This window comes from Leptidea sinapis, chromosome 24 (assembly GCF_905404315.1).
Source record: "Leptidea sinapis chromosome 24, ilLepSina1.1, whole genome shotgun sequence".
Taxonomy (NCBI): Eukaryota; Metazoa; Arthropoda; class Insecta; order Lepidoptera; family Pieridae; genus Leptidea; species Leptidea sinapis.
This window is the reverse complement of record NC_066288.1, coordinates 12,111,204-12,183,292: the sequence shown is the minus strand read 5'-3', so window position 1 is coordinate 12,183,292 and position 72,089 is coordinate 12,111,204. Positions and strand designations below refer to the sequence as shown.

At 36.0% G+C, this 72,089-nt stretch overlaps 3 protein-coding genes across 6 annotated transcripts in view; 2 read left to right on the top strand and 1 right to left on the bottom strand.

Moving 5' to 3' along the window:
- Positions 1 to 5,702, bottom strand: part of LOC126971862 (protein obstructor-E-like) — a 13,455-nt gene extending 7,753 nt beyond the window's left edge. Inside the window, exon 1 of the mRNA XM_050818375.1 lies at positions 5,535 to 5,702. Coding sequence (XP_050674332.1) covers positions 5,535 to 5,577 — 43 coding nt within the window. The 5' untranslated portion in view covers positions 5,578 to 5,702. The remainder of the gene's footprint in view (positions 1 to 5,534) is intronic.
- Positions 5,703 to 39,810: 34,108 nt separating this feature from the next.
- Positions 39,811 to 60,405, top strand: LOC126971841 (small RNA 2'-O-methyltransferase). Of its 3 annotated transcripts, XM_050818340.1 has the most exons (11): positions 39,811 to 40,222; positions 40,882 to 41,046; positions 43,234 to 43,493; positions 44,644 to 44,822; positions 45,751 to 45,835; positions 47,197 to 47,430; positions 48,368 to 48,626; positions 49,194 to 49,360; positions 52,657 to 52,783; positions 58,224 to 58,290; positions 59,995 to 60,405. In XM_050818340.1, the coding sequence occupies exons 1-11, from the start codon at positions 39,962 to 39,964 to the stop codon at positions 60,321 to 60,323; spliced, it is 2,133 nt and encodes a 710-aa protein (XP_050674297.1). In that variant the 5' UTR covers positions 39,811 to 39,961; the 3' UTR covers positions 60,324 to 60,405. The 3 variants fall into 3 exon arrangements, with proteins under 3 accessions (XP_050674297.1, XP_050674299.1, XP_050674300.1); XM_050818342.1 differs by lacking the exon at positions 58,224 to 58,290 and having other exon boundaries at positions 39,813 to 40,222; positions 59,995 to 60,221; XM_050818343.1 differs by lacking the exons at positions 58,224 to 58,290; positions 59,995 to 60,405 and having other exon boundaries at positions 39,815 to 40,222; positions 52,657 to 54,664.
- Positions 60,406 to 61,770: 1,365 nt separating this feature from the next.
- On the top strand, positions 61,771 to 70,623 carry LOC126971830 (uncharacterized). Of its 2 annotated transcripts, XM_050818263.1 has the most exons (12): positions 61,771 to 61,828; positions 61,924 to 61,967; positions 62,046 to 62,126; positions 63,146 to 63,461; positions 63,546 to 64,534; positions 64,619 to 64,641; positions 64,719 to 66,327; positions 66,406 to 66,546; positions 67,068 to 67,184; positions 68,033 to 68,239; positions 68,603 to 68,720; positions 70,357 to 70,623. In XM_050818263.1, exons 2-12 carry the CDS (start codon positions 61,962 to 61,964, stop codon positions 70,467 to 70,469), a joined length of 3,720 nt encoding a protein of 1,239 aa, XP_050674220.1. In that variant the 5' UTR covers positions 61,771 to 61,828; positions 61,924 to 61,961; the 3' UTR covers positions 70,470 to 70,623. The 2 variants fall into 2 exon arrangements, with proteins under 2 accessions (XP_050674220.1, XP_050674219.1); XM_050818262.1 differs by lacking the exons at positions 61,771 to 61,828; positions 61,924 to 61,967; positions 62,046 to 62,126 and adding an exon at positions 62,279 to 63,046.
- Positions 70,624 to 72,089: the final 1,466 nt, after the last annotated feature.

Below are 72,089 nucleotides of genomic sequence, written 5' to 3'. Positions count from 1 at the left end.
TGGTTATCGAAGTTTCGTTTCAATAATAACTGGATTAGCAAACACTGAAATACTTGGGCGGTTACACATTTTAATTTACATAGCGTTTTGACACGCAATCAATCAGTTATGAAATGAAATACATAAATTTAAGGGTTTCACACACGGCAGTTATAATGTATATTAATGTACATTACATTCCGGGATGTATAGCTTTATATTATCTTAATATATCACACACACAACAGTTAATAATATTATGAATGTTTCCCTTAATTCTTTTGGTATACAACCCGATTTTGTATTTGAGATTTTTAAAATAATATATAAGGCTTTCGTGTGTGGTTTTCTGTTCATTTCTATGGAAAGATGTAATGAGGTGTATCGTGCTATAATGTACATCTTACTTGTAATGCCGTGTGTGAAGAGCCTAACATAAACTTGAAGTTTCACGAAGCATGTGCTAGCACCTTAAACTTTTAATAAACAAGCGAGAAGAGAAATTGACTTGGTTGATTGACGAGTGGTTTGAGAGAGGAGAACATATTTAACTGACTAACTAACTAACTTCTGTAACCTATTTTGATTCGCCAAGTCGTAAGTTAGCCACACATGAAAATAGTTCCTTAATATTAACCTCAACAAAAATTAGCTTTATAGTTCACCTCTATTTTGAGCAATGCACGCACAAAGTGACATACATATCTTGAGTGTAAGACGTAGCTTTTCATGCACACTAAAGTAATAAACCTGGTCTGTTTTCTATCTAGACGTATAAATTATATAAGATTTTGAATATAAAACTAGCTAACACAGACATTAACAAAATTAGTCACAAATTATCAGTCATCTGTACACATATACTTAGTATTAATTTAATAATATATATATGCAGTTGAAAGACAAGTCCTCAAAGATTTTAATACAGAAATGTCAAAGTTGAGACATTTCACGTGGAGATGTCTGATGTTGAAACAGCACGACTGTCATTAATTATTATGTATCTCATTAACTCTGACATTTACTCTTAATGGCTGATTTACGTTAAGCATTTGAAATTCTATGTAACCTTGACAGAACAGCAAGTCAATGCGAAAAACGATTAATATTTTTAAAGTGTTTCAATATTGATCTGTCTCATTTTACGACACTCAAATTTAAAATCTATTTCGACACCGTAAGATTGAAATCGTTTTGACAAGTTTAGGATATAATTAAATAGTGAATTATGTAAATTCATGTTAAGTGTGGTTGAGCGGATCTCAGCATCCACGTAACCTTGTGACCTTTTAAAATAACTTGCTTGGGGTTAATATATTCTTGACCTACTTCACACGCTTTTAGAATTCTCGATGTTTTTAATGAAAATAAGGGACGAGACGAGCAGGACGTTCAGCCGATGGTAATTGATACGCCCTGCCCATTACAACGCTGTGCCACTCAAGATTAATGAAAAACCCAAAATTTCTGAGTGGTACTACAATAATTGCGCTCGCCAATTTGAGACATAAGATATCAAGTCTCATTTACCCAGTAATTTCACTAGCTAAGGCGCCCTTCAGACCGAAACAGAAATGCTTACACATTACTGCTTCACGGCAGAAATAGGCGCCGTTGTGGTACCCATAATCTAGTTGGCATCCGGTGCAAAGGAGCCCCCCACTGGTATCTCGATGAAGCGATCAGGATCATTGATCAGCAGCTTGTCTTTAAGTTACTATTGCTAGAATAGAAGCCAGTATTGACAGAGATATGAATGTATTTGAAAAACATTTAGGTCTGCCCTGTGCTTTCCCGCGCCTTAAAAAGATGGGGAAGCCCCTACGGTGTCGTAAGAGGCGACTAAGGACATTTACCAGTAGGAGGCACCTTTTCTGCCATGAAGCAGTAATGTGTAAGCGTTATTGTACTTCGGTTTGGCCGTGTGAAGAGCGCAAATAAAGTAAAATACAAAATAGTTATGTTACATTTTCTAATTTCTAAAACTGTTCGTGGTCCTAAATGTCATTTACAAGAACAATAATATTTCATTTGGATAACATAATTTGAATAAAAGTATTTTGCATTTTCTATTTAAATATTTTTTCACATCTCTGTAGTGATTAAGCACTTCGGCATGGATTGTATTAGATTGTTAGTGATCTTCTCTACTTCCAACCTAGCGAGCAGGCGGTCCGAGGTTAGAGTCTCCTTCCGAGACGCCTCGCGCCTGTGAGCTATATTTTTGCTATCAGCACAGAAGAGATTTTCAGTCGTTAGGGGGTGTTTACAACCGAGCCCGACATATGGGCCCCGTTTCGGGGTCTTCAATACGTAAATGTTCCTCCTCTCAAAAAAAAAGGAATGATGGATTTTGATCACGATAACCATTATTCATTTAAATTAGTTTCATTTAGATAGAATGTTAGTTATCTAATACGTGGGACGCAGAATAGAGGCAAGAGAATGACGCCTGCGCATCGTAGCGAGACGCTGAGGTGACGCAACCAGTGAAAGTGAGTTGACGGTTACAACACTGGCAGTGCATTGCTTCGATGCATCAGAGGTCGTGATGTGACCCACACATTTATTGGAATTGAACCCACACATGGAATCCTCGAGAAACATCATTTATTTTCTTTGATTGACGCGAGTGTAACACATTTACGGCCGTTTTCAATAACGTGTTATAGTTACGGATATATTGCTATCACCGTTTAGTGACAAGATCTTATCTATCCATAGATATGTCCATTATAGTTATATTATATAGATATATATGTATAATTATATTATAGTATAGTTATATTATAGTCCAATGATATCTGTCGATAGGTTATTGAAATGTAAGTAAGCGTAAAAGGATAGATAGGTTGATAAAAACGGCCGTTAAATTAAACGCTTTCAAAGGATTAAAACGCGTGTAATAGTAACTATGATTTTACTTAAGACTTTTGCGTGAAAGTTACATTTTTATTATTATTTTATTTAACCCGACGTTGCCCCCTGAAAACGAGATCTGAAAAGGTTTTGAACGTCGGGTTAACTAAAATAATAATAAAAATGAAACTTTTACGCAAAAATCTTATGTAAACACAGTTACAATTACACGCGTTTTAATCCTTTAAAAGTGTTTTATTTAAATATCTTTTATTAACCACTAGTTGATATCTACAACTTCAATTACGTACACACATGACTGAAAATCGCTGATTCGCCGAAAACCTCTATCCATTTTATTTCAATAGATATTCGAGTCAAGAATGTTTCACAAAAATGCTCGCCAGAGTTTCATATCCTTTCAATAAGTCTCATTGAAACTTCTTGAGAAATATTCTTACTGTCACATAAGTACTCATTTGTGTTATTTATATTAAAAGATAATTCTACACTGTTTTGTTACCAGAAACCTATTCGTTGCAAATTAAATGGATTTCATACTTTTCACCCTCTTAACATGATACCTTTCATTGTGAGATCTAGAAATTAAATAATAATTCAAATTAAATGTCTTTTCTAGAAATTATGGGATTCTTCAATTCTTCATTGTGTATTTAAAGATCGAATAATTCATAAATAATCTACTCAATAATTTCATACTTTTCACCCCTCAACTTAACGTGAGACCATTCATTGGTAGAGCTAGAAATTTAATAATAACACAAATAGGATGTCTTTTTATAAATTTTGGAATTCTCAAATTCTTCATTTTATATTTAAATATTGAATAATTTGTGAATGACAATAACTTAATGTTTCAGCTTCATAATAACTGAAGCTCACTGTTTTGGATCGAACAGTTCCGTGGGTTGAAAATGGGCGAATCGCAAAATTTATATTGTTGTTCTGTACATAATAAATAAAATACTGTTATTTTATGAATTTGTCAATAATATTTCATAACATCAAGGATTATTTCGTAAAATATGCTCCCTGTTGTTATAATGAAATTGTTTCACAGCAGAGCTGTCAAACCGTGCGTCCATATATTCACTCATAGAAAATATGTCCATACAAAACAAATTGTGAAAATAAAAATAATTATAGTTGTAAATCAAAATAATAAATCCTATCTCTCAAGTTGGACTAAACTGCACTCCATGAAGTAATTAGTTTAAAAGTTCACTGGAAACAAACTTCAAGACACTGGATTTATAAATTGAGATATGATGAGATATTAAGATTGTCACCCAAAAAGTTATTATTATAAATAATCCAGTTTATGGTCATATATTACATCAAAACTAAAATGCGTCATAAGTGATCAAAATGAGTTACAATAGTTAAATTTGTTAAAATTTAACAATAGTTAAATTTGTTAAAATTATTTAATCAATTTTAAACAAATAAATTTATTTATACATCTTTCATAAATAAATCGATTCTTACTTTCTTATTACTTCTAGAATCTAATGAAAAGCTCCATATTAAAATATATTTAAGAGAATTTAACTTTTTAGGATGCCGTACCCAAAGGGTAAAAACGGAACCCTATTAGGAAGACTGTCCGTCTATCACCAGTGTATCTCATGAACAGAGTAACTTAAACAGTTGAAATTTACACAGACGATGTATTTCTGTTGTCGCTATAACCAGAATAAAAAATACTAAAGGGGGCAACAAACGTGATTTTTATAAATGATGTTTTTATAGATATTGAAACGAAACCCTTCGTGTCCGATTCCGACTCCCACTTGGCCGTTTTTTTATAATGTAAAAGTTATAGTTTCGACAAAAGTTTAAAATTAAATATCTTAATGAGAATAATCTTCTATATATATATATATAATGAAAATGGTCTTTGTTTGAGGGTCAATCACGCTTAAACCACAGATCGTATCGACATGAAACTACCACCATTCGATGCGAAATTTATCGCGATTTTTTTTTATTGTAATAAGTTGAATAAAATTTATTTTAAGCATTTTCTTTTAAAATTTGCCCTGTATAAGTCTGAAGAAAGTAGGTAACCTAGTAAAATTTTGAAATTGTACTATTTAAGTAAGACAAGGAAAGACGCTAACATTTAAAAAAAAATCCGTCAATGCTTTAGATATAATTTTGATTCAATTATTTGCTGTATTATTTTTACACGTCAAGAATAATAAGATGCCTTTCAAACTCTTTAGAATACAAATTACCTTCCCGTGATTTGAATATTAAATACTGTTTCATGAGAAATCAATACGAAACTGGTGATCAATTTGAATGAAGAAACAATGTGCGGAATTGGACTAACGAAATATACTTATATCGAAAATTTTAAGCATTTTCTATTTTTACATTGGTTAGTGTACAACCTAAAGAACAAATGGAATTCATGCAATAATGTAAGAAAATGGATCAAAGTAATGATTTGTAACAAAAGAAAATTTAGTAACTGTGATTTAATTTAAAAATCCGGTGATTTTTTCTTACTAGCACTGCCTTACTAAAATCTCAGCTGTTATTAAATTAAAATTTTTCGGATATGTTAAGGTAGATAATTGACCCATACTTCGTTCATTAGCAATCTCAACCAGACAAGTATCGTATATTATGTTAGTATATAGATGTATATAATATATATATCTTACTTGCGAGAGCCGCAACCGCTGCCAACACGACGAACACTTTCATGATTGTCCTTTTGAGTATTTATTAAATGTTAAATAACTATGACTAGATTGATGTCCGACCCCTCTGGTAACCCTGGCGCGACTGACAATTTCGAGCGTCGCACTCGCCTTTTCTTCATCCGACCTGCGTATGCGCATAAACCGGTACAAAGAGCTATGTGTTCTTTCAAATTTTTCTACATTCTACATTATACTTCATAAATCAAAATGGAAGCTGAATGAAATATGTCAATCGAAAAGACTTACAATTGTTGTTTTTATGCTGCAAAGAATCGATTAGGGAATGAAAGATTAACTAACTAGTTCAAACTTAACTAGTTCATCATATAGATCATATAAATATATTCTCCCATTTAACCTACTTAATATTTCGAAACGATATTATAAACTAATCTATACATATAAAGATAGTGTGTCTGAACAGAGTAACTTAGAAAGTATTAGGTAAAATGTTATGAATTTTTATAATTATATTTTAAAAAACAAATCGGATAACAATATGTTTATTTATTTATCTCTTGGTTATAGATTTTGTTTCCGTCAATTTCAGTATCAGCTCCAACGTTTTACATGTTATGTTCACTGATATCCCTACTAATATTATAAATGTGAATGTAAGTTTGTTTGTTACGCTTTTAAGCCGCCGATTTTGATGAAATTTGCTACAGCGATAGACTAGAGCTTGGGAAAGGACATAGGCTACATTTTAACCCGTAAAAACAATGGTTCCCGCGAATTTTCACGTCATGTCGATGAGCGATAACTATACCAATAAATAAGATTCATATAATATGTGGGAACGGGAGCTGAATAGGAACTGGAATAGGACATGAGATAATCTTAAATTCCAACCTTGCTTAATATTTTTAAAAACCCTTTATCTACGCGGGCGTCAGCTAGTATTAAAATAAACCAAGTCATTTTTCATTTAAAAAGTACAAGTTTGGGTAGGTATAGGCTAGGGAATAACATGGAATAAAACATGTGAAATATGGACCCACAGACCCAGTAACAAAAACACATAAAAGAAGTTGTAAGCAAAAGCTAGTTTTTAATAAAAACTTGTTTGTCTATAAGTTGTTATAAATACAACTTGCATGTGCAGATATATACCTTGAAATATTTATGTATTAATTATGGGCGGAAGATTTAGAATAATATGATGAGGTCATGTGTTGTAATACGACCTATGTTAGGCTGAGCCCACATATGATAAATTCCGCGAAAGAAGGCTATGTAACGAAAGATAAAAAGTACATACTAATCTCTTTCGTTACATAGCCTACATACACTTAATCATTTTTATTGTTAATTTATACATCTATAAGTATTCTTGGTATACTTCTCCGTAATGCTTAAAAAAGGCCTATCCTTCTCAATTCATTTGAAGGGGATGTTTACGGTCATTTCATACTGTTGATTTCCCTGACAAAATTTAGAATTCTTTAAACCCACCGGGTCTTCGATACCATACAATTCTTTTGCGAATATACCCATGATGTTAATTATAAATTTAAAACTGCCACAACTTGTTATACAACTGGACTGCAAGTCAAGACATTGCATGGTAATATAGTATACCAGATATACCACGTATGCCATTAATTCTCAATTTCCCCTGAAACAGATCATAGAATCAAACTCTTAAATATGCAGGTCCAGATTTAATCGGGATTGTTTCTGTCATGGCCTATTTTACGTTACATGTTGGCACTACCTGATACAATGACAAAAAATATTATTAACTAGTTGACCCGACAGACGTTGTTCTGTATATAATAAATAAAATAATGTTTTTTATGAATTTGTCAATAATAAATCATAACATCAACAATTATTTTATAAAATATGCTCCCTGTTGTTGCAATGAAATTGTTTCACAGCAGAACTCTCAAACCGTGCGTCAATAAATTCTCTCATAGAAATTATGTATGGACACATCAAAAGGAAAAACAAATTTGTTGTTTTTATTTAATTCCGAACACTTTCACATTTCTTCACCTTTTAAACCTTCCCTGGACTTCCACAAATAAATCAAGACCAAAATTAGCCAAATCGGTCAAGCCGTTCTCGAGTTTTAGCGAGACTAACGAACAGCAATTCATTTTTATATATATAGATATGTAAGTTTTTTTATTCATTACTAGCGGCCCGCCCGACTTTGTAGATATTTTAAATAAAGTATTTACCTATAAAGAAAGGTGAAAGAAATTCTAAAGTTAGCGTGAGGTAGCGAAGCCGTGGTGGTGAAGCTAGTTATAAATAAATCCAAAAGGCGACTTTTTTGTGGCCTTTGAGCGTCAAAGAATTATTATAATTTATTTTATCGGTATTCAATAAGCAAATTTGGTCGTGTAGCATACAAATCTGCGGATAGACCTACAGGTTTTTTAATTCAATCCATGCTAATTACATTGAGGACTTTTAGTATATACCAGACGGTAGGAATAAGTTAACCCCTCAATTCCATATGCCTTTGAACAATAAAACTTAATAATATAATATAAGAATTGTTAAAAAAACGTTTGTGAAGGTAACAACAACACGACTTTCTGAATTATACCACAGATTGGGAATGGAACGACCGCCTCTATGAAATAATAAACATTGTAATTATTTTTTCATATAAAAAAGGAGCCCGCTGAGTTTATTGCGCCCGTTCTTCTCAAGTCTGAGGCATACGTTTTCGAATAGATGGTAGTAGGTTTTGACGTTCAATAAGTAATTTTTAATCCTATTTTGAATACATTTGGATTTGAATTTGAATATACTTAGCACCTGAAGTTACGGGCAACTTGATAAGAAGCGTATAAATATAACATTTTAATACTACAAATAATGGATTGCTTGTAACTAATTCTAGTAGGCTTCATAAGATACATAATAGCTTTAAGAGTAAATTTATCCACTTTTATAGTAATGTCCCAGCCACTGTTCAGGCATTATCTATAAATAAATTTAAATACTTTATTATAAAATGGCTGTGTCATAAATCCTAGTAGACCACAGCTGAATATCTAAGTGATCAGACAGCCTGGGACTAGATTATGATTATTTTATAGCAATAGCCAAGTAAAAGGGATGACAGTAAAATATTGTATATTTTATTAAAAAAGAGCGCAAAAAAAGAATGCTGGGAGAGTTTCTTGCGCCGCTTCTTCTCTCTCAGAGCGCTATTTGTTTCCGAAGCGGTAGTAGTACCTATCATATTAGTAGTAGTATATTAGAAATGACATCAAAAATATTCTAAAGGAATCAATTTTGAGAAAATAAAATGCCTTTTAATTATTGTTGTGAAATGTGGTCACGCAACATAATTGGCTCACATAAAAAGAATTCGTGAAATTAATTAATGGAATCATTCATTAAGATTCCTAATTTTTTTAATTCTGCAAACGACACATCATTATATTAATTACACATTACCATAGTATCACTTAATTAATCGTTAAGTAAGTATTTGTAACGATAATATGAATCACAATTTTCATCTTCCATCACAAAATTTTTACTGAACTCAACCCGTGACTTTATGTGGCTTAGTTTTTTTTATGAGAATAAGGGACGAGACGAGCAGAACGTTCAGCTGATGGTTATTGATACGCCCTGCCCTTTACGATGCAGTGCTGCTCAGGATTCTTGAAAAACCCAAAAATTCTGAACAGCACTAAAATTGCGCTCATCACCTTGAGACATAAGATGTTAAGTCTCATTTTCCCAGTAATTTCACTAGCTACGGTGCCCTTCAGACCGAAAAAATAATACTTACACATTACAGGAAAAGGCATCGTTGTGGTACCTATAATCTAGCCGGCATCCTTTGCAAAGGAGCCTACCACTGTTTTTAATTTACTTAAATTATAGATACTTTAACTCCAACCTAATCACAAGTCTTCTTATAGCATATCTTCTTTTACTATTGATAAGTTATTAATTGTGTATTTATAACTGTGTATTAATACAGTCCAATTTATTTTGTATCACTTAAAAGTATTACCGCAATTCAACTAACAGAACAGTAGCTTAACCACAAGCGTAAAACAGCGGTCTCCTTGAAATTTATACCTACGAGCCTACGTCTGGGTGGAGTTGGTAGGGTTGGCACACACATAAATATTGACAACGCGGACTGCGCGGTACAAATTCAAATTCAACTATTTTTATTCAAAATAGGATGTGACATCACTTATTGAAAGTCAAAAAAAACTACCACCCATTCCAAAATTAATGCCTCAGGCCTGAGAAGAATGGGCGCAACAAACTCAGCGGGCTTTTTTTCTTGTTGCTTGTTTTTTTTCATAAAAATCTATGTTTACAAAGCAATATTGTACAATTAAACTTATTATTTAACAGCCTGAGGGCGGTCGCTCCATTCCCAATCTGTTGTATCATTAATAAAGTAATTTATGTTATAGTAACCCTTACCACACGAACGTTTTTTAACAATTCTTTTGAATAACGTTATACTTTTGTTTTGAACATTTTCTGGGAAACAGCCAATTTATCTCGGACAGCGACCAGTTTCGGCGTCGTATGGCGTGGCACTCAATCGTTTTGTCTTCCCAAGATTGCTTAGCGGACTTAAAAATCATATATATGTGTGTGCGTGCATATATTCGGGTGCTGTAGTATGAAGTTAAATCATTGTTTCATAGCTGTATTACCCTTCCCAGAATCAATGTTATGCTGAGTTCAATTGGACGTAATTCCAGAAAAACGTTCCAAACCACAATCATGTCGAAATCGAGGTAAGAACACAAAACTGGTCACGTGATTCATATCAACGGACTGACAAAAAATGGCAGCCCTACTGTCACCCTTTAAATGACATCATGACTTAGTAGCCAACCCACATGTATGGAATACACTAATATTTATTTAACCTCAAACACGTTTGATAACTACTTCTGCCTTTTCTTTCTCAACTTAAGATGAGGTTTCTTTATATAACTCATTGCAGTAAGATAATCTGTTGAAGCTTATTCGGTCAGGTTGTCTGTCGTGTTTTTGGAGCTTCGTCATCCAAGTTTGATATGTTCTTCGCACTCGCACGCCTTGTTTGTATATACGCTAGTATATTTTATATGTTTTTTATGTAAGAGGAGAACAAACTAGCGTACGGGGTGAGTGATCACCGCCGCCCACATTCTCCTGCAATACCAGAGAAATCATTAGAGAAAGGAGCTTTGCCAGCCGTTTACGAAGGTGTACACAGGTTTTTGTGAAAATTTTTTTGCTCCAGGACAAAGGAGAATGAGCGAAAACCATAGGAGGTAGGTGGTGAATGCTCATGCATAACAATGCAGCCAACTGGCTTGGTTATGTGGGACTCAGAAGTGCATACACATAAGCGTGCCTTCCCACTAAACACCACCTGAGGTTGTCTTTGGGCAAGTGCCCGCTAAGTCTTCATCGGAGGCGACTTCTCTTGGGGAGAGAGAGGAGCAAGCGGCACTCCATTGTGAGTATTCGCTGGGACATTACACAGAAGGTGCTATCTGATTGACATCGGAAGGATGATCTCAACCGGGGGGTGAGCCTTAATGTGTCTGGCTATAATGCCTGGATGCCAAGAGGTTTTCCAAGTCAGACGAAAGTATGTTAGGGGGATGACGGCCTCCAGACTTTGTAGCGGGATGGAGGGAAGGGGGTATAATCTGCCTTACTGGCACATGAAACAACTTCAGTAAGACTTAAGGGTGACGGGCGCAGAGTGATGTGTTCGGAGTTCACATCGCCGTAGTAGTTTTTTTCTGTGTATTGTTACGATGATCATATTGACACTGTCTACACGTATAGCCTTTCCATCTTTAAGCCCATAATAAAAATCTGATGACTTATGCAGCCTTGACGCTCCTTGCCGCATATTAAGCTTCACAAACCTACTTATTTGGGCGTACATAAATAAGCCATGAACACTCTTAAAAGATTCGTAGACCGTATTTCAGATTTAATTAACATATATCGTCATAATATATACTGTAAGTATTTCATAAAAAAAAATATCGTACATAAAATTCATCGTACTACATTATCATTACTATATTCGATTGCCATCTTGCAACTCTATTGTATGTATTTTTTAATGCTGAATCATAATAAAATAAAAATAAAAAAAATTCAAGAAAATTATTTAGGGGTTGGTGACCCTTATGTTTAGGCGTATGAAAAATAGATGATGGCCGATTCTCAGATCTACCCGATATACACATAAATTGTCAAACAAATTGGCTTAAGCGTTTTGGAGGAGTTCGGTAACAAACACTGGGACACAAGGATTTTGACCAAAGTTTTATCAGATGTTCTACATTCTGAATAATTAATTTCTTAACATAAAATCACTTTACTTTTGATGGGCTGCCTGTCAATAAAGGTCCCGCCAAAGGTTCACTATTTATGTGATACTGCTGACAGTTGGAGTCTCCTTTGCAGAGGATGCCGGCTATATTATGGATACGCAGTGAAGCGGTAATGTGTAAGCATTATTGTGTTTCGATCTGAAGGGAGCGAGGAGAGGTAGCTAGTGAAAATGCTGGGTAAATAAATTTAACATTTTGAGTCTCAAGGTGACGAGTCCAATTGTGCCGCTCAGAATTTTTGGCTTTTTCAAGAATCCTGAGCGTCACTGCATTGTTATGGGCAGGGAGTATCAATTACCATTATCAGCTGAACGTCCTGTTAGTCTCTTATTGTCTTAAAAAAATACAATTTGAATTAGAAGTAAGTTGACTGAACGTTCATAGTAAAAACTATTAGTTTTGGGCAATGATGTTCTATAAGTCATATGGACTGCTATATTCTTGGTCAATAAGCAGTAACATTTATTCAATTCCGATTTTATTCGGACAGTGACAGTTGACACGACTAAGGAGAAAAGTGTGCTTACATTGTCTTTAAGAACATTTTTGCCGTTCCGCTGTCAGACTGCGAATGATAATTATGTCCTTAAATGTGTATAGAACGACATTATTTTTGAGTCACAAAAATATACCAAAAAAAAATCCGTTGCAAATAACATTTATCACTACATTTATTACTACTACTATTTATTACAGTGTGTGTTAATTCTTTACCTTACTGCTTTGACTACCTATTTCGTACGAAAGCTACGTGGACGGTTAGATCTTTTTCTGTCACAAACAAAGGAGGTCTTATTGTACCTATTAATGGCCGAAATTGGTACACAAACATTTTACTAATACCATGCGTATGGAGAGTATTACAAATTGCATTTGCCAAAATGAGAAAACTGAATGAACAGTCATATAAAAATGACAGATTCCAAATTCAAATGTAATATTTTGTTTATTTTTAATTGTAACAGTATTTGTGGCCAGACTAAGTATATAGATGAAAACAATGTTGCACTAGACACTGAATTCATAATTCTTATTGTCTTAGCCTTAAATATATATTTAACTGTACCCACATAGCAAAGCGCACTGAATAAAGAATTCAGACAGCGATCGGTGTGACGTGCATAATAATCTTTTTTTAGTTAAAATATTTTTAATGTTCGTAACGTAGTGCGTTCTCTATATAACCTTTCCGTTGTAACACACTTTTATTAGCTTGGTATGTAGATACATAGATATGTTACAGTATCTTTGAATGGTCATTTTTAAATTGTTTCGGAAATCGAGACTTAGTTTCAGAATGGGTCTTCGTCAAAAATTCGTCCATTTTAACCGTAAGAAGACACAAGTTTGTGCGTTCAACTCTCAAATGTGTCCCTTTGTCGAATCCACTCGATTTGCTAACTGCCATAGCTTTTATCAGCATACTCGGCGGTGATATATCGAACGATGTTCAGTTCCGTCAATTAGAAGCCCAAATTTGCCTCTAAAGAGTTGGTGTACTTAGTAAGGCGAGACATTATTTGACAAGCTTGCACTACTGTTCCCCCGTACCAGGTTCTTTTCCAAACTAATTTGTTATGTCTATTTGATTGAAAAGAGTGGCCGTTGATTTTCTTATATGTTCTTCGCACGAGCTCAACTACTTACAAACATATGGTAAATGCATTAATTTAAAATAAATATTTTTAGTGACGATTCAAAAGCTACCCACTTAGTTTCAGCCTAAGTGAATAAAGTTACATTTTGACATTATTTGCCTTTGACTTTGACTTCCAAATGTCTTCTGTCTTCGATCGACTTAATTCTTTGGCGTTGCGTAGAGATGTGGGTATTCTCTGCATCTTCTAAGAAATATACCACAGGGAGTGCTTAGAGGAGTTGTTCGGGGTGATACCAGCAGAATTATTCCACCACCGGACATTATGTCAAAGCAACTTCCTCCCACATCATGTAGACCTCTGGCATTCTGCGAGGAACAGAAGGTCCTCAAGGCAAGGCAAGAATGTCGTACTTAGCCACTTTGTAGAACCAATTACCGCCTGCAGTTTTCCTGAACTGATACGACTTAGGGACTTTCTTAAAGGCCAGGAAGGCATTCCTTGATTCCTGGTAATGCTGATGTCCATGAGCGGTTATTTCACAAGTCACCAGTTCCCATTACGTGAGCCTCTTGGATGATTGTATGCTTTTATATAAATAAAAAAACTACAAAATCCTACTCTTGCATAAAAGTTATCTTACAGTTTGTATATGCGTAAATTGTTTCTTAGATAAATCAGATTGTCCCAAAATAGTTTTTTGATTGTTTATTAATATTCTTTTGCACTCCTTGCCGTTTACTCTTCATTTGCCATGCTTCAATTTAGGAACATAAAAGTATTCTTACAAACCTTTTTTTTATGGAAAAGGGGAACAAACGAGCGTACGGGTCACCTGGTGTTAAGTGATCACCGCACACATTCTCTTGCAACACCAGAGGAATCACAGGAGCGTTGCCGGCCTTTAGGGAAGGTGTAAATCTTAAAATTGGAATTCATTTTAAGAGAATTATGAAACGAGGTGGTAAATGGCACCAATCTAATTCTTATTATTATAATTTTTATTGACAATTTTAACTATACTTATTGCCTCTTGTGACATTTAAAAAAAAAATACATTGTAATTATATATTAATTGTAACAAACCTTATTGTTAATTACTTTTCACCGCTGTCAGGTCATCTGATGTTGGCGAGATTAGAAAATGTATGCAATGTATTGAGAAAAAACTTTTTGAATACTTAAGCTTAAATGTTATCACTGGGAACCCTTCCCTAAAATATGGTCCAGGAAGTCGATGGCTGGTCCATGCGTCATTACCGAGCAAATTCTACGTCGTGTTGTTAAAATTAAATTTATATTATAAATGTATTTGTTGTTATGTTGTTGTATCAATCACTTTAGACACATTGTACATATAGGTTATAGGTTATCACGGGCTATTATCCGCAACTCGACGACTACAGCGCGCCTATTTTGCGTGGTGAGGAGGGCGGCTAATCCTGCCACCCCAGTTCCTCAAGGTAATGTATCAAACCTCTGATGTCACCCATGACCTCGGGGCGAGTCCTCGGTCACCCCAGGTGTTTGGCCCGGTACGTGGCCACACTCCTACACTCCAAAATGACGTGTGCGGCCGTTTCGTCCGCCTCCATGCAGGCTCTGCACAGTGGGCTGTCGGTGACACCTATATTGAACAGATGCTTGTTAAAAGGGCCGTGACCTGTTAGTACATGAGCTATTTTCCGTAACCTAGGTCGTGGAAGTTTTACTAGCTTGCGAGAGAGCTTGGGGTCTATTTGAGGTAGAGCTTCTTTTGCTTGTCTACACCCACTTACTTCCATCCAGTACTTATTATGTAATTCCTTGGTGTGTTGGCGTATTACCGTCGTAGGCCAGCTAGGCGGGAGAGGGATAGTTGGTTCTGGTCCTTTTACTGTCATCGCTGAGCCTGTCCTGGCCAGTTCATCAGCGGCATCAATCCCTCGTGAGTTACTGTGACCCTTTATCCATTGAAGAGTTACTTGGTTGTTATTTTCGCATAACTCCCTCAGACACTGGTGACAGTTGTATATTAGCTTAGAGGTGATAGTGCGGGTTTGTAGGGCTTGTAGTACTGATTTGCTATCTGAAAGGATGCGGATGGAGTAGTCTTTTACCTTTCGAGTCAAAGTAGCAGTGACTGCTTCTATGATACCCATGCATTCTGCTTGGAAGACAGTGTTATGAGCTCCTAGTGATGCAGCTATTCTTATATTTATACGCTATACTCCGTATCCCGTGCCCGACCTTGTCTTTGTGCCATCTGTGAAAATCCTGAGGTCTTTTGTACTGAAGTCCTCTTTCAGTTCTTCATACAGCTGTATTTTGTAACAGCAGAGGCTCCTTTTTAATCACCTCATTTAGAACCTCTGGGTGTGGGGATTGAGTGGTTTTCCAAATATTTAATGTCTTCAACCTTACTGCGGCGCAGGCCGCCTCTTGTTTTATAAAGAGGTGTAGAGCGAGAAGGTTCAGCATAGCTTCTACAGCCGCGGTAGGTGTGGTTCGCATACATCCTGTGATAGCCATACACGCTAGTCTTTGAAATCGTTGCAGTTTATTACAAGTAGTGTTCAGCTTGGTGCGTGGCCACCATACAACTGCGCCGTAACATATCATAGGTCGTATCACAGCTGTGTAGAGCCATAGTACGATGTTCGGGGCAAGTCCCCATGTCTTTCCTAACTACGGCATTGCCAGAAGGTTACGGTAGCTGTATTTATTTTTGATTCCAAGTGGGCCGCCCAGTTTAACTTGCTGTCAAGTATAACTCCTAAGTATTTCACTTCGCTGTTTAGTTGGAGTTCGGTGTTAAACAGTTTTGGCAGTTTATAGTTACCTTTAGAACTCTTTTGTTTGTGAACATTACCAGTTCCGTTTTTTGTGGGTTGACTGATAGGTCGTTATCTATGCACCATCTTTCCACAATTTTCAATGCTGCATTTGTTACTTCACATATAGTACTGGCAAACTTTCCGCTTATTAATATAGTTAGGTCGTCTGCGTAGCCTACCGTAAAGTAGTGATTTTCGTTTAGAGTGGTAATTAGATCATTTACTACCAAGATCCATAAAAGAGGTGAGATAACTCCTCCTTGGGGGCAGCCTCTGGTGTCTCACTTTCATTTAGTAATATCACTCTGTGTTTGAGCATGTTTTCAATCCATGATGACAGAGTTGTACATACTCCATGGCGGTGTAATGCTTCTTTTATTTTTGTAAAATTTGTCTTACCGAAGGCTCCTTCAATGTCCACGAAGGTTCCTAGACAATAGGTTTTTTCCGAAAGTGCGCCCTCTATAACGTTCACTACAGCGTGAAGTGCAGATTCTGTGCTTTTACCTTGACTGTATGCGTGTTGGTTGGGGTGTAGGGGTATGTTCTTAAGGTAATTCTCCCTCAGTTCTCTTTCACACAGCCTTTCTAGGGTCTTCAGGGTAAAAGAGGTAAGACTTATGGGTATGTAAGATTTAGAGTTAGAATAGTTACTTTTACCTGGTTTAGGTATGAAAATCACTTTAACTTCCCTCCATCTCCTAGGGATGTATCTATGCGCTAGACACGCCCTGAATATGTTGATCAGCCGGTTGTGGAGACCTTCTCCTCCCCATTGCAACAAGGCGGGAAAGATCCCATCAGGTCCTGCTGACTTAAAGGGGTGAAAGGAATTTATAGGCCAATTTATTTTATCGGTTGTCACCAACTTGTGTGCTTGTTGCCAGTCAGCTTCCTCAGCGGTTATGTTTTCATTTATCCACTCTATATGCTGCATTATTTTGCATCCTGGAAAGTGAGTTTCCGTCAGGACTCGCTCTGTTAGCTCTGGTGAGTTGGTAAATGTACCATCAGGTTTCAGCAGGGATCCGAGGATTTGCCTGGGTTGGTTAGAGATTAATTTCCTTGCCCTGTTGGCCTGGTTTTGGCATTGGATGCTACTGCAAAATTTACGCCAGCTTTCTGATATTCTGTATCTGATGCGTTTCTTATATTCAGACTTACACTCTTTGTAGATGTCCCAGTCGTATTGATCGCCTGTGTTCATTGCGCGGTTCAGATGTCTCCTCACTTTTTTCCTGAGCCTTTCTAATTCAGGTCCCCACCAGGTCTGGGGTCTTGGTCTGTCTGATTGAGGGCTGATGAGGGGACATGTAGCATGATAACTGGCAGTCATGAATTCGTATGTTTGTGCTATTTGGTTTTCGATGTTATCTACTCCGATTATCCTGGCTGGGAGTGTTTCGTCCTTTAGACGCGATTCCATCAGCAACTTGAACTGAGTAAGATTCGTTCTGCGGGGTTTCCTCTTGGGAGGCGGTGTAGTGATGTTTACCTCAGACATTCCCTCTGTTGCTAAAGTGATGTCTATAATTGTTTTGCTCCTCCTATTTACAAAGGTGGGTTCTGAACCTACATTCAAAATATTAAGGTTAGTAGAAAAAAGGTATTCAGTGAGTTGCTTACCCCTTTCGTTGGTTGTTTGCATGCCCCAGAGCGGGTGATGTGCGTTTCAGTCTGCAGCCACAATAAGCTCGCTCTTGGTTGTCTCGCAGTAGTTCACCAGTTTGACAAGTTCTTCCGGCGGTGGGTCTTCCCCGTCAGGCATATAGACGGAGGCGACCACTATCGCTCTCTGGTGAGTTGGAAGGATGTGTCTGTCCAGTATTTTTATTGCGCATAAGTCTCTGTAACAAAAATCTGTTAGGGGTTGCACATGTAGATTATTAGAAATGTAGATACAGGCTCTAGGATGTTCTGGTCCTGAGTAATGTATAAGCTTACCTCCAATATTGGAGAGATGGCATATTCGGCCCCGCCTAACCCACGGCTCCTGGATTAGGGCGAGAGCTGTAGGGTTAACCTCCAACCATTTCCGAAGTTGGGCCGTTGCGGTTTCGCTATGGTGGAGGTTTATTTGGATGGTGCTGCACTTAGAAGGGGATGCCATCTTTGGATAGCACACCCTCCTCGCCATCCCCGATGCAGAGCTCTTCAATGCCCTTGGTGCAGTCGGCATCGCCTTTGGTGCCCGCCGCCAGAGCTCCTTTAGGCTGTCGAGCGCTTCCTCCGAGGGAGAGCTAGTGGCGCAGTTGCCGTCTGCTGGTTCAATTGTTTGAGCGTCCATGGGTTCCGGCAGTGCATCACTGTCGTCTATACTATTCCCTGTTGTTGTCAATGCCTCACCGTTTGTATCCTTAGAGGGGGGGGTCTCGGTGTATTTACCTCCTGGCCCCTGGAACTTTAGATATACTGAGCCCAGCATGAATGAAAGCCGGCGCTCATGCTCCAAGATTTTGGGAATTTGGTCCTCCGGGATGCTTACCACGATGAAGCTGTGGTCGTTGTGGTGATAAAGGGCGTGTAACAACCAGCTGTCTACTTTGGCCCAAGAGTTTTGGAACCGTAGCATCCCGCCGATTGCTTTGGTGTCCTTCCATTCACCTGGTAGTAGAATGCCACACCTGACGCGGTTGGGAATTTCCCAGATGTTCTTTACTGCCAGGATGTCACCGTTAGGGAGTTGGATTTCCGTGACAGCCGTTTACAGCCACTCCAATGTTTTAAGATTAGAGCACCACAGTTTTAGGACGCCCCCATCATATACGGGTTTGCCCAGAAACGCAGGCCCTTCTCTGGCCATACTCATAGCGGCCATCATAGCTGTCATGAGCTTATCTTCAAGCTTACTTTGTATAAGCTGTGCCATATTCGCGTCAATATGCCCTGTAGTGGTAGATGTTATGGCCACAACAGGGTCGGTTTTCGCGGCGTTGGCGTATGACGTCGGTTTGGGCCGATTTAGCAATTTGGCCCTCTTGTGGTCACCCCTCGGAGAGTTGGTGTCATCCAAGCGAGTGCATTTGGTGGATGTCGAGGGTTGGGCTACTCTGCCTGCTTTGTTGGAAGGAGGCCCTTGGTTGTCTGGGGCCTCCTGGGATCATACCGGGCTTGCTTGACCGGCATATCCGAACCTCGTGAGGTGCTGGGTTGCGGTTCGGGTTCAGAGGAGGGCATTGAGGCGCTAGCTTTCTGAGCGTTGGCCTTGCGAAGGCGAGCTGCTATGCGCCCTTGCCTCCTGTTGGGTCGATGGTGATCTGTACTGTCTTGTGCCGAGTGACTCTCCCCTATTCGGGGTTTATTTTGGTTTCGGCCCTTGTAGGATACGAGGGTCCAACCTGCCTCCAGTCTGCTGACTGATTGGGCAGACACTGCTGATGCGGCGCCGATTCGATCCTATCCATCAGTTCCTCCACCCATTCTTACCCCGTCAGCATGGCTGAGCACCTCCCCTTGCGGGGACCAGCCGAAGCTCGCCTGTGGCCCCGCCAAGGCGGGGACACTTGACCATTACCCTCGTGGCGGCTACTCACGGGGCTTAGCTTGAAATCAGGACCGAAGAAAGCGTATTACGTTACAGGGGTAACTAAACCCCGACGCCTGTCCCGCTCAACCTCCCAGGACTCCGTCATCCCCGCGTACGGCGATCAATTGCGCAGGCCAAAGACGCAGGTGGATGCTGTAAAATCTTCCGGTTGGCACCCACTAACCGCCGGAAGAGTGGAGCAGATATTAGCCACTGGCCAGCAAAGGACTGCCATTACGCAGCGATTAGTGAAAATCGAGCGCAATAACTAATCAGTCACAGGCGCAATGTTTCCAGGGCGCACCGGGGAGGTAGGTGTCACTCTATTCAGAACGCCTAAGAAAGGTTTCATCGTGGATCGACACCACCGCCCAAACGTGGAGGTTTCTGCTAAGCACCCCACACATTGTACATATTTAAAATAATTTTAAAAACATTGAAGCTATAAGTGTTCATTTTAAAGAATGGCAATCAGTTTATTGACACTTCTTCCATTTAAAGCTCAACGAATAAAAAAATTTCTACTAGCAAAAAAAGATTACTAACGGATTCTAATTAAAAATCTTATAGGTATATCTATAGTTGTTGTCGGTTTTTAAGTTTTACCTTAAGCTTTTCTTTTAGATAATACCTACAATTACATAATAATACCTAACTTCCTAATTATTATCCAACACGTTTTGAAAGTCGAGCTCATATGCGAATAGTTTACAGGAAACTAAAAATCTTTTGTTGTAGGTATGTAACTAGAAACTTAAAGTAAATATCACGCATCTTCATTTACATTAAGGTTATGATTACACTTGGTTATGTGCTTGGGCCCGTCGGTATTGAAGAATCCTATTTTAGACAAATCAGTACCAATCTCAGTATTGCCGTATCACCTAATTAATACTTCTTTCCATAACAATATGCAAAAAAATGTAGTATTTTGACATTGAACAAGAAATAAAACCATGAATTGATCACATGTAAATTATATGTATGACTTAGAATCCCTACTAATATTATAAATGTGAATGTAATTTGGTTAACAAGTTGCCTCTTATAACCGGGTAACTCTGCATGGATCAAGGGACATAGCGGTTCGTTGGGAAATGATGCAGCGGATGAGCTTGCAAGGCGGGCATCGGCAAAAATAGTGTCTGGTCCATTGCCACTTCTGCCACTGCCCTTCAGCCAAATGCGCTCATGGATTCGCTCTCTCACCAACGGCCTACACAACACCCGATGGATGAATGTCTCAAGCTGTAGACAGTCGAAGGAGGCGATACCTGCACTATCGCCCAAACTGACACGTAGACTTATCAGCCTCAACAGACATGACATCCGTATAATGGTGGGCACCCTAACGGGTCACACATCACTAAACAAACACCTTTTCATAATCGGCGTAACGGACAGTCCTAAGTGCAGAGGTTGTCTGACCGAAGACGAAACGGTCGCTCACGTAATCCTGGTATGGGCGGGGGTGGCCAACCAACGGTCAAAAACCTTAACCAATACGAGGTCGCTCCAAGAAGTCTGCGAACACCCCAGGAATGTTCTGAACTTCTGGAAGGAGCTGGGCTGGTTGGAGTAACTGGCCAAACTATTTGCAAAAAAAAATATTGCGTACTTTAGTTGATTATTGGAGTATAAATAACGCGGAAAACGAACAAAATTAATTCAAAATGCAAAAATACTTCAGAGTATTGTACGTTCCTTCGCAGCCATATGTATTATACGTCAAAATTAGTTCTCTGAACGCTCGCGAGTGGCGCTTCAAGCACAAAAAATTTGCTGACAACATATGCAACAGCCAGTCCTGTATTTATACAGGTCAGTGGTCTAGATAGACTCTGACAGCTGCGCACACGTCGAAATGAATAGCGGCGCACTGCCCCTGTTTCTAGTTATATCCCTGCCCTAGCGCCCTATCTTCAGGAAATAAGCTATAATATAATCTATGCCCTATTTTCAGCAAACGCATGCACACTAAAACGTAGTGACTGTTGTATCGCGAGGGTAAGGTTGAAGGTTGGTAACAGAAAGAAGCTTTATCTAGGCATATAAATTATATAACATGTGTAATTATGCACACAATTATGTGACGTTGGCGCTAAAATAGGAATTTCTTCGCTTCAAATGTTTAGACAGCGCTCCCATCAATAAAAGAAATCAAACACCTACATATATATTTTTCATTTCTCATACTCGGAAAGTAATGTTGTTCTAATCTGGTTATTGGGTGGAAAATGCTGCTTCCCTCCATAGAGAGGGAAAAACTCATAAAAATTACTTCCCACCTAAGAGATGAACTTCAAAAATAGAACTGCTTTCAGCTGTGAAGAGTTTTATGTAAAAAACAACTAATTAAAAAAAATGCTGCGGCCATGTGACTTTCTAAACAGCCATTGTGAACTTAGCACAAACTTCTTTGAGCGGAATAAGCCGCAACAATTACGCGGTGAGTTCCATATTTAAAAGTTCCATATTTATTAAAGTCGACATAAATTGTCCTAATTTGACAATTAATTTTAAATAGGTACTACTAGGTAACATTATGATATATTATCAATAAATAGTTTAGATAAACAACTAGTTCTATTTTCCTCATATTCGAAATGAAAAGTAAAGTGTTTAACTCGGGTAAAATAATCAATTCCTACTCTGACTATAGACGCCAAATACCTCGGGACTTGATTCTTTCGACCCTTGGTTAACAATCTATATATGTATGATTGTATTTTTCATTCCCATTAATATTAAAGATTCATAAATACTTGAATAATCACTTTGAGTAATTTAGGAGACATTCAGAAACCAACTTCATGTTGCTATTTTTGATGTGTGCGCGCGCAACGAAAAATATCACTCTCATATTTTTTTCCACACCCACAATAAGAAAAAAAATGTTTTTGAAGTAAAACATCTTTACGCACGCTTGGAAAGAAGCAGTAGTGTGTAAGCGTAATTGTGTCACGGTCTGAAGGGCGCCGTAGCTTGTGAAATTACTGGGCAAATGAGACTTGACAACTTTTGTTTCAAGGTGACGAGCGCAGATGTAAGTGACGCTGCATTGTAATGGGCGTTTCAAGTACCATCAGCTTAATATTCGTAATACTATGGAGTATACTAAGTATGTCAAGCTAGGCTTACTTTTTACGACTTGTCAATCAAAATCGGTTACAGTCACGATAGATTCGCAATTCTATTCTATCTTGCCGTATTTGAGTTAGAGATGTTCTTCTATCTCACGCGTGTTGTTCGGGTTCGAATCGGTAGGTGCAAGGATTTATATGATGAATATGGATGTTTGTTTCCGAGTCATGGATATTTATATGTATTTATATATGTTTAAGTTAGAATATTGTATTAAATATATCGTTGTCTTGCAACCCATAACACAGGCTATATATGCCTAATTTGGGGCAAGATAATTTGTGTAAAAAAAGGGGGCGTTATTATTATTATTGTAAATCTATGGGTCAAACGAACAAACAAAAATATTTTATTTCGTAGGTAAATTGCATCATACTTGAAATATATCATTTTTTTATAAGGCTCGTTCGAAAGGCAGATTTCCTTAGAGGAGAGCAAGAATCAAGAAACTCATAGGTTGCTCTTTTCAAAACAGAATGGTATTACAGGTTCGTATTTTCAATTTTATTTTACAAATCATTTCAATTATAATATATGCAAAGTGATGCAACAAAACACACAAATACTAAATGCCTTACACGAGTAAGTCAAAAAAATGTAAATAAATAAGTAAAAACATAGTTATAGTTATTGAGTAGGTACATACTTAAAGTACATACAGTAGATGTATCAGTCCACACATACCGTAAATAAAATAAAGGCATTCTTCGAGCATTTTATTAGCTATTATATAAAAAATATATAATAACTTTAATTTAAAGAAAAAAAAAAAAAACAGATTTCCCGGTGAGAGGATCATCCAACCACCACAAGCAGCGGTCAAGCTGATAAAAAAAACTAATTATTGTGAGAGTTGAAGTCAAATTTATTTCATTGTTAAACATTAAATAATAATAAGGCATCGACATCTGATTTAGAAGGTGAATACAGCTGTGTTACATTAGCTATGCGTTTATTGTCCATAGAGGCGAATTATGTAACGCTTGAGTGATAATGTTATGTGATTCGTCGTGATTCCGGTTACGAATTGTTGTGCAAAGGTCAGTGTAGTGATTGTAAAGACACAACCTATTTTTCTCCGAATACAATGTTCAAAAGCGAACAATTTCATCAAATTTCTAGTTCAAATATATATTCAGAATAGGATTTTAAATCGATTAATGTAAGTGAAAACCCATTCGAAAAAGTTTGCCGCAAACCAATGAAGAACGGGCAAGCAACTCGGCCGATTTTTTATCTAATTAGAATCGAAAAACGAAATCGTTGTAATTTGAAACTCGATGAAACGAAAAAGCGAGACGATAGAGGCGACGTTGCTAGCTTTTTTTTATAAAATTATTATTTTGGCCACCGCTCCAAATTGTGATTTCAACAATATGAATATCCTATGCGAGGTTCTCGAGGGTGCACAGAACGAATTTGGGATCATTATTGAAATTCAAGATGGCTGCCGCGCAAAATTTTTTTTTTTGGGCTATACGTATCTTTTTCTTCGTGACAATCTTGGCAGAGTGGTCGTGGTCGAAGTGACATCTTTTGGGGCAGATGTGATTCGCCCCACGAGCATTCACCAGTTTTCCGTGTTGTTTGACAGCCTGGTACAGTCGTTGGGTGTACGTATGGACCGCTATACGTATGCGTGGTGGTTATAATGATAACCCTAATGCCAAACAACTAAAAGGCATCTTTCGGAAATTGTTGTGCCACATGGAAGTAAAATTGTTGAAATCAGGAAACTGTGCTATCGAACACGAAACACTAAATAACGTCAGTATTTCGATGTATTCGTTCAACAACTGCTTCATCTTCACGGACTGATCATGCAAATAAGAATGAAAGTGACGGTTATATTATAGATAACATAGAAGAAAATGGAGGCATTATGTCCCGTTTACTAGATCATAACCAAGCTTGTGAATATATTTTATAGCAAATAGTTGGATATATAGCTGGTTTTGTGGTGAGATCTGTGTATGTCACCATTTAAAATGGGTTGCATCAACTTGTTAACTGTAAATTGTAAGTTTGAGTACCAAAAATCAGTAAGCTCACGAGATGGAGGTGCTACCAAGGTCTGAGAATATCTATTTTTATAACCAATTTTTTTTAAATATTGTATGGCAATTTAACATCTGCTGGGTCAGCTAGTGTATTTATAAATATACATTTTACACGAAGCGACGGTTTTTTTTTTGCAATAATTTTCTATGAGTATTTTTAATCAGGAACTTTTCAGTAGTTTCACTTCTACCGTGTGTGAGTTGCACACAAACACATATTTGTTTTCTAACGGAAGTAACGCTCAGTACTTTTGTCAGAAAAAAAACAATTGATACAATTTTTAACTTGATTAATTTTTTATGAGTTAACTTACAACTACAAATAATATGTTGATTTGTAGTTGTACCTTGGTAGTTGTCGAGTAAGTTTACGTACGTATAAGCACTTTTATTAATTGAATGATTAAAAAAGTAAATCTATCAACGTGAATAACCATAAACATCTTTGAAGGTAAGATAGTGTTTCATTAAGTATCTAGTATGTAGTTCAAAATATTTATATGTATTACGAAATTCATATAAGTACATTAAATAAAAAATTTACGCATTACGATCCTTATAATGTTTAGTTTATTTTAATAGGTAGTATCGAAGATTGGCACGGCCACGCGCTTTTCTACTTTTAGAGGCGCATATACCTTCATATTCAAAACACTTATACTCAGAGTAGGTACTTGTGCTCTGAGTCCCCAATACCTATATTATATAATGTACTCTATGGTCCCCAAGATTGAAGACTGTGTTTCAAAGAGTATAATAATATATAGGGCTGTGTTTCAGCTTGCGGTGTGTTGAACACACCCGTGAATGTTATGAAGGTTTTCAAACACTGTATTGGCATACACAAATACGTATTTGTATTGTAATAAAACACTTGAATAGATTTATTAATACATATAATATATCTTGTATATGAGTATTTTCTCTAGGTTTTCTAATTTGTCTTTGAGATATTCATAATTTTTCCAAAGCTCTGAACTTTTCTCTCAACATGACATTAATATTTTGGGTTATTTGTTCGGTCACCTTTTCTCCGCATTGCAAGATCATATTTTTTTGCTCTCCGATTTCATTTTGAATTTTTCAAAGTTCGATCATAATTTCTTCCTATTATATTATAATTCACTCCAATAGATTTCTTCAAACAATTGTCTCTCGTTGTTGTTATCGGTATCGCGCCCTCTAGTAGCTTATCTTGAAACTACTAAGATTACATTAATAATGCACCGGCGATGTGAATTTTGGTTAAGTTATGGTTCTTACAAATGTTTACAGATGGTGTTGTCTTGCAAACACAATAAATTTTGCCAAATCGCCTTATTGAATATTTATTTGCTTTATCTTAGTTTGATTATTGATAGAATGTCCATTCTAATTCTCTTCTTTAGCATAATTCAGCTTGTTTAATAAAAATCCGTATAATTTATTGATTTTCACACAAGCTTGACACAAGAAAACTTACTTGTAACAAAGAGGTTGTAAATACTTCATACTAAGAGGCGGGACTGCCTATGTAAAAATTTAAATTTAGATTAGTATGATACGTGCAGTGAGATTTGACATAATTAAACTGTTTTGCCCTTTTTCTAAAAAAAATGAGAGTATGGTTTATAATTCACTGTATGTATAGAACGTCATTGTCACTCTATAATGATTTTAAAAAATCCGTGTGGTGTCGTGAGACACCGGATAGGAACGAAGTTCCGATAAAAATATTAATTTTACTGATTTACTAAAAAAAAAATGGGAAAGTTTCCACTGAATTCCACTGTCTAAAATAAAAAAGTGTGTGTATGCACGGAAGACGTTATACTTCTTTGGCGTAACAAAACAAAACAAATCCTTAAAATTATTTATTCGTCGTGTTATTCTATGTTTGTAGAAAGAACAATATTGTAAAAAACGTGATATAAAGTATTGAATATAAACGAATACGGCTGTATTGGCTTGAACCTTTTGCCTGTCCTAAAAATGGACGAAGAAACCAAAACAAAAATAATTAATGTCGCAAACGTCAGAAAATTTCTGAAAACTTTTATTTTTAAATGTCGTTGTGCGCGAGTAACGTAATAAATTAACGTAATAGTCAAAGAAATTTATCTTCATTAACATCAAAAAGGTATAATGTACATGTTTTGCTTTTATGTCAATGTAAATTTTTCAGTTATAAACCTATTAAAATATATGTTGTACCTATTTTGGTTTGGTTTGGCCTTGTTACAAATAAAATAAACAATCAATATAATTGGTCAGAAATGTGTCAAATGTCAATAATTGTTACTTGTCAATTATTTATATATAAATAATAATAATCTTATGTTTCGGACGTTTTTTCTCAGTTAGTGTACCCCTCCGCATCGCCCTTTAAGGAACTTCGTTCCAAAAATTGTGTGCTTTATTATGTTGATACCTTACGTTGGTATCTTTTTTCGAGGACTGTTATCAATACTTGGCTCCTTAGAATATTAACGCTACCTAAGTAGCGTCGATAACTTCATTACAAATAGGAAGGACAAGCGATATACAACTAAGGCTGAGATAGAACATGACAAAGCTTGATCTAACATCTCTATTGCTCAACCCATTTATTTTGTTTGGCCCAATGTCAAATTTTGGGACAAATAAACAAAGATCTGTCATGTGATCAAGCTACTTGACATCTACTCGCAAGAGTAGATTTTATTGTTTTGAAACATATTTGGTGTGAGATTCGGATACCTTCCAACTTATAAATGTTAAGGCCATGGTTGGGTGTTGTGTGTCTGGTTGCCAAAGCCGTAGTGAATGTAAAAATCCAGGAGTTAGCTTCCACATGGAAGTATTGCTTTTCACCTAATGTTTTCAATATACATAATTTGTAACAAGCGCGTATCAAATTAATTTTATATGAAACTAGCTGGCCCAGCAAACGTTGTATTGCCATATAAAGTAATAAAAAAATTCAATAATTAATATTTTTAAGGTATAAAAATATATGACGACCGATTCTCAGACCAAATATATCGTACATAAAATTAATGGAACTACAACAATCATTATATTCGACTGCCATATGGCAACTCTATTGCGTGTCTGTGGATGGATTAGAATAATATTAAAATCGCGATACAAAAGTAAGTGTTGATCGTAGATCGGTAAAAATTTGAATTTGTATGTATTTTTTAATGCTGACTCATAATCAAACATTTTTAAAAAAAATGTAAAAAAAAATCGCGTGGACCACCGATAACATTTAGGGGGATGAAAAATAGATGTTGTAAGATTCTCAGACCTACCCAATATGCACTCAAAATTTCATGAGAATCGGTCAAGCCGTTGCCGTCCCGCACACCGTGACACGAGAATTTTATATATTAGATATTCTTTCCAAAAGTATTAATTTTTGATCCATAGTCACCTATTTTCAGTAAATTTGTCGTAGTCGAAATAAACATTACATAAAACAGTGATATCTAAAATGTTGCCATAACATGGATATAGTTTTACCCAAGTAAAGATTAATGATTTATTTATAACCTTACTTAATTCAATTTTATAAATATAACATTCAGCAGGTATTTATTATTAGTATTAATAATTAACAACGTTATATTTGTATGGAGTAAGGAAATTAGAACGACATTTGTAGTTTTCCTCTGCTTGATAATAAAACGAGGAACATGATTTTATATAAGATTAATATGCAAAAAGCGTAAGTAATTTAATAAAACGATTATTTTATCATTAAATATGATACAATTATTGACAAGACCTGCTTTTCAAAATGGGACAGATGAAAGGACACAGTCAGAAATGAAAAACATACAGTCGCTCTTTTTAAACGGCTTTGAAAAATGAGGAGATTCTCAATTTATCGGTATTTATTTATTTATTTATTTATTTAAATTGCGTTACATGCGACTTAGTAATTACTAAACAAAACTGTAGTACTAAATAATTATCACATGCCCCTCGTAATAAGGCATAGCAATGAACGACAGAGGGGCAGACATTCAAATATATTTTTCCTCTAGGTATTCATTAATAGAATAGTAACATTTTTCCAAAAGTAACTTTTTCAAAGAGCTTATGAATTTTCTAATATTAGTTTCGGCTTTTAAGTGTTCTGGTAACTTATTATAAATTTTAACTGACATTGGGTAGGGACTGGAACTATGTAATGTTAATTTAGATTTAGTTTGCATAAGATTATTTTTATAGCGAGGAGTGTTGTGCGTCTATGATTTTAGTGTATAGATTTGGGTGTTTTCTTACAAACTTACATATTTCGAATATATGTATATGTGCACGGTAATGTAAGGATATTTAGTATTTGAAAATGAGGTTTGCAGCTTTCTCTTTGTTTAATATTTGCAAGCACACGAATACACGTCTTTTTCTGTAAAATAAGAAGTTCGTGTGCATCTTCACTGTTGCCCCACAGTATGACGTGTGCGTAGGCGTGGTAGGCTGTCACTGCCGTTTTTAAATTTCTAGATTTCTTTAGTTCCCTTAAAGCGTATATAAATTGTGATAATTTTAATTTCTTTTGAATATGTGATTTAAAATTCACATTAGAATCTATATATATACCCAACAGATAGAAATTTTGAGCACATTCTAATTTTGTTTTATTATATGTATAATTTATGTCTAGTTCATTTTTTTGCCTTGGTCTAAATTGCATTAATTTTGTTTTACTGAAATTGATCTCTAAATTATGATCGCTTAGCCACTCCTTTACCTTATTTATAATTGTTTCCATTTTTTATTAAGTTTGTTACTATTTATACAAGGGAACACAACGGATCGTCTGCAAACATAACACAATGTACATCAATAACTTTCGGAAGATCATTGATGTAAATAAGAAAAGGAGACACATCCGAGTACGGACCCCCGAGGAATTGAGTCCCGCACCTGCTGGGCCCTCGACCTGACGCGCGATATAGATTTAGAGCTTTCATCTAGATGATCTATTTCGACGTACTGTGAACGATTAATGAGAAAGGAAGCAAACCACTTATGAGCTACACCGCGGATACCAATGTCATATAGTTTATTTAAAAGAATTTCGTGTTTGTCTCGTATTATTTTATGTTGGTAACCTCAGAACTTTCGACTGGGTGAATCAATTTTGATAATTCTGTTATTCTATATCTTTTATTTGAAAGCTGGTGCTTTCCGTGTGGTCTCATTGCAATTTGATCCAGATCTGGCAATTGCAACCATGAGAAAGCCACAAAAGTCTTAAATTTGCTATAAGTATGTGCGCAACAAATATACAAATAACTCAATATGGTGACAGCGGATTTCGATAATAATTTTTTTTATTGGAAAAGATATATTTCAAAGGTAGTTTGGTGATAGTTTGGTTAGGTTCTGCTTATGGGAACAAAGTAACGGAACTCTTCAATTCTTAGGAGCAAATTAACGATACTCGGCCGAATCTTTTTTATGCTATCCAAATTCAAATATTTTTATTCAAAATAGGATTCAAAATCACTTATTGAACGTTTAAAACTACCACCCATTCAAAAAAGACTGCCTCAGGCCTGAGAAGAATGGTCGCAAGAAACTCAAGTATTTCCGGATATTTGAGTCACCTACCGTAACGTCATTATGGTCAAGTAATTGTCGTAGTGAAAAATTATGATCAATGGAATTCCTTAACGACATACAGTAAGGGTGCGATCTGTGGTAGAATTTCTAACTGTCTTTAATAAAATGCAAATTAGTAATGCGCTTACTTTCACTGCTGCATTGCAAATTTTTTTAGATCTACACTAATTTAGATATATTATTAGTTAGTGTAGTTCAGATTCACTAAATATCTAAAAATAAATAAACAAAAAACAGCCGACTTCAAAAACACTATTCCAAAACAATAGATATTATATGTACTAAAAAAATAAAAATATTTGCGTATTTTTATTCAATCTAAGTAATAAATTTAATTTTATTAACGATAAGTGTTATTTTTGGAGTCGGTGTCAGCCATCGTAGGTTTGTAACTACATACATAGTAATCGGTGAGATGTGCTTGAACTATTTATCACGACGTGAGGAGGCAAGAGGCGAGAGCGAGGCCGCAGTGGGAGAACACTGATTCAAAAATAACAAAAATCGTTTCAAGAATTAGATTTATTAATAAGTTTTTAAAAAATACGCAATTATTTTTATACTTTTTAGTGCATATTATATCTATTGTTTTGGACTACTGTTTATGAAGTAGGTAGTTTTTTTAAAGTCCTAGTGAATAATGATAAGCAATATTGTATTTTGTGTAATGTGAACGGGTTGCAAGAACGTGAACAATGACATAATAGTGCGATTTCCACGTTATCACGGAAGTATCGTTTCTTAGTGATAATTGATACTTATTTACATCGCAAATATGTAACAGCTAATATTTTTCAGCTTTCCCGTACACGAGATAGTGAAATAGAATAGGTGCCAGTTGCTAGCTGTGAGTAAGATGTGAAGGAATTTACAAACCAAATAAGCATATTTATATTTCACCTCTAAAGTAATTATTTTTTTTTTTGTATTTAACCACATTTAAAATTAGAGACAAGCTGTCGTAAAAAAGTATGTTGATGTCCACTTACGAGTGGCGAATTAAGGAAACGCGGGGCCCGTAGCAGATTCTTTCAGACAGCCCATGGTCTATATTGGAAATAGTCTGTTACCGAGTGTACGTCTGACGTAGATTGTCTTAGTTGTAAAAGTTTCACATTTTTATGACTTCAAGTATATTCAATTAACCACATCTTAATAAGTTTCATTCAAAAATTACGCTAAAAGAGTCTGCATGGTCTTTCATCTTTGCCTTATTATATATTAAATAAATTGTTATTGGTTAAGTTGGTGTTGGTAGCGGTGCGAAAAAAGCGCGGGAACTCTTGATTGCTTAGGGCGGTCTTTTTAACTATAAAATTAAATATTTCTATTATATTGTATATAATCCTCATATTTTTGAAAAGTATATAAGTATTTGTATATGTTTATCATTTAATTTGTTGTAGTCCAAAAAAAATATTATTTCTGTTCGGCGTATAATGAAAAAAAAAAAAACAAATCCGATAGTGGTTTTATATTACAACCTACACAGGCAGTCATTATTACTTTTGCGTCATCTACTTCACTCCCAGATTACGTTCACTTAAAGATGTGGCGTCTACCAGTGCGACCTTATGTGCCCCCAGTTAAGCAGTGTTTCCGATGCCTTAGGTTTGACCACTTGGCTAAATTCTGTAAGAATGCTCAGCGTTGCTCAATCTGCACTGTAAAGGTAACCATCTTGCAGTATCAGGTCAATGCCCTATAAAACAAAAAAAGATATCGAATGGTAAAAATAAAAGTAAAACACCATTATCAGATTTATTTAAACATCCAACAAACTTTCCATCACTCAATAACGACAGAGAACACACAAGACATCATTAATTTAATTTTATCCAATCCAGCAGCAATGAACCTAATCACAGAATCAATAATAAAAGTCATTACAATAAACAAAACACAGAATCAAAGCATTAGCTCACACGCAATTAGTTCAGCTATTAAAGATACCATACAAATTAAAAATAAAACATCACATTCAACTGTCACAAACTTAACATAGTACAGTGGAATGCTCAAAATCTGTTGAGTAACAGACTTGAGCTTCAAAACCTACTTTGTGAGCAGGACATACACATAGCACTTATATCATAAACTTGGCTTAAACCAAATATACAGTTTTCTATCAAAGGTTATACAATACTAAGAAATGATTGTGGTAATGATCACAATGGTGTAGCAATTTTTGTTATAAATGGCATCTATTCTCAAAAGTTAGAAACATTTTCTGCAAAATGTAACTCCTTGCAAAATGTAGCAATCAAAATTAAATACAAACAAAAAGACATCTCAATTGTTAGCTTTTATAGTCCTGGCAACAGTGTACCTAACTTTGACAAATCTAAATTTAATAGACTGTTGCATAGTATTTCAAAACCACTAATAATTGCTGGTGATTTTAATGCTCACCATACCATTTGGGGTTGTAATAGAACCAATTCTAGAGGTAGAGACATCATGGATGCAATGGACGATAATGACTTAATGCTCTTAAATAATGATCAACCAACTACAGTGGGCACTAATTCTTGGAGACCAAATGGACTAGATCTAACAATAGTATCATCTTCATTATTCCTGTGCTGTGAATGGCAAGTTCATCAGGACTCTTTGGGCAGCTATCACTTGCCTACAATCACAAAATTTTCCATGGTAGTGTCGAAAACTGAATCTTCTTCAATTCCATCCAACATTCCTCCACACAGTAATCTGAAAATAGTAAATTGGGACCAATATGAGAACTTTGTAAATGACTTGTTAAGACAATTTGATATAAATAATTGTAATCTACAGAAGTCTTACAATAGCTTCTGTTCCATAATTCTTAGAGCGGTAGAAAATTCAGTACCTAAAACCAACTACCACTGTAACAATATTACTAATCTACCCTAAAAAAAATGGACAACTTCCCTGGTGGAATGGGCAATGTACTAAAGTGGTAGAAGATTGCAAACAGGCTTATCTGTTATTCAAATCAAATTGCAATATGCAAAACTACATTCATTTTAAGCAAGCTCAAGCAAAGAAGAAATGTATATTAAGACTTGAACGTCGTAAATCCTGGATAGATTTTTGCTCCACCATAAGTAGGTTAACACCAATGAAACAGATTTGGACAAAAATGAGGAAATTTAAGAACTTATATTCTAATAATAATTGTTTCTCTACCAATAATTGGATATCCAACTTTTTACACAAATATACTCCAGATACAGTACCAAATTTGACAATTATTCACAATAATCATCCTTTAAATAGCACCAACTCTTTTATGATTGCCCCTTTTACTATTGAAGAGTTAAAAGCTGGTCTATCATCAAGAAAGGACTCTGCATGCGGTTTGGATTGGCTCTCCTATAAAATGTTTAAACTCCTAATTATTATTATTATTATTCGAAGAGGGTGGCTATTTCCTGGTCGTAAAAGGTTCCTAGTAACACCGCGTCCAGAATTGGACTATTGTGTTCGCCACTCATACTAAAGCTCATCGTCAAGCCCTACCGCCTTTACGAACCGCAGTAGTTCCTTGACGCGAGTGTTGCAAACACTATCTGGTGGTACGAAGTAGTTGCCAAAGATTGTGTTACGCTTATGCATTAGTGGGCCGCAGTCGCAGAGTAGATGAATAGGTGTTTCATCATCCTCAAGGCAGAACCTGCAAGCCTTGTCGCTTCTGATGCCGACCACACTGAGGTGCTTGTTTAGGCGACAGTGCCCGGTTAGCATCCTAGTGAGTATGCATAGATTTTTCCTGTTCAATGATAGGGCTTCATTCGCATAGCTACTGTTGAATGCCCTTATCAGTGCTTTAGAGTGGTTTAAACCTGAAGAGTTGTTCCAGCGTTTAAGTGCTTCTTGTTTACATTGGTTACTCAGGGTGTGTCGGATGGCGCTCTTTGGCAGTCCACAAATGGGTTCCGGACCATATCGGACTGCTTTAGCCCCAGCTCTTGCGAGCTCATCGGCCATTTCATTGCCTATGATTCCGGCGTGCCCTGGGACCCATCTGAGAATCACTCTGTTTTTCATGCCTAATGAATTCAGGCATTCGACGCAATTATTGACTAACTTAGACGACGTCAAGTCAGCGTCTAAAGCCAACAATGCTGCCTGACTATCAGAGTGAATGTATATGTTATGATTGAAGTAGCCTTTTTGGATATTGGTTTCCGCACATTCCAGGATGGCGTACACCTCTGCTTGAAATATGGAGGTAAAGCTTCCCAGGTTTGTGCTGGATTTAAACCTGGGGCGTTCTCCATAGACCCCACAGCCGACTTCATTTTCCATTTTGGACCCATCGGTGAACCACATGAGGCTCCCGTCCTTCCACGTGACTTTGTTGTTCATCCAGTCGTCCCTGGAAGGTAGTTCCACGATATAGTGTTTAACAGAGATTAATTGTGGAATCATCTGATCAGGTAACATGCCTAATATGTGGTCTCGCAGAACTGAGTCCTCTAAGGTCCTAAGCGTTTGCGACATCCAGTTACATGAACCCCCCTGGGCGATTGCCCTCAGCATGCTTGCCTTCGCCTCTTGCTGTATGAACAGTGGAAGAGGCGGTAGGTTTAGCATTGCTTCAATGGCCGCACCAGGAGAAGACGTCATGGCTCCGGTTACCAACATACAGGCAAGTCTCTGCAGGCTATTTAGTCTGTCTGCAGTTGTTTTCTGGTTGGCTTTGTTCCACCACACAATGGAGGCGTATGTGATTGTTGGTCTCACAATTGCTTAGAATAGCCATAGGAGGATCTTGGGGCGCATTCCCCAATGTCTCCCTACCAGACGTCGACATACACCCAAGGTTGTTTTAGCCTTTTTCACGGCTTTGTCGATGTGAGAATTCCATGTGAGTTTCTGGTCGAATGTGACTCCCAGATACTTAACCTCAGCTGAGAATTCCAAAGTAGAGCCGTTCAAGGTGGGAGACTTCAGTTTGTTAAGTGTCCGTTTCCTCGTGAATGGCACAATAACAGTCTTTCCTGCGTTGACTGACAGTTTGTTGGCTGTACACCACTGTGAGATGGTGTTTAGCGCCTTTTGCAGTATAGAGCTTAGTAAGCTTTGGCAGAAACCTCTGACGATAATAACTAGGTCGTCTGCGTACCCTAGTGCATCAATTCTGAGTTCTGCCAGCTTACTAAGTAGTTCGTCTACTGCTAGTGTCCATAGAAGTGGCGAAAGAACGCCACCTTGTGGGCAACCTCGCGTAGTGTATAGCTCCAGTGATGTCCCATGGAGGGAGATTAGAGCTTTGCGATTTGAGAGCATTGACCTTACCCATTTGACAGTGGTGGAGTCTACATTTTTGTTAATTAGTCCCTTCACTAGCGTGTCTGTCGGGGTATTGTCAAAGGCGCCCTCAATGTCTAGAAACGCACAAAGTGCAATCTGTTTGTCTTGTAACGCCTTCTCGACTCTATCCACAAGTTGTAGAAGTGCCGTTTCTGTAGACCTGCCTCTACAGTAGGCGTGTTGAGAACTATGAATGGGCTTTAGGCTTAGAGCATGCTCTCTTATGTGTCTGTCCAAGACTTTCTCAATAACCTTTAGGAGAAAGGAGGTTAGGCTAATGGGTCTGAAGGAGCTTGGCAGGGAGTAGTCCTTTCTGCCTGCCTTAGGTATAAATAGTACTTTAGCCCTAGTCCATTGCTCTGGAAGATATCCCCAGGCAAAGCTTACCCGGTATATCTTGACTAGTAGCGGTACTAGGATATCCAGGCCTTTTTGAAGAAGCGCTGGAAAAATGTTGTCTAGACCGCTTGACTTGTAGGGTTTCAGAGTCTTGATGGCGCACCTTATATCCCGGGGTCTGATTAACTTTGCCGCTCTACGCCAGTCCTCGTCAAGAGGCCGTTGTGTAGGCGTTGCTACAGTTGGTTGATAGGTAGCCCCCGGAAAGTGATGGGCCATCAGTACTCTTACGTTTTCTACGTCGTCGGCTGTAAAAGATCCATCTGGTCTCTTAAGCAGGCCGATTTGGCTAGGTTTGTCCTTGGCGAGCAGTTTGTGTACTCGGGATCCTTGGGGAATTTTAGATAAATCCTCGCAGAACCTCTTCCAAGATGCTCGTTTGGCCTTCCTAACTTCTCTGTTGTAATCTGTTAGGGCTTCTTTGTAGGGTTCCCATTCTTGGGTTTTTTTAGCCCTGTTAAACAGCCTTCTGGATTAAACTCCTAAACTCTTCTAACTTAAATAAGTTTCTAAAAATATTAAATCTCCTATGGAAGAACTCCACTATTCCAGAAGAATGAAAAACAGGCTGTCTAATTCCAATTTTAAAGCATGGGAAAGATTCTAGTTCAGCTGATTCATATCGTCCTATCACACTAAGCTCGTGTGTTGGTAAAATTTTTGAACAATTAATAAAACAGAGATTAATATTTTATATTGAAAGTAACAACCTCTTACCTAATAATCAATTTGGATTTCGATGTGGTCGTTCTGCTTGTGAGGGCATTTATGTCTTGTTTTATCTGGGCACTATGGATGTCAATCCATAGTGCCCAAATTGACAATAAGATATTGGCTGGTGTTTTTTTGGATGTTGTAGGAGCATTTAATAATGTTGATTTAGAACAATTATCATCCATTCTTCTATCCTTAAATGTCCCTGAAAAAATAGTTAGTTGGATATTCAATTTCTTGCATGGTCGTAAACTTTATGTTAGAGTCAATAACCAATTAATAGGTCCTCGATATTCATATAGAGACGTATCGCAGGGCGGAATTTTGAGTTCATTGCTCTTTATAATCTACATAAATCGAATAAATATTGTTTTGGGTAATAGAGTTTCTAACCTTCAATTTGCTGATGATCTAGTAGTGTATAGTTCAGGACTTAATTTATCAAATGTTGTGTTAGATCTTAATGTAGCACTCAAAAAATTGGAGCTTTATTTTCAATATCTTAGTGTTGAGGTCAGTATTGACAAAAGCAAAGTAGTAATATTTTCAAAGCATTCTATAAGAATAAGAGATGCAAAAATATATTATGGTACTCAGAAAATTTCAATGGATAATTCAATAAAGTTTTTAGGGGTTACGTTTTTAAGTAATTTTAGATGGCACAAATATGTTGAAATATTAGAAAATCGAGCATTAAAGGCCTGCAATATTCTGAAATCATTAGCTGGTACATATTGGGGTGCAGACCCACACATCTTGCTAACACTATATAAGTCATTAGTCCGTAGCGATTTTGAGTATGCCTTCTTTTGTTATGGTGAAGTAATTACATTAGTAAATAAATTAGAATAAATACAAAATAAATGCTTAAGGATCATAACAGGCGCTTTTAGGTCTACTCCTATTATATCATTACAAGTAGAATGTAATATTCCCCCACTAGGTCTTAGATTCAAATATCTACAAACAAAATTCTTTCTCAAATTAACTTCTATTAATAATCATCCACTCCTATTAAAGATACAGGACTATATTAAGGGAACTGACAATAATTCCTATTATCAAGTAGAAGGCATCTCTGATTTGTTACATTTTTCTTGTGATCATAATCTATTTTCTAGTATTCTTTGGCCATGTTATTTAAATTCTTATAATTCAAAATATACACCTATTAAAATAATTATTTATGAATCATTAAAATATAAGGAAGATGTATATAGTATGCTGTCAGAGTGGCAAAATTATAACCAACTTTATACTGATGGATCTAAAAGTAATACTGCTGTCTCTATGGCAGTTTATGACATACAATTGCGGAGTGGGTTTGGTCATAGGTTAAATACCTTGCCTAGTATATACACAGCAAAATGTGCTGCCATATATGCTGCTCTAGAATATATTGGAGAACAGTCATATAATAATTGGATCGTTATAACAGATAGCATGAGTGTTTTAAATGCTTTACAATATCCTAAATGTAATGTTACAACTAATTTCATCATTTACAATATTAGAGACAAATATCAATGCTTATCCCTAACAAAAGATATTGTTTTATTCTGGACTCCTTCACACATAGGCGTGGAAGGAAATGAACAAGCTGATTATCTTGTTAAATCTATTGTGAATAGTAATCAGATACATACTGCTTTGAACATTCCCATACCACACACAGATGCACTGTCTCGTTTTAAAGGTACATTCTTGCAAGACTTTCAGAATTATTGGCAACAAGTTGTTCAAACAAAGGGCAAATGGTTAGCCGACATTAAAAACGAAATCTCTCCTCCCTGGTTTGTTAAAAAGAAAAAATACTTACACAGAAAATTTTACACCACAATTTGTCGGTTACGTCTGGGACATTCTCGTAGTGGTGCTCATTTATTTAGGATCGGTTTTTTAGATTCTCCAACTTGTCAATTCTGTAATTTATCCATCCAAACTCTTGATCACATTCTTTTCTTTGACTGTCCCCAATATAATCTTCAAAGATTTACATTGATAGACTGCCTCTTGGATATTTATAAGAATACTGAAGACATCCCGCGCTCACTTCAGCAGTTATTGAAAACTTATGACTGCTTCGTGCCGCTTTACAAATTTATAGTTTCAACGGTAGGCGAAATTTGAAAATACGGCTTGGCTTTTGACACAATCCCTTACACAGACTTAAAACATATTCGTCCATAAATTATTATTGGACTTGTGTATAATGTAAATTTTAATGTATAAATGTAAATAGTATATTTGTAGTTACACCTTAAATTAGTTTCATATTATCTTATAATTATATTCAACTAATATTTATCATAATTACTTATAATTCATGTATAATATATTTCTTATAACGTATATGAGATTTATATTTTAGTATTATATCATAAAAGTTTATTATTCAAAATAAGGATTCATTGGAACAAGAATATTATCAATAAAAGACTTGGCTTCGGCCTTTTATGCGAACCTATATGTATATGAAGAAAATGAAACATGAAGAACACGAAATACTACTTTTATGGGAAATTGTACTATTTATGTTTGAAGATGAAGATTATATAAATACTTAGCTTAACTTTGAACAAGCTGTGTAACGTGAAGAATAGAAAAATAAAAATGAAGACTTGGCTGTATGGGCTTTTGACCCCTTTGCCTGTCCAGATGGACGAACAGAACCAAAAAACAAAAAATGGTGTTGGTAGCCCTGTTTACGAAGAACACAAAAGTTTCAAATTGAAAATGAGTCTGTTTGAACTTTGAGTTTACAAACAAACATGTGAACATCAAGTATTTTGCGCGTCGTGGGTGTTTTGCATAAATAACATAATATAATGGAGAATTAGATAGTAAATCCACAGTATCACGTCAAGATGATTATCGCGTTGCAAATATTATTATTTTTCCGCGAAAGTCTCTTTCGAGTGCTCGACACACTACTTCAACCATATTACAAAAAAATTAATTTGACGTTTAAAGAAAATGTTTCCGAAGACGAGGATTCAGACGATCAGGTTTTCGCGGAATTCGATGACGAAAAAGGTGTAATTTTCTATCCCCGAATGTACGTGCAAAGATATGCTGCAGTGAGCGACTGTCTTATGGATGAAAGATGGAATGGGCAGCTAGAAAAGGTACCTACATCCGATGATGAAGTTTACAATTATTGAACTCATTGAAATACTTTCTACTAAAACTATTTTTCAGTCAGTTTATATTATACAGATCATAATATTATAGACATCAAAGAATCAAAATAGATTTCATTACATTATAATATATTTGAAACTGAAATTATTTGTAACAATTTTATTTATTTATTTATTCAATGAACAAAATTATCTTAGTATATATAATAATAAAGAAATACTCGCAAAACCTCTAATGTTTATGTGCGAGCGGTAAGTTCGCATTACATTCATAATTGTTTTAATTACTTAAGATATTTGGAAGGCTACAGCAACTGTCTACTCCAAAGTTTTGAGGGAGTTGCTGAGAACCTTTCTAATCTTGTGTTGTGTTGGTCTCCTTAGCAAAAAAGGAGTCATGCAATTTTAATTTTATTTCAAAAAGATTTTGATTAATAGTGTTAAGAGCTTGTTTTGTCTTGGTAATTAAATTATTTCTATTCTATTATAAATAAAAGAGTATTATGTTAGATTCAAGTTATCCTGCAAATAAATGTCTTACTTTAGAAAGTCTATCTACCATACTAGTAATAGTCAGGCAATTTAACTATTAATTTTTGTTCTAATTCATTACTATTATTTTTTAATTTTCATTATTTTTATAGGTGGTTGACTTCGGATACCATGATATGAGCTTCATTAAATATCTGAAGGAGGTACCTGGCATCAAACATGTTTTGGGTGTGGATATTGAAACAATACCACTACAATGTTCATCTTTAATTTTAGGTTGTGATGAACATACAAGAGAAAATCCTTTAAAAGTCACAGTAAGTTCCAATATTATTATTTATCGCTTTTTTTTATTTATTATGGAATAGAAGGACAAACGAGTGTATGGGTCACCTGTTATTAAGTGATCACCGCCACCCATAATCTCTTGCATTACCAGAGGAGTCACAGGAGCGTTGCCGGCGGTTAAGGAAAGTGTATGCGCTTTTGTTACTGGCAATAAATTAAACAATTAAATTAATGGTGAAAATAACCCATTGAAGAGTAATCATGGAAACTGCAGCTTCCCGTACCAACAATGATAAACTGGAAATGATTCAAGTTCTACTTCATTGGCTTCAATACTCACAAAAACCATAAGAATGCAGAACAAACCAGAAACACTCAATGTCAGAAAATGTTCAAGACTGAGGTGGTGTTTACCAAATTCATATTGATTCATTCATACACAAATTGAAAACAAAATTTTATGAACTATGCCGGACTCAAACCCATGACCTCTGGCGTTCCGTGCCAGTGCTCTGCTAACTGAGCTAACTGTTCAAGTGATGTATCATAAAACTTTTTTTTTTATGGTTTAGGAGGACAAACGAGCGTACGGGTCTCCTGTTGTTAAGTGATCACCGCCGCCCACAATCTCTTGCAACACCCGAGGAATCACAGGAGCGTTGCCGGCCTTTAAGGAAGGTGTACGCGCTAGGACAAGGAAGCTCATTCCACAGCTTTGTAGTACGTGGAAGAAAGCTCCTTGAAAACCACACTGTGGAGGACCGCCACACATCCAGATGGTGAGGATGATATCCTAACTTGTGGCGTGTCGTGAGAAGGTGGAATTCGGCGGCAGGAATCAGGTTAAACAGCTCTTCGGAACAATCCACGTGATAAATGCGGTAGAAGACACACAATGAAGCGACGTCTCTACGCAACGCCAAGTGATCCAGCCGTTCACAGAGCACTGGGTCCCCGACAATTCGAGCTGCTCTGCGTTGCACGCGGTCAAATGGATCGAGCTGAAACTGGGGTGCGCCAGACCAGAGATGACAGCAATAATCCATGTGTGGCCGGACCTGTGCTTTGTAGAGCCCTAGTGTGTGGGCCGGCTTGAAGTATTGGCGTGCTCTATTAATGACGCCCAGTTTCTTTGAAGCCAATTTGGCTTTGCCTTCCAGATGACCACGAAATTGGCAATCGCTCGAGATTTCGAGACCCAGTATTCCGATACTAGGCGAGGCTTTGAGGGAAGTGTTGTCGAAGAGCGGTGATACGACAGATGGGGTTTTTTTAGTGGTAAACGCGCAAACTTGAGTCTTCTGGGGGTTAAATTGGACAAGGTTCAATTTTCCCCATTCCGCGACCTTCTCAAGAGAGGACTCGATAGAAGACACAAGTTTCTCCCGGCACTGGTTGACGATTTCCCGAGAGAGACCTGCATGGCCCGTGTATACGGTATCACCAGTGCTGTCGTCCGCATAGCAATGAATGTTGGAGGTGTCCAACATATCATTGATATGCAGAAGAAATAGCGTGGGAGACAGCACACAGCCTTGGGGCACTCCAGCATTCACGGGCTTCGGGTTCGAGCAATATCCAACTCTCAGGTTGTGGCTTCATCTACAGGATTTACTTTACAGTTGACAACCTGCTCAACACCGCTATTTGCGTATTAGGAAATTGTTGTCTTGTAAATATAAATAATTTGTTATGATTTTAATGTGATAACCCTCACTTCTAGGATTAATACACAAATTAAATTTTATGAACCTCTGGTGTACTATGCCAGTAGTCTGCCAACTGAGCTAACCGTTCCAGTGACATATTGTCACAACTTTACTGTACAACTGTAAGAAGCCTATCATGTGTATACATAGCTTAATACCGCAGATAGGTTGGACCTACAAAAACATCTTTTTTTATGATTTATGATATGGGGCGAGATGAGCAGGACATTCAGCTAATAGTAATTGATACACCCTGCCCATTACAATGAAAGCTCAGGATTCTTGTAAAACCCAAAAATTCTAAGTGGCATTACAATTGCGCTAATCTCCTTAAGACATAAGATTTTAAGCCTCATTTGTGCAGTAATTTCACTAGCTATGACACCCTTCAGGCCAAAACACAATAATGCTTACAAATTACTATTATATTGAGACTTGTATTTCTGATATATTATCTCTATATGTTCTAAAAATGTCACTACATTTGCGCTCATTTATAATTTACAGCTGTTTCAAGGAAATGCTGCAGATCCGGATTATAGGCTGATTGGTTGTGATGCAGTAATAGCAATTGAAATGATTGAACATATGCTTCCACATGACCTTGAGAGATTTGTTCATACCGTATTTGGTTTCATCAAGCCTCGGATAGTTATATTGACTACCCCGAATGCAGACTTCAATGTCATGTTTAAGGCCCTGGAAAATAACGGCCTTAGAAGATTGGATCATTTCTTTGAATGGAGCAGATCACAATTTAATGATTGGTAATGATTAAAATAATCAATAAATTTGTATTTTGTCTAGTATTTCAAAGGAAGAAATTGTTTCTACATAATATGTGAAGTCAATATTTCAAAATGCTTGGATTATTATTATTACTCAAAGATCTTCTATGATAGAATATATATAATTTATAAATGGCCATACATAGTTATATTAAATGCACATAAGTAATGTTAATGCCTAATATGTCAGTCATCAAAAGTTAAGCAAGTGCCTTGAGGATGGCAGGGATGTTGTTTCATTGAAAGTAGGTGCCGGATTGATCTGTACATTGTACCAATGTGTATCTAAATATCTTAGTGTGTACCTAGGTCCTAAATAATAATTGAGAGCAAAATTCCAAAAAAGAAACAAACATCTTGATTGTTGTCTCAATATATTCATGATAATGCTATGTGTGTACAAAGGCACTTAAGTGAATTTGCTAGAAACTGTCATAACCATAATGTTAACACCAGGAATAAACATAAAATTATTATTGTTACAACCTACTTGGTTAAGTCAAGTTATTAAGTCAATGTTTATGCTTTTACATCAAGATCGCAGAAAATTTTATGTATAAAAAATATAAAATAAATTGGTAGAAGATGTTTGTGGTAAAAGTAACTATAACATCTTTCTTAATGATACCACACATTGGCAATGGAGTGTCAGGCAATTTAAATTATAAATTTGATTGTATCTAAATTTTTATTGACGACTGACTACTGTATAGCTGAGTGGTTAGCGATCCTACCTACTAAGCTAGAGGTTCCAGGTTTGAATCCCGGTATGTGCAAGCATTTATATGATGAATATGGATGTTTTTTTCCGAGTCATGTATGTTTATATGTATTAAAGTATGTTTATATGTATTTATCTATGTGTAAGTAAGTATATTGTATTAAATATATTGTTGTCTTGCAACCCATAACACAGGCTATATATGCCTAATTTGGGGCATGATTATTTGTGTAAAAAGTGTGTCAATATTATTATTATTTAAAAAAAAAACAAAGAAGCCCAATGAGTTTCTTGCACTTAGGAAACTCAAAACACAATGACTCACAATGGGATGGTTTTCAGTTTATAATAATTAATATTCGTTAATTCAATAGCATGTGCTGATTCCCATCTTTTTTTAACTTACAGGTGCAGCAACATAGTAGATAGATACCCAAACTACACCGTGACATGTAAAGGCATTGGTCCTGGCCCACCAGATACGCTGCGGTTGGGTTGCTGCAGCCAGCTTGCTCTTTTTGTTGCCAAGGTTTACCATAAACAAAACGATTTAGATCTGAATAGTCTTGCCGTAGTTGCATGTACAGGTGAGTGTAATATTACATGCTTTATTTTACGCGTAAATTCATGATTCACCTGTATATTTGTTTCTAACCAGCTCATTTGTGCGCGATTTTGACCCACTTTTGACCGATGACAATACATTAATTCGATGATTGAAATGATTGCATTTTTCTGTTTGCAAAATGCGATTTTTGTTAATTTATATGAATTTCATATTCATCAATCTATTTCGTTTTTCTATTTTTTAGTTTTTTAAACTATTACTTATTGTATTGAGTCTAACAGCTATTTTCAATAACGTATCTCTAGTTACGGATACATTGCTGTCACTGTTTAATGACAATATCTGATCTATCCATAGTTATGTCCAATATAGTTATAGTCTAATGCTTTATGTTGATAGATTATTGAAATGTGAGTAAGTGTAAAAGGATACATTTGTATACCTCTAGTGAGTTAAACTAAGGATAGATAGGTTATTAAAAACAGCCGTAAGTGAAATAAAAAAACCAAAAATCACTTAAACATATCATTTACCAGCTTTTATGTTGGTTTATAAAATAAGGAAGCACATAGGTTCAGGCCTTCAAATCTAAGTTCCACCTGCATCACATTGATATCTGGCAATCAACGAAATATATACATATTTAAACATTTTCTAATGAAACTTTTTTCCTCACACTGTCAATTTTACAATTAAAATGGTTAAAATGAGCAAAAGAACAATGAAACAGGTCTTATGATTAAAAATTCTAGCTGTATTCAAATCTTTAATTAGTTGCTTGTTGTAAGGTCAAAGACACCAGTCTCACAGCAACATTGTCAAAACACTTTAATTACATATCCTTTAAGCTGTGTATAGAATATTTTGGCTTAAAGGTCTCGTTACCAGGCCATAAAATCTTATAAAAAAAAACGAGAGATATGTTAAATTTTTGGTTGTATTTGTAGATGTTCCAAGGCCTACAAGCCTGAGTGATATGACATGCAGTTTTGACTGCATTCCTGATTCGAGTGTGCTATGTCTCACGGATGGGTTAGTAAATTTTGCATTTGAATTTTGTTTATACATTCGAGCTTCAAAGTACCATCTGTGTGTTAAGAATTGTAGAAATATATTGAGGGAAATTAATTTTTTATTCATTTTATAACCAAAATGGCTGACCCAACAGACATTGTTCTGTTCATAATAAAAAAAAACTCTTGAGGATGGAATTTTGGAAAATCCGTTCTTAGCTGACCTCTATACGGTGAAAAGAATATTCCTACCAAATTTGAAGTCTTTAGCTCTAATGGTTCCAGAGATATCGTGATGAGTGACTATATATGTGGAAATCTCTGATATATATATAGATAATTCATATTGTTAGTCAAGTATTCCTAAATTGAGTTATGTGCTGCTAATGTGAAAACTTACCAATTATTGCACTGTTACTGTTCTTACATTAGTTAGTTTCTAAACTAACAGAGCCAAATATGCCAATTAAATGCGGATCTTCTCGATGTTTTAACACTATTTCTCCAGTAAATTTAACTAACATAAAACTTAGATAACTTATACGTCTAGATAGCGCTCTTGCTGTTAGACAACTAATGACAACAGGCCAGCTTTATTACTTTAGTGTCCATGACAGCTACATCTTACACCCGCGATACAATTAGGATATAATTAGGACATCATCCCCACCATCTGGATGTGTGGCGATCCTCCACAGTGCGATTTTCAAGGAACTTTCTTCCACATACAACAAAGCTGTGGAATGAGCTTCCATGTGCGGTGTTTCCGGGACGATACGACATGGGTTCCTTAAAAAAAAGCGCGTATACCTTCCTTAAAGGCCGGCAACGCTCATGTGATTCACTTGATCACATAACACCAGGTAACCGTACGCTCGTTTGTCCTCCTTTTTCATAGAAAAAATATACCTACGTCAGTCACTTTGTTTTTAACGATGCTGAAAATAGAGGCTTAACCAAAAGAGGATGTAAATACTACTTAATAAGAGGCAGGACTGCCCAATATAAGTAAAATTGAAATTTAGTTTATTATGAAACGTGCAGTAATTTGACATAAGTTTGAAATAGTAATTACAATAAAAGGCGATGAAGTATAATCCGACTAAGTTTGAAAGCGAACACTTGCTTAAAACATAGTCGATTTCGGCTATCTCCGTTTTTTACAAGATTATAGCCGTCATCTGTCAAAATATAAATGACTGCACTTTTCATACATACGAGCGAATCGCTTTTTTGTTAGAGAGTTTCGCTAGGCTGGCTTAACGGTTCGTCACTACGTCGAGGTGTTCCTATTTGTCACAGTATATCTAGACGTATAAATTATGTAATATTATAAGCTATATCATTCCCTGAACACTAACCTGTATACAAATCCTTCAGAAACAATGAATCGTACGTTGCATTCCCATATACCGAAAAAGAGTCCTGCCTAACAATTATCCTATCAACATCCTCTTTTCCCTATAAGGAAATTGAGTACGCTGACAAGAACTTTCAATGTAACCTCGAGACGGAGAGGAGTAAAAGCTTCCTGTTTGAAGAGGAAACATGTACCTTAGTACCAAACAGGAGGGTGATAAATAAAACCTATCATTTCGAAGACGTCAATAACAGGTTACCGTTGATATGTTTTTATTATACGTAGGTACGTCCTTCATTTGATTGGCTGAACTGGTGATATTTTTTGTAATCATCATTTGGTTGGGCTGTTAATTTTACTAGGAAGTATGTGCTTTTATGAGCCTAATTAGGTAGATATATGTGTAGCGCATATACTAACCCCCTTATTCATAATAGTCTGCTAACTTAAAGCATTGCTAATTCTCACTCTGTCTTCTTCTATTGACCTAAGTCAGAATGAGAAAAAACACTCCGTAGCAGCTGTTTAAAGTTAGCGGACCATTATGAATAAGGGGGTAAGAATATAAACTAGTCGACCTGATAGCACGATAAATCAATGTGTGCGTAAGCTAGTTCTATTTATTCTTTTTACGGTAGCTGTGGAAGACACACCACAATTAAGCCAATGTCTCGTTAAAGTGGGTTGCCAAGCTTTGAGTATGTGTTTTTTAAATTATAATCACGTACCGAGTGTTTCTATAAATATATATGACGTTTTGGCCGCTCTTAAGTTTCAAAGTTGTTAGCAAGAGTAGAGGAGCCGTAGGTATATATACCTACGGCTCCTTTGAAACTGAAACGCAAAAATACTTGAACACTTCTGCTGATTGCAGAAATAAGCGCCGCTTTTGTAACCACCCAGTGCAAATAACCCTACAGCAATACTGGAATACTAAGGGGATTCACCAAATATGGTTTCGTCTTGTATCAGATTCAAATTCGTGTGATTAAAAAAAAAGTTTTTTTTTATTAAAATTCTATAAAAACTAAGCCATAACTTCGCTGGACAAAAATGTTGTAATGAAAAAAGTAAACGTGATTTTGTTATTTTAAATTTTAATCAAAGGCAAATCATGGTACAATGTGAAACCAAAGCCCCATATTTCGGTAGTCAATCCTCTCGATTAACATGTTATTTTTATTATTTCAGGTTGAACTGCTCTACATTACAAGTGAATAAGTTTTCGAAAACAACACAAAGCTTAATCGCAAAGAATAAAATAGATTCGTTAGCTTATACGCGGGAGGTTGTCGATGAGATCAAGCATTTGACACGAATGCTCAACTTCAACAAGGATGGTTGCGGTCAGCGCAACGGTTGTATATGGCATAACTTTAATTGGGGCGAGAACGCGCCTTATTGGAACCAATACTATAAAGTTGTACGGGACTATAGCCACCCATTTGAGGTGAGTGTTTAAATATCCTTGACGATACGTGTCGTTCCGTAAAGTCTGTGAACATTCCAGGTAGATTCAGAGCTTGTGAAAGTTGGGCTGAACGCTAAATGGACCCAATTAAGTTGTTCTAATAGGGGCCCCAATAATTTATACGTCTAGATAGACTGTGACAGCTGTGAAAAACATTATATTATACGGCATAATTTAGTTAAAAAACGTTTATATATAAAATATCATTAAATTATTTATCATACAATTAGATTTTTTTTCTTTTTTATGACTTATAAATATTGAAATTTATTTAACTCACGTCCATTAGTTGTGCTTCATTAGACATATGAGTTAAGAGGCTTAAGGTAACTGAAATATTATACAAATGGTCTAACGTCAGGTGTCGAATTTGCGTGACGGTGTGCGCGCATCTTAAAAATTCACTCTGATAATTTTACCCTAACGCGCGAACAGAAGTATAAATAAAAAAAAACATGGACAAACTGCAACTACGGATAAGTCTATTTGTTAACCGACTTCAAAAAAAGGAGGAGGTTCTCAATCGGTATGTTTTTTGTTTTACAGATAAAGTCTGAGGAAAGTCTCATACTGGATGCCATATCCGAGGAGATAAATCTGCTGATCGATTCAGATAATGTTCAGTATGCCATAGATGTTGACAAGTTTGAGATTCCTATAGCTCATCTGATGGAGGTCGTGAAACATATCACAAACGACACTAATAAAGTCAAGTTAGTATACTAGTAACATTGTAATAGACTTCAAAATTCAAATATTTGTAATCAAAATCACATATTAAACTAAAAAGACTACCACTCATTCAAAATAGAGTGCCTCATACATAAAAAAACGGGCGCAAGAAACTCAGCGGGTTTTTTTTATATACTAAGTCAAAACAAAATAGGGCCACTTGATTTTTTTGACCTCTTTAGCGATAGTGTATTTTTTATGCATTCTCAAGTAGCTGATTATTTATCGTGGTGTTACCTTATTTGTTTACAAACATTTTTTTGTATATAGTATTCCACCTGCATAGTTGTTTAAAGTGGGTAGTTTTTGATAATTTATTGGAACTACTTGATTCTACCCGATTTTAAGACGGATTTCAACTTAGTCAAATTGACAATTCTGTCAAGAACACTATAAGTTTTGTTTAACTAGTGGCTGAATTAACATTTTAAAAAAGTTATGCCGAGAATTCGACGTCATATGGACTTGCCAACCGTAACTAGGGCCGTAACATTGCCTCAAGAAGGCCATGCGCAGCGTTCTGTTCGATTCAGACTGCTTGGAATCGTTTTCAAGACAAGACACTGGGAGTCTAACCAGGAAACGGACGGATTTGGCAAAGTTCGAGCAACTACCGCACAGGTGGACCGCTACGAGCGCTTGAATGCGCGCGGAGATCGCTGCATCACAGCACGCTCCTGACAAAAGCGTTTGCGGCAAGCTATCGGTACACGTCTTATTGATCAAACCATTAGAAATCGTTCACACGAGGACCTACTGTTCTCCAGGAGACGCGTAGTGCGGATACCATTAACAAGTGCTCATCGTGCAAACCGATTATCGTTCGCAAGGCAGCATCTGGCATGGGATATGATTGATTGGAGGACAGTATTGTTTACGGATGAGTGCAAAAGTTAAACTTTTTAGTGATGATCATCGCATTAGGGTCTGGAGGCGTGAAGGTGAGCGATTTTCGGATGCTTGTATCCATGAAAGTGACAGATTTGGGGGCCCCAATGTTATGGTATGGGGAGGAATCTCTATGTCGGGCAGAACCGAGCTGGTAATTTTAAACGAAGGCATAATAACAGCTAAACATTATTCCGAGGAGGTCATAACACCCCATGTGGTCTCATATGCATAGAGAATCGGAGCAAGATTCCATCTGATGCACGATAATGCTCGCGCTCATACAGCTAGGGCCACCACATAAGTCCTAGAAACTCTGCCTATGCGTCTATTAGGCAGTGTTTTCGTTCAGTTGTGTTGCGACCGTGCTTTGAACACGACGCCACGCAATAACAGTTCAGTGACAAACTGACCAAATAACAGCATATCTAAACTTATAAAAGATGGAGTGTTGTATTTTAGATAAGTGCCCCATTAAATTAAATAAATTTTGCAACTAAATTGAAGTTTTTAATAATTTTGATATATAATTCCATTTCAATTGCTAAAAAAAATGTTCTTGCCTCGTGAGCGCAGCCCTCTCGCACGTGACGTATCTTTACTACATCTAATGAGCGTTTTCAATAGACTTTGAACATTACTGCCACGAAGTAAGGAGTTAATTTGAATGAATGTTCTAATGTTATCTGTATAAGATATACAATGGCGCTCGGAAATTTTTTGACGACCTTTTAATAGGCGATTGAGATGTGGTGAGATGTGGTGCTGGCGCCGCATGCTAAGGATACCATGGACGGCTTACCGCACTGACGCCTCGATCTCGCCTACATATCTGTAGCGGATCATGAGATATTTTGGCCATATTGCACGACGCGGTGCTGATAACCTAGAACGTTTGATGGTCACCGGGAAAATTGAGGGGAAGAGACCAAGAGGCCGGAGCCCACGACGCTGGTCTGATCAAATATCCGAGCAGACTAACCAACCCATCAGCATCGCACTCCACCATGCGACAGACCGCAACAAATGGAGGAAAGCTGTAGACGAACTTAAGCGGAGTCACGATCCTCAGCAATGAGGGAACGACTGTGAAGAAGAGAAGAAGTAATAGGCGATTGTCTAGTTGTTTATTGTACGTCAATGGCGGCGGCCCATACTCTCTTGTATCACCAGAGGAATTACAAGAGTTACCGACCTTATAAGGCATCGAATAAATGTACCTACGTACTATGAATTTGGAAACACAGACTACATTGTTACATAGCGTGGATCGAAACGTAAGCAACTGGGGCTAAAGTCAACTGCTACCTTCACCGATGCTTTTAAAATTATTTTGTTAACATATAAATAGATAGATGCTATATTGTTTTTATGTAATTGTTCTTAGAATTAACTAGTATATAAACCAGCTGACCAGCCCAATTTAGATTTGTGTGCGTTAGCTAGTGGTATCATATTCAAATCACTAAGGAGCGAATGCCAAGGGTGGCTTACTGATTACGACTTGTTAATCAAATTCGGTTATAGTAACAATAGATTCCCTTACCTTTTTCTATCTTGCTGTAAGATTTTCTCATCTCTAGCACACTTTGTTCGTCTATACTCTATAATATTGTAAGTCTAGGTTCTTACTGTGTTCACTATCGGGCGGTTAGTCCTTGGAACTTGGAAAAGAAATTAAATTTAAAAAAAATTACTGAAGTAGGCGTTACTTCACGAAAATCCATAATAATCCAAATGTTTTAAGCTTTCATTAGTGTTAGTTCCGACAATACTTGTGTCTCGTACCAGATTTTGGCGAGTGTATATGTCCTGAGGATGCCTCGTGTAAAGGCGAAACACGTGTCGAATTGTTTAAAAGACAAATATTGGCGGAATTGACACTAAATAAAGCTTAGAAAAAAAAAACATTGTGGAATTAATTTTTTTTGTAAAGGTTAAAATAAGGTTTGAAAGGTTGAGCTTTAATGAGAAGAAGTGGGAAAAAACTCATTGTCACTCTTTCAAATCAACATTTACACCTTCATAGTTTTACAAATCATTTCAATTACAATATAATATGTAAAGTTATCTTCGAAAAACGTCAAATAGTCAATGCCTTTACACATGTAAGTCAAGAAAAGTAATTGTTAATTAATACAAGAGTTATTGAGTACAGTGGCTACATCAATCTACACAACCGTAAATAAATATTTATTTATTCGTATTTTATTAGCGATTATGCAAAAATATAACTTTAATTTTAAGAACAGGAAGCAGAGTTTCTGGTATCAAGATCATCCTGCCACGACAAGCAGCGCCCGTTCACGAGCATGACCAACCACCGCCTCCATCGACCATATTTAATATCTCTAGATGTGTTTCTATAACGAAATGATTTAAATTTCAGGGATCTGCTGGAGTGGAATGGTTACCAAGTTGTCGATGACGTTTTGATACATTCACGACTTGTCGTGGACACGATATCGGCCGGCCTTGAAGAGGACGAGTGGTTAGACAACGACACACTATCAGATGTGAATAAACAATTTGAATTTGTTTGTATTTAGCGTTGTATTGTGTACTTCCCGGTTACATTATCTCTGGACCTGACGTCGATTACGTCACATCGTCGCTTTGTAACGGTGTGCAAAACAAGCATAAATAAGCAACGATTTATTTTTTCTGTACTATTGCTTAATGTGATTCTGATTATCGCTCACATTCCAGCGAGGTGCTGAGATAATGTGGCCGTGTAGTTATCATTTCTGTATTAACAGACGGAGTGTTGCTCTCTGCATAGAGTTTTACCAGTGGGCTAGCACAGAGATGCTTTTTGCTGCCGCCAATCATTATTGTGTTTAGGTTTGGAAGGTGCCGCAGCTAGTAACTAACAGGGCTAATGAGACCATAACATCTTGTGTCAAAGTGACAATCATGAATTCTGTGCAGCACTGCATTGTAATGTAACGTCTCGTCATTTCATCGTTTAAGCCGAAAACGTCCACTGCTGAACAAAGGCCACTCCCAAAGAATCCATGACGATCGGTCCTGTTTTGCCCTCATCTAACCTATTCCGGCGGTCTTGACTAGATCATCGGCCTACCAACACAACGTCTTCCGGTACGTGGACGCCCTTCGAGGACTTTCTGTTCGCCGAGCTATGTGCCCTGCCCACTGTCGCTTCTGTTTCTCCTACGAATACCTGACTGGTTGTCCTACTAATCTCATTTCTGATTCGATCTCGCAGGGAAACTCCGACCATAGCCCTCTCCATTACCCTCTGAGCGGCCACGAGCTATCACTCCACACTTTTATTTGTACCCATATATTTCCTCGCGACTTAATAGTAGAGCTATTGCAGTTTCTAATTGAATTGCTTTAACTGCTACTAGTACATTGGTGTCTAAATAACTCTCCTCTATTTCATTTCACCGTTTTAATACCATGTATTCATTGGCATAAAAACATGAAATTAATTCAGTGCAGCAAGCAACATTTCGTCGTAATGTAAATATATGTAATACGTAAATACTTGATGGCCATTGTTGTAACTCACCATTATCACAATGCAGTAATAGAACAGTACTTTAACTTCTTACTAGAGCGCCCGAATCGCTAAGCAATCTTGGGGAGACAAAACGATTGAGTGCCACGCCGTATGCCGAGACTGGTCGCTATCCGAGTTAAATTAGTTGCGTTGCCAATCTTTTTGTATATACAAACCCTAGCGCTCCGCCCAAGCATAGGTTTAAATTTCAAGGAGACCGCTGAGTTACGCTATTGTTGTATTCGCGTCGTTAATCTGTATGTACAAACCCCAGCGCTCCGCCCTGTTACGCTACTGTTCTAATACTTGTATTTTGCCATTACCATACTTCTGTGTCGAAGTATCCGATCGGAACAGAACATTCTAGCGAAATTCGGTGGAATTTATTTTATTTCTCTCATTTATACAGACTTTTAAAAAAAAAAGTGTTGAATACAAAAAAAACAATAATTTAAGAGTTTATTTATATTACTGCCTTAAAATAAATAAAATTAATGATAATAAAATGACAAGACTTTTTGAAATAAAAAATTGTCAGTTATTCACGAATTCAGAGTTTCAATGCGGCTTAAGGTTCGGTAGATTTTGTGTCGAAAGCGAATTTTTTTTCGCCATGCCAATTAAATACAAATTATTTATAGGCATAATATATATATATATATATATGGCAAGTTTAAGTGGTCTCAGTATATAAACATATCGTATTTAGATATTTTCCTACCTTCATATGACGATGTATAATATGATGTATACTAAAAACTTGCAGTAGAAATATGTTTAGAGATTGTATCATTTTTCGTTCGTAAGAGTTTATTTTGTTTGCCTAAGTTAAGTGTTTATTACAAGTTGAATACATATTTTCATATTTCGAGGTTGTATTATTTTTAATCAATCATTATTTAGAAATTAGATCAATCAATAGTTGTCGTTTTAAATATAGAATGAATATTAAATCTAAATTGGTTCACGTGTTTGTCATATTGTCGTTAACATTATTCATTCATTAAATTAATAGAGTAGTTTAGTGGTTATGTCGCAGGTATATTGTCAAAGCAGTGATATTACAGTTACACTAGTGATATTACAATAAAACGGTAGATTGTGAATCGACTTCATTTCTTTCCGAACCGAATCGACGCTTGTTCACTAGTAGGTTCCAAAAACAAATTAACAATGTTAATCACATCGCACGAGCCGAGCGTAGCTTGCCGCGGCAGCGACCAGCGAGAGCCAAAACCAAATCAGCCCATGTTGACAGCTATTTCAACAATAATTTCAGATGGAAAATGATGTATGTAATTTCTTTTACTAATATTGTTTGGCAAATTGCGTTTGTAAATAATTTACCAATCGGAACGCTCGACATCTCACACTGCAAACTTCATTTGCTAGACCTACCTTACCTAGATTTATTATAATATCACTATACTGTACCCGTGAATTAACAATATCACTAAAACATTGTAAGAAAAAGTAAAAAATTGTAAAAAATGAAATCGAATAACAATCTGCCGTTTTATTATAATATCTCTAATGAAATTGTAATATCACGGCTTTGACAATATACCTATGACAGATATAAGGAGTATAGACACAAGAAAAAAGATTATGTAACATTAGTTACAGATACAGGTCTAAGCTAGAGGTCCCGGGTTCGAATCCCGGTAGGTGCAAGCATTTATATGATCAATATAGATGTTTTTTTCCGAGCCATGTATGTTTAAATGTATTTATGTATGTTTATATGAATATATGTATGTTTAAGTAAGTATATTGTATTAAATATATCATTGTCTTGTAACCCATAACACAGGCTATATTTCCTTAACTTGGGGCAAGATAATTTGTGTAAAAATTGTGTCAATATTATTATTATTATTATACACGAACATTATTGACTGCTTTGATCTGTATCGATATTATTGTGTTTCTGCTACCTTAATTTTTATCTGTGCTATAGACACAGGCAGACATACGTGGAATAGGCATGATGACAGATTTAATAACGGATTTCTCATCTATAATTGTGTTACATGTCTATTGGTTGCGAAACTGAATTGGCAGTGGGCAGGGCACATTGCCCGACGGACAGATGGCCTTTGGTGTAGTAAAGTCCTCGAATGGCGACCACGTACCGGAAGACGTAGTGTTTATGGTAGTCGAAGAACCTTGGAACTTGCGGTTTATTGAATTCTGGGGCACATGCAATAGATGTTGCCTCTGGCTGTCTAGTAGCAAGTTCAGTGTGATATTTCTTAAAACTTAAATACTTTTTCAGCATATTGATATGTACGAGGTCTAGAAATTCGATTTTAGGTAAACCATAAAGAATATCGTCGACCTGAAATAGATAATTGATTAAAGACCGGTTGATATCTTCCTAGCTTCTTCTCAGAAGTCCCTTTTTTATGTGTCGTAAAGTAGACAGCGTAAGGCCATACTATTCCGCGGCAGCAGAAACCGAAGTTGTCATAGCTTCTTCCATCGCTAGTTGCATAGTACCTTCATTACAGGACGTATGTCCAGTATTTATAAAACAAAATTGACACACTTTTACACAAATTATTTTGCCCCAAACTAGGCATACCCAGTACTATGGATACAAGACAACGATATGTTTAATACAATATACTTACTTAAACATACATAAATACTAGGGGTGAGACGTATTTATCGTCATAGGTATTTGTAACAGGTATTAAAATATCACCGGTTGTCACTGTGACAAGATATCAAAAATAACAGTGACAAGTATTAGGAGTATTTTGTAACAACTAGTATTTTATAACACCTAGTATTTTAGTAACGACTGTTATTTGAGTAACACCTGTTATTGAACAAGTATTTGATAACAACTAGTATTTTAGTAACAACTGTTACTGAACAAGTATTTAATAACAGCTAGTATTTAGTAGCAACTGATATTTGAGTAATACCTGTTATTGAACAAATAATTAGGAGTATTTAGTAGGTATTTTTTTAACAGTATTTTGATACAGCAATAATTGTGTGATTTGTAGGTCTGTTATATTATTTTTAATTCAATAGGTAATAAAATAGTTATGGTTCAACTATTCTTTTAAAATATGTGGGATAAGAAAAACCCTGTTTACTTTTATTGTTTACTGAATATTTTTCTTTTAGACACATTTATAAATAATAGATACTTACATCACATTTACTTTCATACATTTATTTAACATACTATTGTTAAGATAAGATAGGTAGGTACCTAATTAAAATATTGAAGTAAATTTCAAATGGAAGACCCTGTCTCTGATATCATATTTTTTCGTAATCGTATTTACTCACAGTTATATTGTGCCTACCAGCAGGAAAATACGGCTCACCTCTTCGAAAGAAAAAACCTACATTGGTAATTTGATAGTACCTACTGAATAATATATTTTTATGATGTTTATTTCTACTTTATTGTTGAATTATTCGTATGATAAGGGCACATTTTAATTGTGTACTAGGTAAGGATCACTGTTTAAGCATAGGTAGTATTGAAACATAATGAATACGAAAGTATAATGATTATTTTTATTACATCAAAACTAAAAATATTTAATAGGTCTGTACAGCTTTACCTAAACAGAACTTTTGAAATTCGAAGTTACCACAAGAGAAAGTACTATGTAATACGTATAGATGGCACTAACAAGTAACACCAAACAACGAAAAATATACGCCTCACTACAGTAGCTAGTATATTATCACAGATAGTATTAAAATAACAGCTAGTATTTTGTAACAGGTATTTGTCGCTGTTACTTTTGAGTCACAGTCACCGTCATACCTAGTATTTCATTTTGCCTAGTACGTCTCAACTCTAATAAATACTTATATTATTATCTAAAATCTAATCTAATTTCTAATAACTTCTTTATCTACTATATGAAAAAATACAATAAAATTAAATCTGAATTTATTCCGGGCATAAAGGGTTCCTACCCATTCTGCCCAATCACAAACGTTTTTACAAAGTAATATTAACCTCAAAATGGATCTATGCCAATAAGCGACCTTAGCGCCCGAGTGAAACTGACCGAAAGTCTTCAATATTAGGCAATTCTCGGCACACGCACACATTCACACTAATGCGTGATATAGCGGTGTTGGAAACTTTTCCTTACTGTTCGGACCATACCATAACCATACCATACCTAACCATAATCTATAACTGGGTATTTTTTTATTTATTTATTATAAAATAATTCATACTACTTAGTCTCTAGGGCGAACATTAATGTTTTGCCAATATTGCATTAAAAATCTGCGCCTCCTCGCAAGCTCGGCAAATTACTCTGAAAATTTCATGTCACCTTTGCCAAATAGGTACTTGCATTTATTAGATCCCTATGATTATACCCTCTTCTTATTTCTTAAAGTAATTTAGTCGATTAATTATCGGGTTATTTCAGTTGGATGCGTCTGAAATCCGAACGAGTACGTTCTCAGATGGAAGCTCTACGGTGCCCGACCATTATGGTTTGATATTTATAATTTATGCTTAGATTATTTATACCTCTTGCTGCTAGAAAAACGGTGAAAACGGGGCAAGTTTATTACTTTAGTGTGCGTGACAAGCGACGTCTTACACTCGCGATTTGTATGTCGCTCTGTGTTAGATGTTAGCTGTCAACCTCAATTTTTTTCGACGTTTTCACAGCTGTCACATAAAATGTGTCTTGAAATTTAAAGTCATAAGTTAATTAGCCATATTTCTACACAGAAGGCCGATCGCGTAATTTTCGCATTTTTTATTCACATTAGCGCCCCTTACGACACCACAGGGCCTGGGACTTACCTATTATTTTTCTGCCCCGGGGAAGCACAAGGCATAAATGTTATAAAAAGTAAGCCTTTAGAGGGTCGAGTTGTGTAAAAAAAAAATTTTCTCCCGAAGAGAAGCATCAATGTGGTAATCAATTATTTTATATAAAGACATTGAATCAATTGTTGTATGTTTTAAGGGCATATTTTTCTGTCGTGCGGCAGACAGCATAGTCATCAAAGTCTTGCCCCATGTGGTAATCTTCTCTTCTTGGAATGAAGACCTGCGAAGAGAATGCGACCGCTTTCTTCATTCCTGAAGGTCGTGTCCGTGCTTCAAAGTTTTTCTATGTTGGTCCCTAAAGCCTTCCACTCGTCGTAAGTGGTAGGCCAGTGAGTGTCATGATCTGGTCCGACCAGCGGCTGGGTGATCCTCCGCGTGATCTTTTGCCCTCCACCTTGCCTATGACTATCAGTTTGCCTAAATTAATGGAACGGCGTTGGTCAATGTGGCCAAAATATCCCAGGACATTTGATAGCATATTGTGGACAATATTGTGGCAATGCGAAGTTGCTCCAGGATAGACTTGTTTGTTCTCTTAGCCGTCCACGGTATGCGAAGTATCATTCTCCAACACCACATATCAAACGCGTCAATCTTTTTCGTCTCTGCCGCTAGGATCATCGTCACCAGTGGTAATCTAATAAATTAAAAAAAAATGTTTTGAACCTTTTCTAAGAGAGATATGGACTGGGGATTCCATACTACACTGGTGAACTCAAGGCTGCTTCGGAAATAATAATAAAAAAGGATTTTCGCTGTCTCGCCCCGTTTAAATACTTGATAAAACCACTAGCTAACGCATTGACAAATCAAAATCGGTCACGCATTATCGGACTGTCATTATCATTAAGTTGTGTATACGCTAGTTTAGTATATTCTAAGTCTATGGTTTCTACTTAATCTAATGACTAAATAAATGTTGGAGCTATTCGTGGGCCATTTTCCGCAATTGGACAGTTCACAGATAGTTTATTTTTAATGTTAGAGGATTTCTACCTTTAAATTATTTAAACTTTCGTGAGACATTAATATCTTATTTATTAATATGGCTTTACTCACGTTTTATTGGTGTGGGTACCGACTAGTTTCGGACCAGTCCTTCATCAGGTTGAGTGTAGTGGGTTCGCGATAACGTCCCGTCTCTTACTGCGGACTTGGGCTCGTAGTGTGCGGCTTGAAAGGGCGGGGGGCGCCGGTGGTGATAACGGCACGGTATTGGTATGGTCCGAAACTAGTCGGTACCCACACCGATAAAACGTGAGTAAAGCCGTATTAATAAATAAGATTTCTACCTTATTTGGATTTCTATTGAGATTTGTGACGCTGATTGGTTCGTATTTCGCGGTCATTTCCAGAACGCAACCTACGTCGGGCGCTCGATCATAAAGTACGAAAGCTACGCGCGCTCCTGTCGGAAGACGAGGATATTACCAGCGAGCTGGACCGCGTAGTGTGTCGCCTGATGAAGCTCGCCCTCAGCACCAGTAGATGCAGACAGACCCCGCCCTCCAATAGCTGGATGCATTGCAAGCTCTTTGACTTGCTAACATTGACCGAGAATGCTATTCAGAGAAGGAAAAAACATTTAGTGGGAGCATACGTCCCGAATGCGATTGATTTTGGTAATGGATTTTTTTATGGACTAGGATTTGATATTATAATAGGTCAAAGTGACAGTTCTTAGGAAATCAAACACTGAACTTTGGTTTATTATGTACAAGCTGATGCCTGCGACTTCGTCCCCGTGGATAAAGGGTTTTTAAAAATAATAAGCAAGTTTGGAATTGATGATTATCTCATGTTTTATTCCAGTTCCGGTTCCCGTTTTCGCACCCGTTCCCAACATATTATATGAATCTTATTTCGAGGAAGATTGCTATAGATCATCGACGTGGATTACATTTTTTCACAAATCCCTCGGAAACCATGCATTTGTAGCCTTCTTTCCCAAACTCTGTTCTATCGCTGTACTAAATTTAATCAAAATCGGTTCTGTAGCTCCGTCGAAAAAGCGTAACAAACAAACTTACATTTACATTTATAATATTAGTAGGGATTTTCAAAATAGTGTCCATTCATGTCAACACATCCGATGGAACAACTGAAAAAAGCACTTTGCCCACTCGTCCCTAGGGGTCTATTCGACACTCTTTTGAAACGCAGCAAAATTTTAATTCCGAAAATACAAAATCTCGAGGTGCAAGGGGCTATACGGTGACCAGTAATTCCAAGTGTCATGTCGCTAAATAATCGATTGTTTGCCTGGCGACGAGGCGTTGTCGTGAAGAAGGATCCTACTGCGATGTTGTTCCTCCCAAACTTTTTCCAAGACATTTGCCAAATAATTGTTAGTGTACCACTCTACAGTAACAGTTTTTTGATCCTCTAAGACAATTGTCACCTGTCCTTTAGAACGAGGTCACCATATATTTTTCGCACGTTTCGACCTCTCTTTACTTCAAGGAAACACCCATTGAGCAAAAAATCATAATACGAAAATTTTCTAGCGTTAAATTCATGCTTTGCCCGAAACACATTTTTTATTTGTCGCTAATAATATTGGCAGACTAAAATTTTAAAAATTTAAGCTTATTTTGATTGTTCCTAAGTAGCCGGTTCTTAAAACTTTCCGTGTCAATCTCATGAAGTGGTGCTGCCGGTCTTGCGCAAAGCCCGCCATAGGGCAGAGGTTCAAACAAACACGTTTCGCCTGATCCGATTGAAACTCGATCCGTTTTACTTTAATTTAAACTCATTTTAATGTATTTTTTTGCCAGTGTCTTTGTAAAGGATTTTATTTTTTCCTTAATTAATTCCAATTTCATTATATTCACGCATGCACAGAATAATGGATAACTTTGTCTTTTAATGCACCCAAAATTTCTCACTAATTAATTACGATTGTTCATGAATACCAATCGGCCTGGCATTTAAATCTGTATTTATTTCAATATCATATTGAATTATAGGTAATCAGTTATTGCTTAGAGAAGCTTAGATCAGAGGTTCCTATATATAAATAACTTTAATAATATATATATATATATATATATATATATATATAAATAATAACTTTTTTATAAAAGTACGGTATTGCTATAATTTTTATTTATAACGTTTATTATTCACAGCTAATGAAAATATGTTTAAAAAAGTTCTGGCGTTACCCGATGCTGAGCATAAGACGATGTAAGTTTATACTATTTCTGAACTATTCACAGAAACACACGTCATATTTCTTTCACGTACTTTGCTTATTAATTTAAAAATAACTTTTGTTTTAGCGCCAAAATTTTAAGTGATTATCAGTGCTTGACAAACGATGTCGGTAAGTAATTAATAACATCTGATGTTATTCCGAATATTCAATGAAATTGTAAATTAGTATACCTAGTATTTATTTCAGAAGATATACCCGTTGATAACTCTTGTAATAGCAGTACCGTTACCCTTGAAGAACTTGAAGATGACAGTGAATATTTCAACGGTAAATCTATAATAATTTTTACTCATAGAAATTATAATAAATACATTATTTACAATAGGAAATGAATCATAATCTATAACATGTTCAAGTTAAAATCTATTTGAAAAATTTCCTAATGGTTCCTGTATAGTAAGAATGATTAACAACTGAGAGCAAAGCAAACTCAATGTTGACAGCGATATATTGTTGCTTCGTTTAGTAATTTTGCTACTTGGGGCGCAAAATACTCCAACTCTGATTGTTATTATTTGCCAATCATAGTGTAATTGTATGAAGTAATTGTACCAAAAAATGTCCAAAAATTGATCGCTGTTGCTGATTATTCAAGTGGCTTACTCGCGTAGAATTGGTGTATTGAAATAAACAGCCTTAAAATTTTGTTCACTATTGATTTGCTTCCATCGATAGCTAACTTACAATAAACACACATATTTAAACCTCTCTTTTGTAATCTAGATAGTATGAATGACTCAGATAGAAATTCGAGAGACACAGGGTTTAATAATATCTCGAAAGGAAGACTAAAAACTAAATTAGAAATCGTGCAAGAGTGGATAGAAGACGATCCAAAACTAAACACGACTGAGAGCATTGATTTTATTTTAAAAGACCAAGATATCTCACCAAGTTGTTTACCGATAAATGACAAGCCTAATACTATTGAACCGAAAATAGAACAAGATATAACATTAAATTTTTGTTCGAATCCTGTCGCATTGGGCAAGTTGGAAGTCCGTATGTGTAAGCGGAAACTAAAACGGCAAGTAAATGCTAAAGTCCACAAAAACCTAGCAAAGAAAAAGAATTGGACCTTGCGGAAAAATTATTATTTGAAATCAAAAGAACTACATGCAAATAGTAAATCAAAAAAGGGATTCAATTTTCATAACAAGTTTGCATCTTCTAGCCTTTCAAATCCTGTTAGTATTATTATCTAATAAATATTATGATTTATTAAATATAATCTGCGTAGGTCTATCTATACTTTTAATAGTCTTTACGTTTATGTGTGTTTTCAGATACCAAAATCTTTTGCTCACTTTGAAAGTACAAGAAACAATCGGAATATTACTGATTTTGTAAGTAAGGAATTAAATGTTTCCGAAGTAAGTTTGCCTGAAGGTAAAATATACGACAGCTTTACTAAAAAGAATAAAACGATAAAAGGAAAAGATGATTTTTATGAACTCGATCCATTATATTTTTCAAAAGAAACAGACTTCGATAAAATAGATGAAAACGAAACCGTTATAAAAATTACAAAGCAAAATAGCTTCAATAAATTGGCGCAATCAGAGATTGAAAATATAAACTCCCAGACAATATTTCTATATGGTAAGTTTTCCAACTATGTATTATATTCTTTTTTCAATGTCTTATAGTGGTGTTTATAACAATTGCATTTTATGTTAATTATAGATATAAATGAGCCAACTACTTCTAAAGGTATTCGCCGAACTGCAATGGATGTACAATGCGGTCCCGATTCTAATGGTACAATAACAACTGGTAGAATGCATTCAGCAACAACATCTGTGACTAAAATACCAAAATTATTTTCGAATGGAGTTAAAATTGATGATTCTTGTATAAACTTGTCAAATCAAACATCGGATATGGCAACATCGCCAGAAACATTCAGTGATTTAAAATCAGTAACAAAAATTAAAGACAACGGTATTAGGATCAATGATTCATGCCACGATATGATAGACCATTTTATACATAAACTGGAAACTACTGATACCTTTTCAAAGATTCTTAACCAAAACATCAATTATAATCAGAGCAATGCTTCCAAATTTGAGACTCCTTTATTAGAATATGTTGCGAGCGATGTGAAAACAAATGAATCTGTTGAAAGTTCTGAATTTTGCAGTAACTTCGGTAGTAAGATAAAATCACCATCAAAAGGAGCAATGTCGTCTAAGTATACTAGTGACATAGAGATTCGATCAAATACAAATACTGACATCAGTCAATGTTTGTCTCCAACTAATCAAATAAAATCAAAGTTGTGTTGTGGTGGAGTATTCGTCCATAGTTTTAGAGACAGAGAAGTTTCAGAAGATGTTTTGTATCAAGGAGGGTGGCAAGACATTAGACCGAAAATAGTTGCAAGAAAGAACCCAAAAAATAATTTAACAATACGAAAAAAAATTGAGCAACCAAACAGCACATTACAAAAATATCTTAATGAAAGTCCAACATTAAGGAAGGGAAAGGCGAAGGAGAATCAAAATATTAAAAACAGCGGTTTAAATAATGTTCCAAGACGTGTGGTCCAAATAAGAAACGCAAAAGCAAGTCATACAAAGAAGGACCAGCACACAAGACATTTATTAAAAAAAAGTAAACTTCCCCCAATCAATAAGAATATACAAAATAAAATGAAAAATGTCACTAAGGTATTAACTATAATAATATTATTTACATCAAAATTTTATTTAATTTTGTCAAAACATTTAAATAATTTTAATTTCGTGTTTTAGGTATCATCTAAAATTGCTCTCAGGTAGGAATAAAATAAATAGAATTATAAGCGTATTTCATGAAATAAGTAATAATTAATATTAATAATTATAATTTTAGTTCAACAGTGAACAAAAATACTTTTAGCTCATTGTCAAGACCAATAGACATTGCAACAACAAAACATGAGAAAGACTCGAAAAACATTGAGAGGTATTTGCCAAAGTATTTGAAAAGAAAGTTATTGTCTCTAAAAGAAAAGACAAATGATAAGGAGATTAAGACTTCTAACACAAAATTATCAGTTAAAACGATTGCAAAACTAAATCATCCAAATTCTTTTCAAAAAAGTATAACTTATCAAGTCTTTAGAAACCAAGTTGACAAGAAAAAAAATGTAAGTGGAAAAAGCTCGCCAAACACCAATGAATCCATTAAAACATCTTCTTTGCGCAGTTGTAGCCCAAATTCTCAAAGTAGTTCTTGTTCTTCGCCAAATAGTATTGCTACAGTACGAGCCATACAAGTAAGAAATGAAGACAACCCTGGAAAGTTATTTGCACAAAATAAAGATCCAGTTATAACAAATGATTCTATAGTAGCAAATATAATAAATGATTTAAAAATACCTCAGCATTCTAGTCAACATTTTAATAAAGAAAATCTTTCAATAGCACAGCAGAATTGTAAATTATTAAGTGTACCTAAGAAAAAGGGTTTTACAGGAAAAACTAGTGAAGTCTTTAGAGCACAAATAAATGATGAAAACAAACCCTTGACTTCTAGAGTTTTATCAAATAGTCGCAGTCACGCTTCTCGAAACGCAGTATTGAATGTATCTTATAATAAAATAACACAGAATAGAATTAATAACAAGGAAAATTCTTGTGATTATGATGCTGAATCATCACCGCATAGTACAATACCAGTCTCGGATTTGAATATTGTCGTAACACCACGGATAGAAAAAAATAGTACTGATAATAATTTGTCACTATCGCCAGTATGGGATAATTCTAAAACGCTTACATGTAAGACTGATATAAAAGAATTAACAAAAGAATACACAACTAACAATATTGCTCAACCAGAACCAGCAACTATTATAAAAGAAATATTGACGGGTAGCAGAAATATCGAAAGACAACCTAGCAAAGATACAATAAGTGATAATTTTGCGCAATCATCAACGCTGATAAGTAATGAAATGATTTTAAGTAATTCAAAAGTAATAGAACCACAGGAAACACAAAAAATTGATGAAATGGTAATTGAACCTGGAGAATTCGGAAACATCGCAAGTGAATTTCAACTTGCGCCTGTAAACTCACATGTTATAAGTGAAGACATATCTTTACAACACTTAGTGGGCGGTGGACTTAGTACTTTATCCAAAATAGATTTTAATAATATTTCTGATGAATCCGCAATAGTTTTAGAATCATCAGATGGAAATCATACTGCGAGCTGTAACTTATCTCAAAGTAGTTTCATATCTGCAAATGTCCATGATAACGCACCAAATGTAATTGACCTAACAAGTAACGATTTTATAACAAATTGTGCAAAGGATTCTCATACTACAATGTTAGACTCAAATTCGTTCCAGTCTGTTGGTACATCGAAGCTTTCTGAATATTTTTTGGCTGGAAGCCACATGAATGTAGCAAATCTTGAATCTCGCTCTGTAATTGATTTATATGACAGGAAAGAAAACCACGATACAATTGTGAGTATAAACTATAAAATACAGGTTTGAATGCTTATCACCATTACGTCCTTTTTTAATTATAACGTTTTTGTTTAGAATGTTCACGGTCCCATATCAATGCAGGTATTTAGTGGACTTTCAATAGATGGCGCACCTGTTGCGGGAGATCAGCCAGATTTCGTGAACTTAGTAGATTCTGAAACTGGGAGCTTATGTGTTGATGTTGCTAGGCAAACGGTATGTATATGCAACCTATAATAGATTTTTCGAAACTTAATTCAACATCAAATTTTATAAGCTCATCGCCAGGCGCACCCCAATATAAGCTTGAAACATTTGAGTGCGTGCAAAGCAGAGTTACTCGAACTGCCAGGGAACTGGTAGGTACCCTGTGGAAGGATCTGCGAAAAGTTGTTAAATCTAAAATCACTCATGACTTGAATTCAATGATTAGTTTTGGTAAAGATGTTTATCAGGTCCTGCCAACGCGATGAGTTCCTAAATCATAATACTATACGCAACAAATCAAATTACTGACCTTTGGGATGCGTTAGGCTTATCCACGGGAACTGCTGTTTTCAATTAAATTAATGTCCAATCATTCACGCCCAATATCTTAATATGCAACGAAGTTTGTACTTCGCAGCTTAGTTACCATATACCCATACTTAAAATATCCAACTAATATAAGGCAAATACATATTTTCAATTAATCGTATTTTGTTCGCCGACTATTGGTAGTATAATTGTTTTTGTAGCCTTCTGAGGAGCTGTTAGTATCAGGAAGATCTTCAGATACCTATGCTTCTTGCCTGGTTGAAGATGAGGTGGTTGTTCCGAGTTGGTTATTTAATATGTTGAACCAGCATGTTTCCGTAAGTTTCATTTCTTTTAAATCTAATTAATAATCTGTGTATTCAGTAAATAGCATATTGGATAACATTTCACGAGACCAACGTTATCATCTTCGTCACTAACTGTGACGAATAGTTTTCAAAGAATTTTTTAATTGATGTACACATTAACCTGAAACAAACTCTTTTTTGTGCTGGTTGTCTTGGGACCAGTGTGTAGGTAATGTTAAATTGTTGACACGCATTTCATTTATTCTCTGTAAGTTTTTTTTGTATTAATATACTAATAAGAAGCTGTATTAATTAATTAGGTAGGTAGGTAGCAGGTACGTCATATCCGATCGAGTGGCAAGGTTCGATCACTATCGCCACATTCTTTTTTTGTTTATTTATATATTTATTAATAAGTTTATTTATATATTTATTAATAAACAACAATTTTTAAATGGAGGTTTCAAAGCAATAAAAACCACTGAGGTTTGTACACTGATTCGGATTATTCAATATTCGGATTATATCATGATTCAGTGGTGATTTGTTGTTTTCTATCACAATTGAAAGCATAACGTTGTGTCCCACATTAAAAACCGATCCCAAATTATTTGCACAAACGATTCCTATTTTTTTTTAAGTTCGTTAATATTTATGGTCTTGTAAATTTCAATTTTGGTCGTAGTGAAAACCACTGGTAGTAATAGAAATGACGTAGTATATGCGATTGAAAACTTGAATTGACTCATGTGCTTGTTACATCGGGACTCAAATCTTCTTATTTCAATAGTAGTGTATTGCTGGATATAGATAGAAATAGTAGTGGAGTATGGACAAATCCAGGAAGAATTCTCTACAGTTCTTCTTTATTCTACTAGAGCGATGGAGCGGAGACGGAGAGTGACGAGCCGCTTGTATTGCCGCTGGTAGAACCACTATTTGATCTTAATGGGAACGCTGATATGGCGGGAGCTGGGGCTGGCGCTGGTGATGGAAGAGGAATACATAGCGATCAATCGATAGACAGCTCAGGTCGGGGCAGTTCACTCAGCTCTAGCGATACTTCTACAGACCCTCACGGTGAGGTATGTTGTAATGGCCTACCACTTAATCATATATTCCAAAACTTATGTTTGCTCCATCCTCCATATCTTGAAGCAAATAATATCTTGAATGAATACGTTATAATATAGTTTATCATGTCATATTATACTATAAAGTTTAAAATAACATTTTTAGTACAAATCCAACTCTTGTAGTACAATATACACGGTGTCCCAAGGCTATGCTATATGGAGGGGAAGTACCTTAAATATTGAAGATATAACAGTTTACTGAAATGCAAATTCAAATATTTTTATTCAAAATAGGATCTGACATCACTAATTGAAAGTCAAAAACTACCACCCATTAGCCTAAAAAACAATTAATATTTTTTAAAATTTCAGGTAGTACTAATTGGCCCGTCTGCTCTTTTGTCACATTTTGAGTACGCAGGAGACACGGACACAGCGAATATCGATCGACCTGGTGAATCAACTGATACGTCATTTGATACTGCTGAAAGTACGTATTAATTCGTTTTGTTTTATGACAATAATCGACGAATAAGAGCAAAAAGGCCACCTGATGGTAAATTATATGCAATGCCCAAAACCGTTCACTGCTGCTTAGCAACCTTAGCTAGAAAAACCCAGAATACTGAGCGGCATCGCAGCACAATTGCTCTCGTCATTTTGAGGACATAAAATGTTAACTTTCATTAGCTCAGTGCTTAGATAATTTATACGTCTAGAAATAGCCTTATGCTGCTACACAAACGATAAAAACAGGACAGGTTTATTAAATTTTGTGTGCGTGACAAGCTACGTCATACACTCCAGATTTTTATGTCACTGTTATGTGTGCGTGTATTGCTCAAAATAGAAGCTAACTTCAAACGGTATCAAAATTGAGGTTGACAGTCCAGACACAATATCAATGTTTTTCGAGTTTTTCACAGTTGTCACAGACGTATAAATTATCTAAGTTTCAGTGATTTTCCTAACTGTGGCGCCCTTAATACCGAAATACAATCAGTGCTTACCTGCATCGCAAAGAAGCCTCAACGGGGTTTGTTTTGTTGCCAATAGCCGCATACTGACTGAGCGATCAGCATCGCGAGGAAGCCGCGCGAGGCAAATCCTCGGTCGGTCAAGACGTGCCTCGCCTGAGGCAAACGCACGCGCTGCCTCGCCCGAGCGTGGTGCGGCCCGAGCCGAACCTTGTCGGTTTTTGTCCTTGCTCAAAAGCGCCTCGGTAAGTTTGCCGCGCGCACTCAAGACGGTTGAGGTTTGCCTCGCTCGTTCGACGAACGTTCTTTTTCTGATTGTATTACATAGTAAGGGTTTCCCCAATATTCTGAACACAGAACTTAATATGCCAAATAATGTTTTGGTTTACTTTTTGGTACAAGTCAAAGAATTAATATAAGACAGTGGTGGCACGGGTTGCCAGGCTGCTCGCTCAGTCAGTACGCGCCTATTAGAAAACGCATTAAGATTGACGACTATTATGCGATTTTTTGCTTACTCAATTTTTATTGCTTCGTAAGTATTAACATAATCTATTTTATTAACATACACCTGGTAACGCGAGCGAATTTCTTTTGTTTTCATTTCAAGCCCTACTTTTACCAAAAAATAGATTCAATTATATAAACCAATACCTATATGACATTCTTAAATTACTTCCAACTTGCATAACAATAATAGTGTGACATTATAGGACATATCCGTGGGCAGTATGCTTAATAAATTTGATTGAAAAAGAGTTCTAATTTGCATGTTTCAGCATCAGTTTGTGTTTCCTCAAAGATCGAAATACATGCGGAAAAATTCCCTGAAACATCTAGGCCATAGTTTCTCAATCTTATTTTGCTCACCGCCCACTTTGATAATATGTTTTTTTCTAGAGTATTTTCGTGTTTTTTATTGCCTTTTTAGACTATATTTTTTAATCTACCCACGCCCCATCTGCGCCATCTCAATGCTCCCTAATTTTCTCTGGGGTCTTCTACTGCCCCCCCCGAAAGTCTCATACGCCCACAAGGGGGCGTTATCGCCCCCGTTGGGAACCTATGATTTAGACGAATGGAATTTTTTGGAAAAAATTACTCCCATGGTCTGCAGTGCTTGTGCTTTTAATGACACTTTGTTTCCAGATGATGTTGGCTATAATGAGCATCGTGTGAATTCTCATGGAAGAATCATGACAAGTGACGTTGACGGTGACGTTAGCTCCCTGGATACTGACGTTGCGGACTCGGACGCATAACACGCTAAGTTGCGTTATTTGTCATTATATAATATAGATTAATTTTGTGGTGTTAATTTAATTTGTCTGTCTTAAATTATGAAAATGTGTTTGCTAATTATTGGTATGTACATAAAGGTTTGTTGATTGTTGATTAAATTATTGGTCGTGCTGATTTACATCTTTTACTTCAATTATGATGTAATATTCAAACTGAAAAATCTTACTACGAGATTATTGTTTTAACACAGAACATTTTAACATTTAAATGAAGTAAATACAATGAATACGAGGGCGGCACTGAAAATTTCGGGAATCAAGGAAGTGACAGAACATTACTTGCACAGTTTCGAAGTATTCTTCGCGATATTTGACACATTTTTCCATACGATGGAACCAATCATTGAAGCAACCATTCCATTCGGAAGTTGGGGTCCCCAAAATGTTCGTGAATAATTTCATGAACTCGTTCCTTGCTAATGCCCACATCTCTGGCTATCTCCCACTGCTTAATTCGCCGATCTGCAAGAATCAGGTTCTTCACCTTTTCAACATTATCTGCGGTAACAGCAGAAATTGGCCTTCCACTACGTGGGTCGTCTTCCAGGCTCTCACGGCCATGTTTAAATTGCTTCGACCAAAACTTTATGACGAATTCAGAAGGACTTGAATCACCAAACACCTTTAACATGCGCTCTCTGATCTGCATAGGCGTATTTCCTTCTTTACTTAGGAATTTAATCACTGCTCGATGCTCAAATTTCATCATTTTACAATTTTCTTTCGACATGGTGAAATCAAAGCCGCGCCAAAAAAACAAAAGCAAGCGAAAAAAAATAAGCGTCATAATTTTGAAAAAGGAATAAATATAGAATATGATTTTGCAGTGGCCAGTTCGATTTTCAAAACTTTCTTTAACAAAGTAGATTTTATATCAGCCACCCCTCGTATATATATTCCTATATATGAATATATATATATATTCCTATATATGAATATATATATATATATATTCCTATATATGAATATATATATATATATATATTATTGACTCTCAGGCTCAGTGAATGCATATAAAACATGGAAGCATTTCTAACGCTTTAAAATAGCGCAACTAAAACTATACCGTTAGTGGGCAGGGCTTACAAACTGTCCCGACACGCGGGTTAGTTCGGTTAGGCGAGTGAGTATGATGGGATCCCGGTTTGGCGCGGTTAGAACAGATAAAACAAGGATTTGAAATACATGAATGTGTTATAAAGTGGTGCAGAAACTTTTCGGATTGTTGTCCCAAGGGCAATTGAATATTCTTTTTACGTGTATGTAGACCAATTATATAAAAATACAATATTAGTAGATTAGTAGCCAAGGGCTGTAAGGCATCAATTGCAGCCCGAGATATTTGCCGCACGAGCGCAGCGAGGGCGCCTATAGTTCGAGACCCGAGCTAACTACTCTGCTTTACATCTCGATAGTGAGGTAAGTAGAAAAAAACCGCCATTACAATAATAAAACATTTTATTAGTTAAAATATATAGTGAAATGAGAACAATTTTCTAATTTTAGGGACAGGTGTTCTTTGGGTATGTTAATAGCTTGAGATTGTGATATTTGTTGGTCATGGACAAAATCTGACGGGAT

Bases quoted from the DNA above. Each gene is read 5' to 3' on its own strand.
- LOC126971841 (XM_050818340.1), top strand. From the start codon at position 39,962: ATGATTATCGCGTTGCAAATATTATTATTTTTCCGCGAAAGTCTCTTT. The intron at 41,047-43,233 runs GTAAGTTCCAAT...TATAATTTACAG, and splicing joins AAAATCCTTTAAAAGTCACA to CTGTTTCAAGGAAATGCTGC. The intron at 48,627-49,193 runs GTGAGTGTTTAA...TTTGTTTTACAG, and splicing joins ACTATAGCCACCCATTTGAG to ATAAAGTCTGAGGAAAGTCT.
- LOC126971830 (XM_050818262.1), top strand. From the start codon at position 62,588: ATGAATGACTCAGATAGAAATTCGAGAGACACAGGGTTTAATAATATC. The intron at 63,462-63,545 runs GTAAGTTTTCCA...TGTTAATTATAG, and splicing joins CCAGACAATATTTCTATATG to ATATAAATGAGCCAACTACT. The intron at 64,535-64,618 runs GTATTAACTATA...TTCGTGTTTTAG, and splicing joins AAATGAAAAATGTCACTAAG to GTATCATCTAAAATTGCTCT.